Source organism: Neltuma alba, unplaced genomic scaffold (assembly GCF_004799145.2).
Source record: "Neltuma alba isolate B1F8T4 unplaced genomic scaffold, ASM479914v2 tig00004562_pilon, whole genome shotgun sequence".
Classification (NCBI taxonomy): domain Eukaryota; kingdom Viridiplantae; phylum Streptophyta; class Magnoliopsida; order Fabales; family Fabaceae; genus Neltuma; species Neltuma alba.
Genome location: NW_021633768.1, coordinates 1 through 69,472, shown reverse-complemented (window position 1 = coordinate 69,472; position 69,472 = coordinate 1). Strand labels below are relative to the sequence as shown.

General features: G+C 34.4%; 6 protein-coding genes and 1 pseudogene across 7 annotated transcripts; 2 read left to right on the top strand and 5 right to left on the bottom strand.

Annotated features, from left to right (window-relative positions):
• Nucleotides 1-6,109: 6,109 nt before the first annotated feature.
• LOC114745243 (7-deoxyloganetic acid glucosyltransferase-like) lies at nucleotides 6,110-7,879 on the bottom strand. The gene is made up of 2 exons (XM_028933392.1): nucleotides 7,306-7,879; nucleotides 6,110-7,164 (listed from the first exon to the last, which is right to left on the bottom strand). The coding sequence occupies exons 1-2, from the start codon at nucleotides 7,823-7,825 to the stop codon at nucleotides 6,242-6,244; spliced, it is 1,443 nt and encodes a 480-aa protein (XP_028789225.1). The 5' UTR covers nucleotides 7,826-7,879; the 3' UTR covers nucleotides 6,110-6,241.
• Nucleotides 7,880-10,786: 2,907 nt separating this feature from the next.
• On the bottom strand, nucleotides 10,787-12,882 carry LOC114745242 (7-deoxyloganetic acid glucosyltransferase-like; annotated as a pseudogene).
• A 7,611-nt stretch (nucleotides 12,883-20,493) lies between these two features.
• Nucleotides 20,494-21,963, top strand: LOC114745244 (UDP-glycosyltransferase 91A1-like). Its single transcript, XM_028933393.1, is given in 2 exon segments — nucleotides 20,494-21,559; nucleotides 21,562-21,963. Coding segments are annotated over 2 exon segments (1,404 nt in total). The 3' UTR covers nucleotides 21,900-21,963.
• Nucleotides 21,964-22,554: 591 nt separating this feature from the next.
• On the bottom strand, nucleotides 22,555-25,560 carry LOC114745241 (probable 1-deoxy-D-xylulose-5-phosphate synthase 2, chloroplastic). Its single transcript, XM_028933390.1, has 9 exons — nucleotides 25,330-25,560; nucleotides 25,080-25,241; nucleotides 24,814-24,978; nucleotides 24,586-24,736; nucleotides 24,224-24,495; nucleotides 23,547-24,128; nucleotides 23,180-23,461; nucleotides 22,812-23,096; nucleotides 22,555-22,704 (listed from the first exon to the last, which is right to left on the bottom strand). The coding sequence occupies exons 1-9, from the start codon at nucleotides 25,558-25,560 to the stop codon at nucleotides 22,555-22,557; spliced, it is 2,280 nt and encodes a 759-aa protein (XP_028789223.1).
• A 7,709-nt stretch (nucleotides 25,561-33,269) lies between these two features.
• On the bottom strand, nucleotides 33,270-39,783 carry LOC114745238 (probable glycosyltransferase At5g03795). Its single transcript, XM_028933387.1, has 6 exons — nucleotides 39,518-39,783; nucleotides 39,102-39,422; nucleotides 37,604-37,890; nucleotides 34,988-35,220; nucleotides 33,943-34,100; nucleotides 33,270-33,661 (listed from the first exon to the last, which is right to left on the bottom strand). The coding sequence occupies exons 1-6, from the start codon at nucleotides 39,662-39,664 to the stop codon at nucleotides 33,560-33,562; spliced, it is 1,248 nt and encodes a 415-aa protein (XP_028789220.1). The 5' UTR covers nucleotides 39,665-39,783; the 3' UTR covers nucleotides 33,270-33,559.
• Nucleotides 39,784-41,082: 1,299 nt separating this feature from the next.
• On the bottom strand, nucleotides 41,083-45,201 carry LOC114745245 (uncharacterized tRNA/rRNA methyltransferase slr1673-like). Its single transcript, XM_028933394.1, has 4 exons — nucleotides 44,827-45,201; nucleotides 43,051-43,348; nucleotides 42,462-42,512; nucleotides 41,083-41,591 (listed from the first exon to the last, which is right to left on the bottom strand). The coding sequence occupies exons 1-4, from the start codon at nucleotides 45,141-45,143 to the stop codon at nucleotides 41,199-41,201; spliced, it is 1,059 nt and encodes a 352-aa protein (XP_028789227.1). The 5' UTR covers nucleotides 45,144-45,201; the 3' UTR covers nucleotides 41,083-41,198.
• An 11,596-nt stretch (nucleotides 45,202-56,797) lies between these two features.
• On the top strand, nucleotides 56,798-63,297 carry LOC114745239 (kinesin-like protein KIN-14R). Of its 2 annotated transcripts, none has more exons than XM_028933389.1 (19): nucleotides 56,798-56,966; nucleotides 57,556-57,854; nucleotides 57,965-58,136; nucleotides 58,337-58,407; nucleotides 58,489-58,672; nucleotides 58,957-59,066; nucleotides 59,166-59,265; nucleotides 59,386-59,472; nucleotides 59,572-59,748; nucleotides 59,888-60,161; nucleotides 60,318-60,479; nucleotides 60,643-60,858; nucleotides 60,945-60,982; nucleotides 61,114-61,277; nucleotides 61,378-61,629; nucleotides 61,930-61,995; nucleotides 62,146-62,220; nucleotides 62,313-62,378; nucleotides 62,690-63,297. In XM_028933389.1, exons 1-19 carry the CDS (start codon nucleotides 56,834-56,836, stop codon nucleotides 63,146-63,148), a joined length of 3,105 nt encoding a protein of 1,034 aa, XP_028789222.1. In that variant the 5' UTR covers nucleotides 56,798-56,833; the 3' UTR covers nucleotides 63,149-63,297. The 2 variants fall into 2 exon arrangements, with proteins under 2 accessions (XP_028789222.1, XP_028789221.1); XM_028933388.1 differs by having other exon boundaries at nucleotides 57,553-57,854.
• Nucleotides 63,298-69,472: the final 6,175 nt, after the last annotated feature.

The window sequence follows — 69,472 nt, the reverse complement described above, 5'->3', positions numbered from 1 at the left end:
TTCTTATTGCCTCCAATACTTGGAGTGTTTGTCTAATTAATAACTCTTGCTAAATATTTGTTAACAATCATTGAATTCTTATTGATCTTTTAAATCTCAGAGGTATACAGACAAATTAAGTATCAGAGCAACAATGTTTCAGCCCCAAAAAAAAGGAACATGACATTAAAGTCCCAAGAAATTAAGAATAAATACTTCCAAAAGGTCCCACGTAAATCACAAGTAGATTATAAGTCCTAATGGGATTTCAAAGTATCAAAAGCTACAATGGCCTTTCTGTCCTTAATGATTTAGGAGCAAAAAAAAAGAAAGGGATGACCATTTTTGTGTCTCTTCCTCCAAATGCTTCATGAGAAACAAAAAAATTTCAAACCAGAGAAATGGAGTTTGTCAATCATCTTCCTTATCACCCTCATTAAAGTCGAAATAGCTTCCCTCTTCATCTTCTTGACAGATTTTTGTGTTTACAACATTCATCTCCCTCTTCATCCTACTATGTTGATAATTTTAAGTTAGGGTTTCAGTATGGGTGGGTGGAGTAATGAATAGGTACTCTATTTATAGGCATATTATAAGTGGCATGCTGTGTTTGTCTGTGATTAAGTGAGGATGAGTGAAAATGATAATGATTGTTGTGGGTAGAACGCCTGTAATACGGAATGAGAAAATATGTTGTCAATGCAAACCATAATAACTGTCAATATAACTACTTGACTAGTTAATAACAACTGTATTGTACAGTTATATGAAAGATGGTAAATAAGTTCAAAAAACACACATTTTGTTTCTTTCATGCAGGAGGAAGTTTGTAAATGATGTAGATTATATGTGATGTATTGGGATAGTGTAAGAACTATAAGTGTAAAGGAATGCACACATTATGAAGAGTTAAATACAATGATATCATCATTTGTTGCCAAAAAAAAAAAGTAACTCATTTGTTTTGAAATTCTCAAACAATTATGTATGCTTACATTTGTAGATATTCTAGATGATGATGATGGATAACATTTAATAAAGCTCAATGAAAAAGTTGTCATACGTGTGTAGGAGAGAAGAGAAATAATGACAATACAGAACCAACAATAGATGATGCAATGGAAGATATAATGAGATTAGACAGTGTCAAGACATGAAAGAACCTAAACACTGGCTAAAAACATGTTATAGAAACTTTTTTTTTGGGGTAATTGGATGTGATAGGAATTTTTGTAAATGTGACAATACACACCAATAGTTAGTATGCTATTGGAACATGCAACCTGTATTTTTTTTCTTTGATGTGTTGTGAAATTAGTATAATTACATTTATATGAAATTATAAATGAAAGTTAGTTATAAATCAATATGTTACATTTTGATGTGTAAACGGTTGTCATTATCTACAATATCATGTCAATACACCTTTGTCACTTGTTGCTGATGGCACTATCACTTGTCAATTTATCTACTGATATAAATTTGAAAAAAAAAATATGATTTTAAGTTGCATGATATGATATAATGTGAGATAATATCATCAATTCATTTGCAGGTATATATTTGAGTTATAATGTGATACTAAAAAGTCAATATCACTTATATAAATTATGAAATCACTTTTTGTTAATTATACACTCACTTGTTAATGGTGATATTGTGAGTTTTCAATGGTGGCACTATCACCTACTAATATATAAGCTCATATGAATATTTTTAAGTCTTACAAAAATGTCATTCAAGTAACATAAATTTTAGTAATACATCTTAATTATAATTTGATAATATATCATATAATATTTTGCTATATAACTAAACTGCACATTTAAAATTAACAACATCTTTAATTGTTAATATTCTCTATCTCAATTTTTAATGTGTGTACACTTACTTGTTAACGGTATGAATGTAACCTATTAATAGTAATACTGTCACTTATTAATTTATATGCTAATATGAATTTGTTTAAGTTTTGAAAAATTTTCACTCGAGTAATATAAATTTAATACATTATGTTATAATATAATATTTTTATTTTGAGTAAAATATAAAACAATTACACATTTGAAATTAACAGTTATCAATATTCTCAATGTATATCATTAATATCCACTCTCTAAGTTGTTAATAGTAGTATTATGACTTGTTAATTTATCTATTAATCTATGTGATTTCAATAATTATTCTGGTTTTTTGTTTAAAAAACTAAACATGAAAATAGGTCATAGATGAATGCAAAACCAAATAATAATGTTATTTTCTTTATCAATTTTCTTCATATAAAATGTGCTGTCAACAAGCAGACCATTATTGACCAAGACATCCACCATAATTGTCAATAATACACTACAAAAAAATAGGCTTTAGGCGACGACTTTCGCGGCGACAAAAAAAGTCGCCGCTGAAAGTCCACTTTCGGCGGCGACACCAAAAAGTCGCCGCTGAAACCAAGACTTTCAGCGCCACAAAAGTGTCGCCGCTGAAAGTGGACCTTCAGCGGCGACTTTTTTGTCGCCGCTGAAAATATAATATAATAATATATATTTTATTTTACAATATTAATAAACAAATTGACGAAAATGGACTTTCAGCGGCGACTTTTTTTGTCGCCGCTGAAAGTATAATATATAATATATATTTTATTTTACAATATTAATAAACAATTGCCGAAAATGGACCTTCAGCGGCGACTTTTTTTGTCGCCGCCAAAAGTGGACTTTCAGCGGTGACTTTTTTTGTCGCCACTGAAAGTATAATATAATAATATATATTTTATTTTACAATATTAATAAACAAATTGCCGAAAATGGACCTTCAGCGGCGACTTTTTTTGTTGCCGCCAAGCCAAAGTGGACCTTCAGATAATAATATATATTTTATTTTACAATATTAATAAACAAATTACCGAAAATGGACCTTCAGCGGCGACTTTTTTTGTCGCCGCCGAAAGTGGACCTTCAGCGGCGACTTTTTTTGTCGCCGCCGAAACTTCTAAAAATCGCCGCTGAAAGTATCTCTTTAACGGCGACCTTTTTAGTCGCCACTGAAAGTTTTCAGCCACGGCTGCTACGGCAACGACTTTTCAGCGGCGACTTGTCGCCGCAAAAAACTTTCGGCGGCGACTTTTGTACTTTCAGCGGCGACTTTTGTCGCCGCTGAAAGTCAATTTTTTTGTAGTGATAGCATCTACAATACTCAACAAATGCTCATTAACTAATATTTTATTGCAACATTTAAATATTATGATATAAAGCATATCGTTTACAATAACAAGTGACATAAATAATAAAAATGTCAAATGAGTTACTTTCTTTTGCAACAAATGATGATATTATTGTTTTCAACTCTTCATAATTTGTGTGTTTCTTTATAGTTATTGTTTTTACACAGTCCCCAACATATCATATATCATCTACATCATTTACAAACTTCTCCTCACATGAAAGAAAAAAAAAAAAGATGATGCTTTTCATACTTATTTACCATTTTTAATATAAACCTATACAATACAGTTGTCATTAACAATTCAAACAACTATATTGATAACTATCGCGACCTGCATTGATAACACATTTTTTCATTCTATATCAAAGGCGTTCTACCCGCAACAACCATCATCTTTTCACTCATTCCAACTTAATCATAAACAAACACACATGCCACCCAAAATGTACCCAAAAAAAAATATCTATTCATTATTTTATCGACTGATACTGAAATACCCTAACTTAAAATTATCAACACAACAAGATGAAGAGGAGATGAATGTTGCAAACACAAAAATCTATCAAGAAGATAAAAAGGGAAGTTATTTTGACTTTAATGACGGTGATGGGAAGATGATATGCAAACTCCATTTCTCTGGTCTGAAATTTTTTTATTTCTCATAAAGTATTTGGAGGACGACGCACAAAAATGGTCATCCCTTTTATTTTTTTGTTTCTAAATCATTAAGGACAGAAAGGTAATTGTAGCTTTTGATTCTCTTGCAATGAAGTCCCATTGGGACCTATAGTCTATTTGTGTTTTTTGTGGAACCTTTTTACAGTATTTATTCTTTCTTGGGACCCTAGTGCATTTTCGGCCAAAAAAAAAAAAAGGATTGCAGGAACACTCTAAATATTTAACAAAAATCAATAATTTTATTTTACAATTCTTTACATTCCTTTAAAGCACTGGATTTGAAGAATATTGATTTTTCTCTTTATTATACGATCCATCATCCATGTTTTCTCTTCCTTTATATATATACAGTAATGATTACACCATGTATGTGAACATTATTGAGCTCTTAATTTTGAAGAGCTTTTTATATTTTTTCCTGATTCGCAGATAAGTTTAAATATGTGTATAATTAAGTGATATAGGTCCTTGTTTCTATTTTTTGTTTTTACATTTTCATAATAAGTTACAAAATTATTTTTAAAATAATTTTTTATTAGAAAAAATAAGTTTACATAATTGTTCTAAAAAATTGCATTTGAATAAAAATATAAAAACTTGTTTAAGACAATTGTTTTCTAAATTATTTATAATGGAGACTGCAACTACAACGAAGAGAGACGCGGGGAACTAAAAACTGATGTAAAAAAACATGAGGGACAAAGGGGGGAAAATAACCCAATAAAACATATAAAAGTTGTTTTGAATTTTTTTAATACTAAGTTATACATTTAGTTTTTTAATTTTATATAACGTTTTAATTTGGTCTATAAGGCATATTTTTAATCATTTGACACTAAAATTATTAGTTTTAAACAATAATCTTTTTGTAATCATCATGATTGTTTTGAAAATTAAATCAGCGTTTGAAAATGTTTCAAATTCAAGATCTCAATACCATCAGTCTTTTTTGTTAATGATTTTTGAGTTAAAAGACCAAAATCATACTTTTTAAAATTAAAGATCAAATATATATTTTAGCATTTTAAAAAAATTTATTTCTATTTTTTTAAAAATGCTTGATGAAAAATTAACATGTAAACAAATTTTTTATTTTAAAAATAAAAAATTGTTTTCCAAATAGGAAAACAAATAAGCCCATAGACTTTTGTCTATTGAAGCTATTCTTCATTGGATTAGCTTTTTCAAAATAGTTTTGAGACATATGATATGAATATGTGTGACAATTTTTTCTCCCAATTTACGTCATTTTTTTTTCTCAACTGCCCTTTGAGTTTTCCAAATTCGCCCCAACTTCTAGAATTGAGAGCTAGTGCTATTTCTCTAGTTTGACCCAAAAAAAGGCAGATAGGGCCGGAGGGTTGGCTACTGTTGCTTTCACATTGATGTTAATGCCCACCAGTCTCCATGTAGATCCAAGGTGAATTGTCAATCAGATGCATTTATATATCCTTGGCGGCCCGCTGTTCCAGAAAGAGCCGAGCAAGGTGACTTCAAAAATTTGACTCCTTTTTTTTGCCAACCAAAAATTGGAGTTTATATATCATGACATCAATTACATTTATATTACCTCCTGTCTTTAATTTTATTTGATTTTTATTTTAATCTTAAATATAAAACTTTAATTCACTTTGTCTATCATATTTATATGTTTTTTTAAAGATAATCCTTCTAATAATGATAGTTCTAGTCAATACACTCTATTAGTAAGGATATTTTATGAAAGACAATACTCCCTCCGTTCCTTATTATAAGAGACGAATAACCGAATTACGTTGATCAAAAAAATAGTTAAAATTAGTTAAGAACAATTAATATGTAAAAGGTATAATTTTTTTTCCAAAAATATCCTCATTAATAAGGAGAGAGAACAATGGTAATTTATTAAAAGAAAGAGAAGTGGGAAGGAGAGAGAGTGTGAGTTGAAAACAATAAATATGGGTAAAATAGGAAATCACCACAAAAAAGTAGAGACAACTTTTAAGTGTCTCTTATATATAGGAACATGCCATAAGCACCAAATGTCTCTTATAATAAGGAACGGAGGGAGTACAAATTTATTACAAATCACTAATCTTATTTTTTAAATCTCTTTAAATTAGTTAATTAGCTCTTATATTTAGGACTAGAAGTAGTATTATTTTATTTTAGTTGAATATTTAGTACTTGAATTATTATTAAAAACAAACTTTATTAGGAAAATAACAAAAAATAGAATTTTAAAATGAAAATAGGTGATTTTGACATGCCGAGATATTATAAGAGTAGTCAAAATTATTACAAGAGTACTCACCATGACTTATTTATTTTTTAAAAATTTAATAAGCATTTTTATATCATTTTTTCAATTTATTTTCGCCTAACAAATGGACTTCAAATACTCAATAAAACGATGGAAATTAGAGTAAGATGAGCCTCCTTCACCGGCACTCTTCTTGGCCAAAGCCGCCAAAGCTTGTGCTGACTTCTCAAACTCTTGCCTTCTTTCCACCATGAGATCATTCACCATCTCCTCCACAATCTTCCTATCACACGTGTCCTTCATATCCAACCCTATCTTCCACACCTCACTCACATATCTGCTATTTGTCGGCTGATCACCAAAGAGAGGCCAACATATCATCGGAACTCCGGCCACCATGCTCTCCAACGTGGAGTTCCATCCGCTGTGTGTCATGAACCCACCGACCGCCGCGTGTTCCAGCACCTCCTGTTGCGGGGCCCACTCCACTATACACGCTCTCTCGTTCGCCCCTTCCTGTAGCTCTGCCGGCAGACCCTGATCTCCGTCTGTTTCAGCCACCAAGTCGGGTCGGATCACCCACAAGAACGGCTTCTTGCTGTTCATCAAACCGTGCCATATCTCCATGAGTTGAGCCCTTGTGTAGACAGCCACGCTACCAAAGCTCACGTAGATCACCGACTTTGGAGGCTGAGCGTCGAGCCACCTCATGCATGTTCTGTCTTTTTCCTCCTCCCTGCCCGACGCCGCCGCCGCCGTTTTTGAGGCTTTCTTGGAGTTGAGGAGTACGTGGAGAGGGCCAAGGGTGTAGAGATTGGGGAAGTGATGGCGTAGTTGGGAGAGGACAGGGCCTTCTAGGTCCTCAAATGTGTTCATAAGCACAGCTTTTGCTTGCTGCGAATGAAGTGCCAGATATACCAAAGTGTCCAAAGAAAGAGTACCCTTACGTTCTCCTCGACAGAGAGCCGGCAGATCCCGACATCGAACCAAGTTTTCCATACCTGGGATTCTTGTTATTACGCGATCCATGTCTTCTTCCCCTATGCCCAAATTACAATAACATAACTTCAAGTTCTTGCACATACATTCAAAGAACACTTCGAAGCATTCTTTATCTTCTTCTTTTTCAAGTTTATTCCTCAATCTAATATAATTACGTCTTAAATGAAGAGTACACGTACCTTTAATTGGAAGTTCGTTGCACTGAAGGAGCTTAGGAACATTAAAATACGCCCAAAAACTGCAGGCACTGGCCGTACGGAAATGAATTATGGGTACTCCAAGCTCGTCTCCGAGGTCGGAGCCGACCTGTCCGAGTAAGGCATCCACTATAATGCAACCGACCCTGGGTTTTCCTGAATGTTCCGCGCATAACTCCCTCAACTTGAGCTTTCCCTGAGACTTGATTTGCTCAGCTAATTCCTTCATGTTGTGGCCGAATAGTGCGGGGTTTTGGAGAACGCCGTGGCCAAAGGTTTCGAAGCTGAGATTGGGATGACGAGCTTCGATGTCGCCGGCGAAACGGCGGAGGCGGTTAAGTATGTAGGGGGTGATGAGAAAGGTGACTTGGAAGTCGGAAAGTGCCAGAAGCTCCGCCAGTGAGAGGATGGTGTTGACATGCCCTTGCCTTGGTGCTGGAAATATCACCACATGAGGAGGAGGGGTTTCAGCAGATTCAAGCTTATCTTCCACGCTCGTCATCTTCTTTCCTTTATCTTTCCGTTTCTTTTCGGTGACTCTAACAATGGTTTTGAGATGTGTCTATATATATGAAGATGATAAGTTCAACGGAAATATTGAAAATACTGATCGAGAATTTAAAATAGGACGCGTCGATCGTCTTTGGCCCTTTGCCTAGTGGTCCCTCTGGTCGGCGCAGACAAGTCAATTGTAAAAGTGTTTACATAGAAACCAAACTATAATTTCAGAAATACTTACAAAATAAATATATAGAAAAATTTGTCTCGTTTTATAAAAAAAATCTTCAAACCATATATCCGCACTACAGTTGTCTTGATGTCCTTTTCCTTCCATTATATACTATTACAGCCGGTTGAATCCCCCCCTTCTATCTACACACACACACAGGCCATCAGTTAGCCTCAGTTTTCATTTCTAAGAGATTCACGACTGCACCATGTATGTTTTTTTTAAATATTTTTTCTGTCCTATTTATAAACTTAGACTTAAAAAAAATGATACACTATCTTAATATTAATATATTTTTTATTTTTAATTATTTATTTTTTAAATTATATTCTTTTTTTATCACATTTCTCAACATAATTTTTTTATCTTTTTTTATTTATTATAAAAACATATTTAAAAATAAATTTATATTTCTAACGTATTCATTATTTTAAACTAATTTTAATTGGCAGTTTGTTATTCATAAATTAGTTATTTAAAACTTATAATAAGATATATGTTTGTTTAATAATTATGACTTAAATTATGAACAAGAAATTTTAACACTATAAACACCTCTTAAGGCGTATTTGGATAAAACCAAACTATAGTTTAGAATATAATTTTTGAAAAATAAATTTTATGAAAAAATGATTCTAAAAAGTAAGAGTATTTGGATAGTTGTTATCAGAAATACTTTTTATATGTACAAATTACTAAAAAAGACATAAGTTAATGTAATAATTACATAAAAATAGATTTTATGATATATTTTAATTTGAAGGAATAAAATTGTTAATAATATATTTTTTATCAACATAATTAATAATACATAAGATAATATAATTAATAAATAATTAATATGTGTATATATATTTATAAGATATAAGATTAAATATGTTTATAAAAAATAATTAAGGGATGTTAAAGCCATATTATTGTTGAGATCTACTCTCAGGCTCTCCCTTGTACTGCGTCTGAAACAGTGAGAAAGAAATGAATAATTGGGAAGGATATATCCATCTGGGCTAAAAGAAACAACAAGGCATATATCCCATAATTAAGCTCTCACACTCTCCCTTTTTTCCCAAAAACAGAAAATTTTTGCTTCTGTCAAAACTATGGTTTCTGGACCAAAACCCTGGTTTTGGTTTTTTTTTTTTTTTTATAGTGCTTGAGTGATTTTTCCCTAAACCATGGTTTCTAAACCATGGTTTGGGTTATCACCCAAACACCCTCTAAATTTCCAAGCTGGCGAGAGTTGAAAATGAATCAAGTTTCAAATTTATACATACATTTTTCTTTATTTTGCTGGGGGTTGGGCACAGGATAACCCTGTTTGTTATATCGTTGGGTGACACAATTACCAGACCAAATCCCGCTGGTCAAATTCTTATACTAATTGATTATCACATTTCTGATTGCTTCATTCTTGGTGCTCTAAATTAAATACTAATAACATCCTTAATATAAAAGCTTGTTTAAATTTTATGTTAGTCATAAATATAATATCTTAATTTACTTTGTTTTTCATATTTATTTATTTTTTAAGGTAGTCTTTGTGATAATGATAATTCTAACCAATATATTTGATTAGTAAAGATATTTTAAGAAAAACTACCTATTTATAGTTTCTTTAATCCATTCAAATTAATTAACTAACTTTTATATCAAAGATAAGAGGTAATACTAATTTACTATCTCCGGTCATAATTACAAGATCTCGTTTGTAGACTACAAATGATTAGGACATGTGGTAGTACTACTTCCGATCTTAATTATAAGAGCTAGTTGACTAATTTGAAAAGATTAAGACGAATACGTTAAGTTAATTATTTGTAATAAATAAGTGTTGTTTTTCCTAAAATATCTTTACTGATCAAGTGTATTGGCTAAAATTATCATTATTAGAAGGACTACTTTGAAGAAAAAAAAGTGTAAATATGAGAGATAAAGTAAATTGAGCTCTTATTTTTAGGATCAAAATAAAAGTCAAATAGATCTTATATCAAGGATCAGAGGTAGTAGTTTATATTATATGTTCATGTGATGTAACATATACCTCTCATACGTTATCAGTACACATAAATATACATCCCCCACATACTTATAATTTAGGTTCACCCATACACGTTAGTGACACGACTAATTTCTCTCAAGTTAATTTAATTAAGTTTGACTGCCTTCTCTCATGCCGATATTCATAACACTGACGAGTAAATAACCACCTTCATTTTTCGCCCTCATTAATTAACCACAACTAATTTTTTTCTGCGGGTTCTAAGTTCTCACATATGCTAATTAAACTAACTTAATTAAACAATTAATGTTTTAAACTTATTTTTATTTTCCTTGTATCCTATCCTTACTTAATACCCATTTTGTTTATTAACCTTAAATAGAAACAGAAGCAGTTATAACGAATTATTTTATACATTTCATATAGAAGCACATTTGGAAAAAATATTATTAAATTCTCCTCGTATTCCATAATTTATCTTATAAATAGAAACAGAGTACTGTTCAAAATTTTGCCTTGTAATTTAAAACGAAGAGGGAGTACGGAGTACAGACAACTGAGTACATGTGAACAAACTGAAAGGGGTATCGCAGAGTAGTAATGAGAACAAGAGACAATGAAACCCCATTTATCATTCATAAAGAGGCAACTTACTCATACTACACGTACTGTCACAATAAACCTTCTATCTAAGAAACCATCAAACCATTCTTCTCCTTTTTTTTTTTTTTTAAAACTTATGAGATATCCTCTTTGATATGTTTTTTTAATTAACTGGGGTCATGACGTCCTCTCTGATCATACGAAGAGGTCCAAAAAAATTTTCAGCAGAATGTTTGCGGAGCAGTAAGAGAATACCATTTTCATCTTTACTTGTGAGATATCCTCTTTCATTCTTCTTCATAAGGGGCCATGACCCTTACTTTGATTTAAGGAAGAAGAACGCCAAAAATGTTTTTGGAACAAATGGAGAATACCACTTTCAACACAGACTAACAATAGAACTCGCATGTCCAATTGTATTACAGACCCAGTCCGTCTGAAATTGGCCCAAATTAAAAAAAAAACAGCTTTATGTTTTTGATTAATTTTGACCTGACCAAACACAACTCATTTTTCCCCTAGCGACAAGCAAATCGACTTCAAATACTCAATAAAGCCGTCAAAATCAGAGTAAGAGGACCCACCTTCACTCACGCTCGTCTTGGCCGCCGCGGCCATAGCTTCCGTCGATTTCTCAAACTCCTCCCTCCTCTCAACCATGAGATCATTCACCATTTTCTCCACAATCTTCCTATCACACGTGTCCTTCATGTCTAGCCCTATCTTCCATACCTCACTCACATGCCTGCTGTTTATCTGTTGGTCGCCGAAGTACGGCCAGCATATCATCGGGACTCCGGCCACGACACTCTCCAAAGTCGAGTTCCATCCACTGTGTGTCATGAACCCACCAACCGCCTTGTGTGCGAGAACTTCCTGTTGCGGGGCCCAACCCACTGTATATCCTCTCTCCTTCGTCCCTTCGAGAAGGTCCAATGGCAGTTCCTCTCCGGCTTGTTCTGTCACCATGTCGGGTCGGATCACCCACAAGAACCGCTTCTTGCTGTTCACCAAACCGTACCATATCTCCATGAGCATATCTCTTGAGATTGTGGTTATGCTTCCGAAGCTCACATATATCACCGATTTAGGTGGCTGAGCGTCGAGCCACGTCATGCAGCTTCTATCCACTTCCCATAGACTGCTCGTGGAGGTTGAACTTGGTTCCTCGGAGGACACCATTTTGGAGGCTTTTCTAAAGTTCAGGTGGGTGTGGAGAGGACCGAGGTTGTAGAGTTTGGGGAAGTGGAGGCGTATCTGGGAGAGGACAGGGCCTTCTAAATCTTCAAATGTGTTCAAAATCAGAGCTTTAGCCCGGAGCGTTTGTTGGGTCTGGAACACCAGTGTCTCTAAAGGAATATGACCATTACGATTTCCTCGGAAGAAACTTGGGAGATCGCGACCTCGAATCAAGTTTTCCATACCTGGAATTTTTGTTATCATACGATCCATGTCTTCTTCACCTCTAATGGGTAGTTCGTTGCTCTGAAGGAGCCTGGGAACAGAAAAATAAGACCAGAAGCTGCAAGCACTGGAGGTACGGAAATGAATTATGGGTATGCCGAGCTCGTCTCCGATGTCGGAGGTGATATCTCCGAACATGCCATCCCCAATTATGCAAGTGATCCTGGGTTTTCCAGGTTGCTCGGAGCACAACTCTCTCAGCTTGAGTGCGCCGTGAAACTTAACGTGGTTGAAGAATTCATCCATGTTGCCTCCGAATCGCGGGGTCATCAGGAACGCCGTCGGCAAAGGTCTCAAAGTGAAGAGTGGGGTAGCGAGCTTCGACTTCATCAGCGAAATGGAGGAGGCGGCGGTGAATATGGTGGGTGTTGAGAAAGGTGACATGGACGTCGCCGGAAATTGCAAGAAGCTCAGCCAACTGGAGCATGGGGTTGACATTTCCTTGAGCTGGTAACGGAAATATCAGCACGTGAATCTCAGAACCATGCCTGTGATCTTTTGGTCCCATCTTTTCCATCTTGTCTTCGTCTCTTTTCTCAGACTATATGCTGCTGATGATGATGATGAACTAAGTTCTTGTGGGATTGAAATAATTTGTGTGAATTGTTAAAAGGCAAAGGATAATGAAACACATGGGATCCAATCACGGGGGTTCAATGTCGCTCTCATGGACAACCATGCCTCGTGGTTACTTCACTTGGTCCCACAAGGAGGAGATTAATTACCACTTGCCGGTAGTGAATATCCTTGATGTACATCAAAACTTTCATGGATGCGAATGAACGCGAGGCCGTGTCCAGCGAGGCTGCGTATACGCAATAGTAACTCCGGTCCTAATTATGAATTAATTAATTAATTTTAAAAAATTAAAAAAAAAGTTAAGTTAATTATTTGTTACGAATATGTGTTGTGTTTCTTAAAATATTCTTGCCAATTAAGTGTGTTGATCAGAATTATTATTGATAGAAAGATTATCTTGGAAAAAATATATAAATATAAGAGATAAGATGGATTATGGTTTTATATTTAGGATCAAAATAAAAATCAAATAAGATATTATATTAAGGACCAGAGGTAGTATCATCTTTTTCTGTTTTTGTTGGTGTAGATAATATACATATAATACTACCTCCAGTCCTAATTATAAGAGTTATTTGGTTCGTTTGAGGAGATTAAGAAAATAAGTTAAGTTAGTTATTTGTAATAAATAGGTGTTGTTTTTCTTAAAATATCTTTACTAATCAAATTTATTAGTTAGAACTATTATTATTAGAAGAATTATTTTAGAAAAAAACATATAAATATTTTTATAATTAGAATCAAAATAAAAATTAAACGAAATTTTATATTAAGGATATCTTTTCCTGCCAGGTGCTCGCTTCCAGTTCGCACAAACACGTGGCCCACCTGTAGCCTCACTTCATGTATATACATTTGTTCTTCCCATTCATTCAATTCAAAATACCCATCCGTGGATCCTCATTTGATGATATACAAATGTGATTGGCAAAATAGTACGAAACCAAAAGAACCAAATAGTAAGTACACAGTGTGGCCAGAGAATCTTTTTCCTTTGGTAATAATTCAAAATGCAACGTCGTTTTCTTTTGACACTCGCGATTCTGTCTTGTATAGTTTCCCCCGTGCACTTTCTTTATGTCATAAATAATAATCATTCGATTTTTAATATAACATTCATTTAACTAATTTGATTAGATTAAAAAAGTTAGGTAAGATAGTTAATTATAAAAAATGTGACACGTTTTTTCTAAAATACCATAATCACATTTCTTAATACCATTCTTTCTCTTCTACTTGATTATGGTTGAAGGAGTATCTATAAGGGTAATTTAGAGAAAATTGATAAATATAAGAAATGAGTCTTATATTTAAGATCAAAACTAACTTAACAATTGGGTCCTGTATTAAGGATCAGAGGAGTATTTATTTAATTTAAAACATTTTAAAAAACTCTAGTATTTCGTGGAAGGATACTGGTATGGTGTGGTTTACCTTTTTTTTTTTTTTGGGTTTGAAGGGATATTTTGGACCCTTTTTTTAATTCTGATTAGATGTTAAAAATATAGTTCCCCCCATCTTATTGATATTACTTTCCTTACTTAATATAAGAGTTAATTTGATATTTAATTTGATCTTAAATATAAGACTCCAATCCTTTTTGTTTCATATATTTGTTTATTTTTTTGAAGGTAGTTACACATGTTAAATATTCCATCAAGTGGTAATTCTAACTAATATATATAATTAGTAAGGATATTTTAAAAAAAATAACACATATTTATTATAAATAAATAACTTAACAAATTTTCTTAATACATTCAAATTAGTCAACTATTTCTTATATTAATGATTACAGGTAATATTGTATTAAGTCCATTGCACTGTATTGCTCTTAATTATCCATGGAAGATTGTCGCTTCAAATGGTCAACGAAACGGTCAAACTCTTCACCATCAGCTCAATCACCATTTTTATCTCAACTAAGGGGGGTGTGTGGATTTAGTAAAAAGTGTTTTTTAAAAATATTTTTTTTGACAAATTAAGATAAACTCCTCCACATATTTACTTCATATATCATAAAAACACTTTTAAAACTATAATTTTGATTCTATCTAAATACCTCTTAAATTGTGTCTTTCTGGATAAACATGACGACTACGACTTCCCCAAAAGAAACTTGGTAGATCCGAAACCGTGCCAAGTTTTTCATTCCTGCGTTCCCCCCCCCCCCAAAAATATGTGATCCATGTCTTCTTCCCCTTCAAAGAACATTAATACACAGTCATATAAAGTCGTATATGTTCGGGGCGTGTTTCTTTCATTTGAGAATAGACAATATTGAAGTATTTTTCTTATATAGAGTATATGTTGATTGTTTTATTCTTATTGGAGAATCGCAATATATATATTTCAATGTGGGGATGAGAATTGGAAAGGTGATGAAGGAAATAAAAGGGAAATGAAGGATGAAAGAAAAAGAGATTTCTTCAACTCCTTCTAGTGGTCCCTCTCTTCAACATCACTTGACAAAAAAAAACCCTCACCCTCATCCCTAATTTATCTTCCTTTAATATTACCGTTATTTCTAAATCTTGTTTTCTTAATTTTGTAACTTGTAATTACTTTTGTTATGAATGCCATTTTGTTTTTAGTTTAAAAAAAAAAACAAGAAGAAGAGGCTATTATATATTGTAGGTGAAGTATAACAGAAGTTTGCATAATGAGCATATATTTATAGACAATGTTGTCGGCCTAGGAAAGAATCTAGGCTAGAGATATATGGGATGGATTTAATAAAACCAAGAAGAGTAATGCTGATTGGACATGCTTCGTGTTTCAGATTTGTTGCGTACAAATAACGGATATCACAAGAAAAAGCGAGCTACTTTATAACACTCGCCTCCCCTTGGAGAATTTTTCTTTAGCTCCAAAGCATGTTTCGCGGCAGCTCGAGCTTTTGAGATGGAGATCAAAATTATGTGACGTTACTTGAGTACGCCTTAAATAATATAATGATTTCGAATTATATATATACTCATTGAATGGAGGGTCTGCGTGTGTGTGTGTGTATAGTGATAGAGGATTTTATTTCTTATATATAATTTTTTTTTGAGCTGAATTATTTCTTATATATAATTTGATTTCCTTTTTATAGAAGAAAAAATTTTATTAGACATGTGTGGGTTTACATTATATTTATGATTTAGAGCTATTTATGTATTGAGAACCGCGGCATCTTAGGAATATCTAAAAATTTTCCTTTAAGATGGATAAATCCTTATACACTCTTAAAGCCATGTTTGGTCAGAAAAAAAAAGAAGAAGTAAGAAGTCAACTCATAACTCAAAATACTGTGAATTTAAATCTTACTATGAAAAATGTCCTGTGAAAAACACAGAGAGAGAGAAGCCCAAGCCAATGCTTACAAAAAAAAAAAAAAAAAGCTTTCTTGGGGATTAGCCGAGAGTAGAAAAAGCTCAAATCGACTCATGCCTATAGCAAGCTGAACCCCAAATCAATTAAGAACTAGAGGGGTAAAGAAATCCAGATCCATGAGCCATTTATACCAATAACTTAGAAAGAATTACAAGGAAAATATTACACGTAGAGGAAAAAGAAACCTTCAGATTGTATGCCAAAAAAGTTGATGTACAGTGTGTACAGAGCCAAAGGAAAAGGGCAAATGAAAATAAAACTAATAGCCACCTCGTTGCTTCAAAGAAGAAAGAGAAAGAAGCAATTATTTCAATCCAATCTTGTGATGGAACTTCGATGCAAGCATGAGATGAGTGAGGCTTTTGCAATATATTTCCAGATATGAGATCAGGAAGAACAGGCCGAAAGCCAAGAGCAAGACTATGGGTCAGTGATGAGCGAGAGAGCCTGGACGGAGGTGTGAGCGCCAAGGAGATGATTGAGGCTAAGCGACTAAGAACTCAATGCACAGTAGAAGATTGGGCCTGAATTTTTTTATATTAAACATATATATAAATAATTTAATATCTATAAATTAAATAATACTACATTCAATTCTTAATATAAGGTCTAGTTAACTAATTTGAATAGTTTAAAAAAATTAGTTATTTGTTATAAATAGGTGTTGTCTTTCTTAGAATATCCTTACTAATTATGTATATTAATTAGAATTACCATTTGATGAAACATTTATCATGTGCAACTACTACAATGACTTTTTTGGAAATAAATAAATAAATATGAAAAACAAAATGGATGGAGGTCTTATATTTAGGATAAAAATAAAAGTCAAACAAGCTCTTATAATAAGAAACAGAAGTAGTAAAACATATTAAGTAATTAAAAAAACTTGAATATCTCAAGATGGGATAGTGCAATACCACGTCCCGTCCCATCTCAATTCTGAAAATGTTCCCTCCCAGTCCTGATTCTCTTTGAGACTGGTCCGTTCTGTCTCGAAATGGTAGGGATCGTGATAAGTATAAGTTTAGCAGCTATAAACCTCGAGATTCAACTCACCTAAAAAAAACTTGGAACTGTTCCTGAAACATTTCAAAACCGTATAAATTCCCAACAAGAGAGAGAAGTCCAAATAATCTCAATATGCTTTCAAATCCAACCAAACAAAACCTAATACACACTATAATAATCCCACAAGATTCATTGGCAAAAATGACACAAAGGTGTCATGATCCAAGCCCAAGATTCATCTATAGACTACAGGCTTCAAAAAGAACGATGGTGGAGGGAGGGGAATTAATGGTGTAGAAGAAGAGGGGAAGGGCAATTTTGTTATTGTACTTTGACTTTAAATTTCATTGAAGTTCCTTAAGATTTAGACAGTATTTCTTTAACAATCCAAGAAACTTAAATACAAACAAGTCCTTATGAGAGGAGACCTAATTGTCATTATTTTTATTTTTTTGGGTGAAAGACCTAATTGTCATTATTATCCCATGATGCTTGAAAGGAAATCCTTCATGGAGCAGACATAGAGGGAGACCACAGGCCACAAACCCATCACGAGAATGCAATCTATAACTGCAAGTCATGCTTATCAACAAGAAGCATTCACAAGATGGAAGAATTTAATCCGTTATGTATCCGTACTTATTTAGATTAATTTATTTTAAGTGAAATTTTTGTATAATAAAAAGTAAAATCTTATGAAAATAGAATAAAAGACCCCAGGTGATGCACGTTGTGGAAGTGCCAATCAATAAAACCCCATAATGCCACGTTGTGGAATCAATAATAATAATTTAATGATAATCTATACAATGCTTTGCCTGTGATGCACGCTGTGGAAATACCAATCAAATCATCTCATAATAAAATAAAAATGGGAAAATCCCAAAAAAGGTCTTTGGAATATGGAAAATGCCAGATTGGGCCCTTAAATTTCGAAAATGACAGAATGGGTCATTGACCCAATCTGTCATTTGTGAAATTCAAGCGAATTGACAATTTTGCCCTCATTTATTCATTCACTACAATGATTCAAGGAATCACTATAAGAGTTTAGGTGTTACCTAGATTCGTATAGCGAATAACTATTCACTTTTTCATAATCAGGTGTCTTGTTATTAACTACAACTAATGTTGTAATCACTAGAACAATGTAAGCATTACCTAGATTTGTGTAAAGAATAACTACTCATTTTTTCATAGTCAGGTATCTTATTATTGTCAGGTACCTTATTATTAACTACAACGAATCTTGTAATCACTAGAACAGTATAAGCGTTACCTAGATTTGTTTAGAGAATAACTACTCACTTTTGCTCAGGGGTAAAAATGTCAATTCGCCTGTATTTCACAAATGACAGATTGGGTCAATGACCCATTCTGTCATTTTCGAAATTTAAGGGCCCAATCTGAGATTTGATATATTCCAAGGGCTTTTTCTGGGATTTTTCCAATAAAAATATCTTTTCGCAGGCTTTCTTTTGTGCAGGATGCCAACCATGAGGTCAGGAACCCAATGAAACGAAAGGAATCAGGACAATTGGTGGGATTAGGTGCCGATGTTTTAACCAATTTATTTTATTTTATATTATCGTTTTATTTTATTTTTTGGCCTTTCTTATTATTTTATCTCCCGCAGTTTTCAATAAATAGGATAAGAAAGCTGCCTATGACAGAAATTTGTCACGTGACTCAATCATAGTAAACGCCCCACATAAATCTTAATCATAAAATTGTGAGTTAAAACCTTTTATAAAAACTATAACAAGTGTGTAAGTTATGATGAAAAAATAATTGAAAAGAAAAGTACTCTTAATTTTTTTTTTACCAAAGATGTTATACCTTAAATTAAAATCAATATGAAGGGCTGTTTATATTGTCTCGTCCGGTAACATAGGAGGTGAGACGGGATGGAGGACATATATTCATCTCTCTCTCTCTCTCTCTCTCTCTCTATATATATATATATATTAATTTTCGTTATAAATTATTTTTGTTTAACCATTATAACAATACCAAAAATAAATAAATATTAAGTTTAAAAAAGTAAATAAAAGTCACATGCTTAAGTAAGTTTTCTACCTTGATGTTTTAAAAAAATGCCTTTAAAAATGTAATTTAAACAAACTCGAATCAATACAATATGATAATATATTTTTGTCAATATATATTTAGACTTAATTAGAATTAAGGATAATGGCCTCAACATGTAACATTTACTTTAAAAGAATTTTGAAATATGAAAAAAAAAGAAGGTCAAGTAATCCATCTCTATTTGTTAAAACTAAAAAATAGCATAATTATTTTGCTAGTTAAATCAAATATTCACAGCTATTACTCAATTACATGTTATTTGGATACTTAAAACTATATTTAATACGATTTTAGTTAATTACTTATGGTAAAAAAAATTAAATTCAAAATGGCAATGCGATTTTTTTATTAAAAAGTTAAAAAAAAATCTTATGAATGTCCCGATTCCATTCTATCGTGAACACCTCTAGATATGAGGATGTCTATACACAGCAAATAAAAATAATTATATATATACCAGGAGTGCAAAGAAATGGATGCCCATTCTTAATAATATAACACACGAGAATATTCTTATCCAACATTATTTATTCACAAAAGATTATCTTCTTTTTTTTTTTTCAATAAGGATACCCACCGCAAATTTATCATGTCGCTTTCCTCTCAAAAACGAATTGGCGCCACTAGACCCAAAGGTTTGGCAAGTGACAAAAGATGATTGTTTTGGTTTCATGTCCATATATTACCTTTTCAGTATGTTTGACCTTTCAATTTTACTCTTTTTACCGATTTAAATGAGTAGAATAAAAATTTTCGTATTAAAGAAAATATATTTTTAAAGATGATGCATCTAATAAGAATGAATTAATTTTTTAGATAATGCCAATAATTTAACTATCTCTTATTAACTTTGGTAAAATAGTTTAAAATAAGTTCTACACACACACACACACTCACTCCTGCCACTTTTAATGTGTCGGAAGCAAGAAAAGTCTCCTTAAATCTTATTAATTCTACTTTAAAATTTAATAATTTTTTAAATTTATTTTTGTTTAATATATATTATAAGAAAATAATAAATAAAAGACAAAATAATATAATTATATTAAAAAATTAATAATATGAATTATAATAGAATAAAAAAATTATCTCACAACACCCGGGGTCCAGTAAGTACATCAAGGCCCATTCTTAATAACAAAACACACGCAATTCCGTCCCCGTAAGTGGTCCACCACTTGGATCCTATATTACTTGCTGCAAAAAATGATTGATTATTCTATTTCATGTCCATATATTGAGGCTGAGGGGAGCCATTTAACTGGCGCCGTCAACCTAAACAGCATCTTCACCATTTCTAACTGCTCTCTTCGCCATGTCCAGCGATCACGAGAAGCTTCACATAGTACTGTTCCCATGGCTGGCCTTCGGCCACCTCACTCCCAACCTTGACCTTGCTAAGCTCATAGCTCAAAAGGGTCACTTCGTCACCTTCATATCCACCCCAAGAAACATCCTTCGTCTTCCCAAACTGTCCCCAGATTTGTCCGCTAATATCAATTTTCTCGAACTTCCACTTCCTCCAGTCGACAATCTCCCAGAAGACGCAGAAGCCACCACTGATGTCCCCTACAACGTGGTTCAATACCTTAAATTAGCCTGCGACGCTTTGCAACAACCGTTGACTCGCTTCCTTGAATCATCCACACCCGATTGGATATTCTACGATTTCGTTCCTTACTGGGTTGGATCCATCGCTTCCAAGATCGGCATCAAAAGCGCGTACTTCAGTATATTTAATGCAGCGTGCCTTGGTTTCCTCGGACCAGCTCCGGCTTTGATGGGTCAAGACTTGATCCGGACGAAGCCCGAAGACTACATCGTCAAGCCCTCCTGGGTTCCATTTCCTTCCACCGTGGCATGGCGTTACTTTGAGATCATGAAAATCTCAGATGGTATCACCGACAACGACTCCGGCGTTTCAGATATGTATCGGTTCGGTGCAAGTGTTGCAAACTGCGATATCGTGGTCATTCGGAGCTGTTCGGAATTTGAACCCGAGTGGCTTCAACTACTTGAAGAAATCCACCGGAAACCGATTTTCCCTCTCGGTCAACTTCCCAACACCAACCAGAAAAGCGAGGCCGACGACGACAACGAAATGTGGCGGCGGATCAAAGGCTGGTTGGACGCAAAACAAAAAGGTACGGTGGTGTACGTGGCATTCGGGAGTGAGGCGAAACCGAGTCAAGAAGAGGTGAATGAGATAGCACTTGGGCTAGAGAAGTCGGAGCTGCCATTTTTCTGGGTTCTGAGAATCCGGAGGGGACCCACTGACCCGGAGGTTTTGACGTTACCAGAAGGGTTCGAAGAGCGAACGAAAGATCGCGGGCTGGTTTGCACCGGTTGGGCTCCACAGCTGAAGATCTTGAGTCATGATTCGGTGGGGGGTTCTTGACTCATTCGGGTTGGACGTCGGTTGTGGAGGCTGTTCAGGAGGAGAAACCGCTTGTGCTTTTAACGTTCTTAGCAGATCAAGGGTTAAATGCGAGGCTTCTGGAGGAGAAGAAAATGGCATATTCGATTCCAAGGGACGAGCGCGACGGCTCGTTCACCAGTGAATCGTTGGCTAACTCGTTGAGGCTTGTAATACTGGAGCCCGAGGGAAGGGCCTATCGAGAAAAAATAAAAGAGATGAAGGACTTGTTTGTAAACAAAGAAAGGCAGGATCAGTACCTACATACTTTATTAGATTATCTCAAAGCTCACAGGAACCGATGAGGGGGACTGCTTCTTGTTAGAGAATAATGCTGAAGATTTTTACTGTACTGTGCATGATAATTTGCTTCATGGATTCAATATTGTTGAAAATTAAATTAATCAAGATTGTGATTGCTTTTCATATCATCTTAATTTACAAATTCTTCTGGCAGTTTATTTATAGCTATGGAGTCAATCAATTTATAATCTAACATGTACAAGGATTTAGCTCATTTTTTAAGACGTTGCGTACCTAATTTATATTCTTTCGGTCTTACAAGTACTAGCTTTTATTAGATAACTGATAAGTATAAATGGATATTATCCGTAATTATCAATATATGTACGTAAAATTGTTTATTGGATGAATATATTACGTTGCGATATTAATAGAAGCAGATCAAATCACAAATCGAATGCTATTAATGATAACCAAATTCGTTAAACATTGTTGTTTATGCTAACCAAACAGGGCAACTTTATTATTATTTTTCATGAAACTAATAATTGCATCGGTTCAAATGATGCACAAAAGAGGCAAAACACTTGCATTAAAAAAAAAAACAAAAATAAGAGGCAAAACACTCCGTCATTGCTCTGTTATTTATTTTAGGTGCATCAATGGCGGACCCACTTAAACTTCCTTGATCAGCCATTGATACGTTATTTGTGCCTTTTACTTGAACACTAGGGGAGCTTCTTTAGGCCCCTGCAGAAGAGACAAGACAGTTGCAGCAATGTGTTTTGATGAAAGACCAGCTTCCTCAATCTGGTCTTGGGGCGATCCATGATCGATATATCTGTCAGGAAGCACCATAGCTCTCCACTATACAACCAAGTTTAAAAACAGAAATATTAAACCAGACAGAAATCTTGGTGACATAATTAAGGAAGTCAAAGTAATACGGGGAAGAACTATATACTATAATTTACCTTGAGGGGTCCATCTAGAAAGCCGGCCAAGCTCAGGTATCGGGAAACATGAGACCCAAAGCCTCCTATAGAACCCTCTTCCACTGTGAGCAGAATTTCATGCTCCTTCACTAATTGCTTAATCAGATCAGTATCAAGAGGCTTGCAAAACCTCGCATCAACAACTGTGACAGATACACCTTGTGTTTCCAGCAGTTTTGCAGCTTGCAGACATTGCTGGACCATTGCACCGTATCCAAGAATTGCAACTCTGGTTCCTTCTATCAGTATTCTTCCCTTCCCGATCTGCGTAACCCCAAAGGAAAAAACAAACAAAAGGTTATAATTTGATCGCTTATAATGATCTGTGAGTTACAAATGTGCTTAACCTCAAGTGGGGTTCCTTTGTTATTGGGAGGCAAAACAGCTCCAACACCATTTCCTCTTGGAAATCTAAAACAGCTTGGCCGGTCATCAATGGCCGCCGCAGTTGCAACCATGTGCATCAGTTCAGCTTCATCAGAAGGAGCCATTACCACCATATTGGGAAGGCAAGCCATGTAAGTGATATCAAAAGCTCCACAATGAGTCGGTCCATCTGCACCAACCAATCCGGCTCGGTCCATAGCAAACCGGACAGGTAGTTTCTGAAGATCCACATCATGGACCACCTACACAGTAATAATGATCAGCCATGGCTCTGTGAGAATACTATATGACCACTGAACTGAAGAAGTTCGATAGTTTTTGGCTCACCTGATCGTATCCTCGTTGAAGGAATGTTGAATAAATGGCACAGAATGGTTTGAGACCCTCAGTGGCTAACCCAGCAGCGAATGTGACTGCGTGTTGTTCAGCAATGCCAACATCAAAGCAGCGATCTGGGAATTTTTTCTGAAAATAATTTAAACCAGTTCCACCACCCATTGCCGCGTGAATAGCCACTATCTTGTCATCTTCGTCGGCTTCTTTGATCAAAGATTCAGCGAAGTACTGGGTAAAGGAAAGTGTAGGAGATTTTGGTTTGAACTGTTCGCCTGTTTTCGGATCAAACTTAACAACACCATGCATTTTATCAGCCGCTGCTTCTGCTGGGGCATATCCCTTCCCTTTCTCTGTGATAACATGTACCAGAACAGGACCTGGTGTCGGCGTGGCTTTCACTTTCTGCAAAACGTCGACCAGATCATCCAGTTTATGGCCGTTCAAGGGCCCGACATAGTACACCCCTAGCTCCTCAAAAAAAGTTGACCCATTAGCGTTGACCATCCCTCTTGCACACTCATCCACTTTCGCTGCAACTTCATGTGTTTGCCCTCCTATTTTCTTTGTGATGCTCTGTGCCAGACGAAGTCACTGTCAAATCTCGCACACTATCGAAATTTTAACGTAACGGTGCAAAGTTGGCTTACATTTGACATCCTAGGACTTACTTTTGCAGCTTCTCTGAGTTTGCGGAATTTCTTGCTGGCTTGGATCTTGCTTAAAGCACCACTGAGTGCTCCAACTGGTTTTGCAGGGCCGTCAAGGGTGGCAGTTGGTAAAGAGACTTGCTTGTTGTCATTAAGAATGATGATGAAGTTGATATCGAGGAACCCAGCATTGTTCAGGGCTTCATAAGCTTGTCCAGCAGTCATAGCCCCATCCCCAATCACTGAAATGACGTTATTCTTCCTTCCCTTAAGATCCCTCCCAACAGCCATCCCTGCCATATATATAGCCAAAAACAGATCATTGAGAATTCCTCTTACTGTGCGAAAACAGTTTGTTATAATAAGATTTAAGAATGTCTCACCAAGACCAGCAGATATGCTTGTCGAACTATGTCCTGCCCCGAAAGCGTCATGAGCACTTTCGTCCCTCTTGGGGAATCCAGCCAACCCAGAAGTTTTCCTTAAGGTATTCATCTTGTTCCTCCGACCTGTGAGGATTTTGTGTGGGTACGCCTGCAAATAGTTCACTGCTTCTCTTAGAAACGAACACCAGAACAATATAACCAAGAGGGAAGAAGAAATGGAGAAACCTGGTGCCCAACGTCCCATATGATTTTATCATCAGGGGTGTTAAAAACATGATGCAGGGCCACTGCGAGCTCTACTACACCTAGGCTTGCGCTAAGATGCCCTCCAGTTTCTGAAACAGAGTGTACGATATCTGCCCTCAACTCAGCTGCGAGTTGCTTCAGATCCTGTCATATATATGTGGAAAAAAAAAAAAATCAAGTCTTGTCCGGTTATAGATAATAGATGAGAGATTATCAGTATTCAGTGATTTAGGCAAATGGTTTACCTCTGTGGACAGATTCTTCATATGAACAGGGTAGTTGATAGTGTCCAGCAATGGCGTTGCCGGTTTCTGCTGTGAGAAATGAATCTTCCACCCATCATCCTCTTTCTTTATAATCGTCCTGTCTTCCTCGTCAGAGCTATTCGCAGAAGACCTCACAAAGAACTGGCACGTTTGCAGTTAATAATAATAACAGCCACTGTTAAATGAAGAAGCTTCATCAATAATAGTGATGCCCAGTTAGCCAGCTAACCTGCTTTCTGCCACCATGAATTGGAGCCGGAGGACTTTTACGGCTCAGAGGGATCGACTGGCTTGAGTTGACGAAGGAGCCGCAAAAAGCCATGGTGGTTGGGGGAGAGGGAAGGGGCAGAGCTTGCAATGGGGCTATGCACAGAGAATTCTGTACTGTTTCATTGGACGCAGAATCCGCGGTTCCTCTGTATTTAAAGGCGAGAGGGACCTCAGAAGATGGCAAGTCCATAACTCCTTGTACATGCCCCAAATTAAATGCTCCTTCAGTAATTAATATAGTAACTAATTGTTGAGTTGATTTTGATTCTAAATACAAAACCTATTTCTTATATTTATCAATTTTTTCTAAATTACCCATATAGATACTCTTTCAACTATGATCAAGTAAAAGAGAGAGGGAGGATATTAAGGAAGATAACACATGTTATATTTTTTATAATTAACTAACTTACCTAACTTTTTTAATCTAATCAAATTAGTTAAATAAGCCTTATATTAAAGACAGAAGGAGTACAAAGAATGGAGAGTTAATGTTTTCTAAATTAAATACAAAGAGTAGAGGGTTAATGTTTTCTTTTTGTGTTTTGTTTTTATAAATGAAAGAAAATGAGAAGATTTTGAAAATTTTTAATTGATGGAAATAAACTAAACTAATACAAATATATCTATACATTTTTATCATGAATTGAAATTCATCTAATAAATTTTTTTAATTATGATAAAAATAAAAAATATTATTAAGAAATGATGTTTGCTTGACATCAAACACGTGATAATTTTTAAATATAGAACTTCAATTCGGATTGAGATTATAATTATATGATACTTTAGCATGTAACGTTAGTAATGAATAACAAAACTTTGAACATTAATAAGAAACAAGATATTTCTCATTAAATATAAAATTTTAAAGACAGCTCCAATTGAACTTGAAATTATAATTAACATATTAATCAAGTTTACAATGTTATTAGTAAGAATTACAAATATTAATAAGCAAGGAGAATTTTTAAATGATGATATCAAAAAGCAAATTAAGAAAAAGGAATATATAATTTTGGAGATAAAATTTTGCAATGAATTTAATAATATTATGGATTAATAATAAAATTTTCTGATATTATTTTACTACTCTTCTTTTTCCTAGCAAAAAAGAAAAAAACAAAAGAAACCACTAATCTTCTTTCTTACTTATTTAGGTTGCTCTGTTTCTAACTGTAATAACTACTACTAGGTTCGCTGTACCTTAGAAACTGAGGCATATTCAATTAACCGCTCTGTATATTTAATGCTTTAGATATCATAATTAGAACATGCATTGTTAGATATTTATGACAGGTCATTAATTTTTTTTTTATTACTTACTCAAGCATTGCACTTAATATGAGAAACAAGCTACATTAATTGTCTTAATTAGTTGTTATAAATTTAACATCTTAAATGTGAATATTGGCATTAATTTGTTACTGTGTTGCTTTTGTTTTTTTGTTTTTTTGGGTTCATCGTAACTCTTGATGGAGATTAATCACATTAACTGAGGTGCACTTACTCTTTATAATAAAATATAAAAAGAACTATTTAATGCCATTTCATAATTCATATTTATTATCCTAATTTCTGCATAAAAGTATTTGTTACAAAAATAGATTCAAAGTATACAATAAAAGAGTTCAATGCAGGTGCATGCATGCAAAATTATAACTATCCACTTAATATTATGAAGAGGTGATGCCAAACAGAAAAATTGAATAAATATAATTAGAAAAATAAAAATAGAATAAATAGAATAATTGTACTTCCCAGCAAATATAGCATTCCCAAGATGTTGACTTCCCGAAAAATTCAAAAACTTTAACCAAACCACCCTTGTTATACTTTTTGCGGGTTAAAATATAATTATAATTTCTTTTTATAAATAGAGTCGAAGGTAGTTTTTTTTAAAAAAATATAAAAATCAGAATTTAAGAATCTTTTTAAATTATGCTTCATGACAATGCTGCCATTATTATGCTTCATCCAGTCCATAATATAAGAAACTAACTAACTTTTTTTACATACCAAAAAATAAAAATTTAGTCATTAAATTCATCATAAAATAATAAAAATTTTCTATTTTACTTCTAAAAAATGATAAAACTATTTTTAACGCTACACTTTTATTATCTCTTGTCTCTCTTCTCTCTTTCTTATATTTAATAAGAGACCGAAAGTAAAAAAAATCACATTAGTTATCTTAACAATGTATTATATTTTGGATCATAATTTTTTTAACCAACATCTTATACTACTTCTTGTCTTAATTATAGGATCTTATTTGTAGTATGAATAAGAGAATAATCAGAATGCCTATTCTTATGTTCAACGACCCATTTTAAAAACTCTGTGGCATGTATTAAAGTAAATTCTGAAACTGGGCCAACAAAATCTTCAGTAATTAATAGCGTCATGCTAATGAAACTACAAGGGGGATATTGTCAAAAGATTTTTTGATGAGGTCATCTAGTGGGAATTTCCCATATATTAGACTGAATTTTAAAAAGATATCATAAGATTCATTTCTTGTCAATGATGTGATTTACTTTAAATAGTTAAGTATTGTATTTTATTACAAAAATTCAAAAAAAAATCCTAGAAACTTAGAAATGAGAAATCGATTAAAATTTCAATAATTCCAAAATTAATTCCAAATCATTCATTCTATCGAAATGAAATTTTGAAATTTTGTATTTTTATAATATTGCCCTATCACTTAAAATACCCCCCCTTCATCTTTTTAAATGCAGCCCCATCTTTCTTGCTAGGGGCTAGCTACTCGAGCTCCAATACTAACGAAAACCCTCCCAATTAGGTGACTTATCACCAAAACTATAGCCAACCTGCTAGTAGCTGGTTGTCGGAGCCCCAACATCAGAAATTGTGATTTGTTTAGGCAATGCTAGTTTATGAAGCGTAGCAAATAGCTAATAAAATGTTATAAATAACTTGAACCATTTAATTATAAAATTCGCTGAAATGTACTGTCATAAACTATTTACAATACTTAATTAATAAATGACAACATGTTTTTTCAAATTTCCCAGTTGGATGTTTCAAGATATTTGCAATACTTTATCACTTAGTTAGCTATTTACTACAGTAAATGAGCCAATTTTTCCTTCAGGAATTTAAGTTACTGCCGTTGAAGCTCTGACAACTAGTTATCGCTAAGGTCCTTGATGTTGGAGCTCCAACTGCCAGCAACGGTGATGAGGTAGCATTAAGAAAAAGTGAGGCATCTTTAACTAAAATTGTTTGGCACGGAGAAAAATTAGAAGAACTCAACCCTTCTAGAGGCTTGCCACGAGGAGATCCTATTTCTTTCTATCTTTTTGTGCTAGGCACGAAAAAACTCACACACTTGGTACTAGACTCCTAGATAGAGTGTTGGAGAAAAAATGGAGAAGGATGAAAGCAGGTCAAAGTGACCCTATAATTTCTCATATGATATTTGCGAATGATCTGGTTTTATTTGCTGAACTTTGGGCGCAGGTGCTATGTGGAAAATATGGACGACAATGTGAACTGATGACAGAGGATTTACTACATGTGATGCGTGATTGCAATCTTACTAGACTGATATGGAAAAGAAGATTCTTCTACCACGCAGAATGGCAATGGTGGCTTGAATCCCACCTCAGGGGATTCGATCGAACAAAGGAATACATGCTGCATTAAGTCGAGATTCAAGAAGGCGAAGGACCACCTGGAACACACCCCCGGCCGAAGTCCAGCAACCACTACTGCGGGGATTGGTGTTTTGCGGAAAATTCTAGTTAAAAAGACAATGTCTGTTTTTATTCTTTTTAAATAAAATGACAATTTTATTTAAAGTAATAAAAAATTTACACAGCTATGTAGAAGGCCCTCCAATTTAAGCCGGAAGGCCCATGAGGGGAACATAAACATAATTATTACAAAGTGCAGACACTTAAAACAACAACAGGAATCAGTTTAAACAGAGTAGATTATATTTAAAACTATTGGAAAAAGTTAGAATTATAAAATTAATCAAACTTTGCCATACAGGTTTTTATTTTTCCTGTGCAGTTATGGAAGTGTATCAGGGGTCTGCATACATATTCCTCCAAAGATAAAGCACTTCTAATGATGGAGGTAATCTTTGTCCAATTTGTAATAACGAAGCTGGTCTGAAACCATAGAACACCTGATTTTGCACTACTAACTAGTGTTATCATGATAGACACGAGCCAAGTACTACTTGAGGCTTGTATCACTACGACAGAAGAATATCTGACTGTCTTTCTCAGATATGCACGGCTGAATCCTACAGCTTCGTCTTGATAGATTTTTATAGAATATTTTAGGAAAAACAACATCTATTCGTTACGAATAACTAATTTAACTAATTTTTTTAATTTACTCAAATTAGTCAGTAACATGATACAGCAAAAAGAGAGGCTCGCCACTAGCCGACTTATAGTTTCCTGCCCACGACGAGTCAACAACAGGGATATTTTTGGCAATGATTTTTTTGGACCATAAGATTTTATATATATCTCACACACTACTAGTGTTTGGTGATCATAACCGAGCTAAGTGCAATTATTGATTCTTCTATCAGCTAGGAAATGGCCTCCTATATATTGGAAATAAGATTTCTGAGAGACAAATCGGCCTCCAGCAACGTGGTGCGTCGTCTGATTAATGGTGAGAGCGAAAGACTTGAGAGTTGAGAGGCACAGTCCAGAGGGGGCTGCCTAATCCAAAACTAGAGACACATTAATGAACTACTCTACTCCCACAATATGACTATCATTTATAAAGTATTTTCAACATGTTTTAATGGGAAAAAAATCTTAAATTTTATCAAGACAACATCTATTCGTTACGAATAACTAATTTAACTAATTTTTTTAATTTACTCAAATTAGTCAATAACATGATACAGTAAAAAAAGAGGCTCGCCACTGGCCGACTTATAGGTTCATGCCCACGGCGACTTGGGCGAGCGACTTCTTGTTGGTTTCGCTGTCTTGCAATTAACTTTGATAATTCTGATAAGAGTAATAATACTTGCATTAAGAAATGGTGTGTGGAGATTTTTCGGAGCAGAGGAGTATTGATGATCCCAAAGTTATATATGAATACTACTCTCATACATTTTAATTAAACTATATTATTTTAATTATAATCAATTGATTAAGTTCAACCACATCCACAGATATACCACTAATCCTTAAAATACTGTTTTAACAGATTTAACAACGGTCTAGTTTTCAGTATATTAATTATCACATAAGGAAAAAGATAACAAAAAAGGAAAAATATGAATAATAATGCAGGTGGATTAATTACCTCAGTCTTGCCTCCTCCTATATTATACTGGCCAACCCATCTCTTATCCACAATTGCCTTTGTATTCCTTCTTCAATTTTGCCTCTTCTCCTTCCTTGTTTCTCACTTTGTATCTTCCTCTTCAACGAACACTAATCTCTCTCTCTCTAATCTTTCAAATCTCTCTCAGAAGCAAAGATGGAAGATTGAAAAGGTTTCAAAAGTTGAGGGGACATGAAATATCCCGGCTGTCCTGGGAATTATATTTATTTACAGTAGCAGGAGTTAAGAGGACGGAACTGTCTTTATTAATTGTTTAACATATTAAGATTAAAGGTTTAAGCTGGTGCTTGACTCATGGTTTATTTTATAGCTTTTTTTTAATACACTCCGATTTTATAATTTCTCGGGTTAAAATTTAAGCGACTAAGTAAAGAAAATTATAATATTTATATGGATGTTTACCAGTTCAACTTCCTGTGCTGTGGGTAATCTATTTGTTTTCTAAAACATAATTCCACCAGTGTGAAACAATGCTTTGGAAAACAATTAATTAATTATTATTATTAGACAAAAAATTAAAGTCACGTCCGATTACCGTTTGTTGTAGTTGCATTTCCTGATCGAAGGAGGTGCACTGTATAAATCACAATTATTCTTTTTCTCTTCCACATATCTGACTGAGAATTATCATACCAAGAAAAGAAACTTATTCACCAGTTGAATTTTCTGTTGGGTCAGCCAAGAATTTCCCATTATATTTTTGAACTTCGAAGAGCATTTACTTATAACCTGTATATATAATCGAGTTCATTATTTTGTGGGATTTTCAATTATTAACGCTTTGAACACAACACCATAAACGGGTTTTTACAAGTATATAAAGCAGCCACCAAACGCGAAATTAAGTTGCTGTGCAATTCGATTACGTGAAGAGAGAATTATAATAAGTAATTGTTTCAGTCAAGATTGATTTTTGTAGGTTTTATTACATGAAGAATTCTTGGGGTCAAGGGTCAGCCAAAGCCGAAGCCTTCGATAATTATGTTTTGAAGAATATTTATCACAGCGAGTCAAATACCAAAAAAAAAAAAAAAAAATCATAACCGGGACACACGAAAAAAAAAAAATCGAAGCCTACCACTGTTTCAGTATCTTACTAATAGATGTTACTACATCGATCTTTAGTATAAGAGCTAATTTGACCTTTAATTTAATTCTAAATATAAGATCTTAATATATTTTGCCTTTCGTATTTATATATTTTTTTCAAAGTAGTCCACGTAGTAGTTACACATGTTACAGGTTTCATCAAATGGTATTTTTAGCTAATACACATGATTAGTCAGGATATTTTAGGAAAGACAACACCAATTTAAAATTTTTTTAATCTCTCTAACTCAATCAATTAGGTCTTATATTGAGGATTGAAAAGAGTATAAATCTTATAATAGAAAGAATATAATTATTACTGTTTTAACATATGATTTTAAGCTTAAATTTGTGTGAGCACAAAATGTATTTCAGAGAGTTATTTCGAGCTGAACGTTCTTCGAATTACTATTAGTGTTGTTACCAAAAGAATCCACAACTTGTTATCTCCTTCACAATAAGTCCATATTTTTTTTAATTGCTACATGGTATCAAATATATCATCAAGTCATGTAAATTCTGAGATTCATGATGTATATTTTTTTTAACATTCATATAATTTGAACTTACATGAGTCCTTTTTCATCCACCTCAATTATAATTGGTTATTCTATAATTTTCTCATTATTATACATCTAATCAATCATGCCATGGCAACAAATTTACAGTATGTGGGTCTATCATTTTTATTTGAAAACATCAAAGCAAGAGAATCGTTTGCAATTCAAATGTAATTGTGTGTACATAGCGCGCCTAAGTGTAGGCAATCATGCATCGAGTTAGTGCCCATATTTTTACTATAATGATATTGGTGAAACTTAGTAAATAAAATATATTTTGTTCGTCCAAAAATTCTGATTTTAAATATTGCGTTAATACTATTTTTAATTCATGAAATTTGAAATTTAATCCCACATCGTTAAAAATAATCATGATTAATGTCAATATTCTAATAGTCCGGTGAGAGGCAAAATTGTTATGATTTCAAACTTTAGAAGCAATCCAAAAACTTTTGAGTACCCAAACGCTCATAAATAAAAATTTTTTAAACAAATTTACATTTTAACTTTTTTTGTGTGTGTGGATAGATCCCTCTCTTTCTGTAACTCCTATCGAAGCTGAAAAAGACGACATACGTTTTATTACATAAAATAAATAAATACCTCGAGGCTTTAGCTATGATTAAGAGTATTGAAATTCAAACTTTGTTTACTTGTTCGACTTCGTGCTCCACAGCTACCCCCAACGGATCCATTTACTTTTAATCGTTAAGCTCCCCATCAAAATCTAACCTTTGGTCCCCAGACAAGGTATTATTAGATTCAATTTCAAATGCTCATCATTCTAGGGAAATTAAGGCAAGGGATCTTCTTAACATTATTTTCAGATACAGTAAACGTGGTCAACTCAATACAGAATTAATTGTCTTCTTTGGTCACAATACAGAATTAATTAGTTGAACTATAACCACCGTTAATAATTCCACAGACACAGACTAACAACAGAAACTCTTGAAAGCAAAACGTTTTCACAACAAAACTGACTTTTACAGCAGACTCGAAGAGGAAAATAAAGAAAAATATACATAAATTATAGGCCTGAAAGGGGAGCAATCCTAAAATAGTAAGAACAAATGAATCAAAATCTCCCCACTGGTAAAACGTTAAGCAACATACAGTTTTATGTACAACGTTTCCGAGTGTTAAAACTGTTAAGTATACAGAATGAATGAATTTACGGTATCAATATTTGATAGTATGGTGGCGCAACCAAAGGTCATACATTACCATATGGAATGCGTCATAGCTTATGGGAGGCGTGTTCCACTGGAAATGTCTCTGAACCTGAAAGCAAACGTCACCCAGCTCCGTTAATTCCATACATGAAAGAAAATGATTCGATAGGCAACAAAAATCATAGTATTAACTATCAATGTTAAAGATAAAGGTTTTCAGGCGCATTCTCTTGATTTCCACTCTCGTTCTGAATTATATTAATTTAAGCAAGAATAAGGATATGCAGCGAAATAGAAATCTCGAGACTTGAATTTCTTCCTTTGGCGAAAAAAGACCATGATTATTGATTAATATATAAGTTCTCAATACAGTGGTATGTAAATTCTCACCTTTACGACATTCTTATGAAGTGCAACAAAATCTTCATAGGATATGTTTTTCAGGATTTGCTTAAGATGATAAACATCACTCTCCTTGAGTACGACGGAGAATTTACTCCAATCAAGAATATCATTAAAAGGCAGGTCGTAGTAATTTGACAATATCACTGCAAAAATCAATTCAACATGAGATCAATTACAAGGTATCCTCAGACATCAAATCACATTATAAAAGGCAAAGGCAATACTTGTGCGTGCGTGCGTGTGTATATTCTCTTCAACCTTCTAAGTCATGTCAATCATGCTAACACAGCTGCTTCAGCAGTCATCACAAAAAAGGGCTGAAGTGTATATCTAACATGTTTTGGCACTAATTATACGATTAGACATAAACGATAGAACTAGAATTCAGCATTGTCATCATGCACATAGCAGGGTAAGAAAATGCAAGCTTCCTGGCAATAACTAAGGTGATTGAAGCTGAGAAGTTGAGTGGAAGGCCCTAGAACTGAGCCCTAGACGATTCAGTGGTGCACCTCAATCCCCCCAATCTTCCACAGAACAGCTAGTAATGTCATCCAATTATGAGATCTTCTTTTTCATATTAAATAATGTATAGATTATTTAGTTCTGAAATGACTAGTTTTCAGATGCTCTCTCGTTTCACACGTCAACATATGATTCCTGTCCTGGGAGCTAGTAAATACACTTCAGTCTAGATATAAATAGGGTTTGCTAATGTTTCTTAGCATACAACATATCATTTCAATATGTGTATTTAAATATAAGTGCAAGCAGTTCACAATACCTAACAGCAATTTTTGATGCAAAATATCATTTCAATATGTGTATTTAAATATAAGGGCAACCGGTCCACAATATCTAACAGCAATTTTTTATAAGAAGAAGGATGCAAGGTAAGCCTTCCCCGTCTCATCCATAAATATCAGTGATCAGTTTATACTAATTCGCACTGTCAGAAAGTCGTATGGTTTTAGTACTTCATATGCAACTGTAAGATAAAATAAACACAATCAGAAGGGAAAAGGCCTACCAGGAATGCATCCATAATGAATAGAGTCAGTTATCCGAGCACTATTGACCTGTGAACCTCCAGGGCAAATGCAAAACTTGTTCTTGTAAAATCTTTTCTGGTATACCAGAGGCCCAACAGCCCTGCTAATCCTATTGTTTGAAATATCAAGCTCTGTGTCATTTTCCCATACACGTGCAAGGATAACTCTAATTTTGGAGTTTCGATGACCAGCCCAGAAGCCAAGATTTGTCCTGCAATATTCACAAATATAAAAATAAAATTTGAAATAGAATTATACATTTGGAAGAATTATCCGCCATCCTAAAGAACAATAGGATTAGCATCCTGCCTAAAAATTATAGGTCACTTTACATGTATTGAGAAATTAGAAAATTGATGACTGATTCTCTCCTGTTTTGAAAATCTCATTTCATGCCACTGACTAAAATGTGCTGAAGATAGAAGCACAGGCAGAGAAGCGTCATGATCAAGAAAAGCTGAAAGGCAGATCCTTCACAATATTAGGACCAAGAATCAAATTTTAGGATTTTAAATGGAGGAAAACAAAAATCCTCTGACCATTCAAGAATTTAAATTGAGATTAGATAGAGTAGATAAAAGTGGCTGTTGCCAAGAGGTAATCAGCTTTCGATAACCTGAGAACAAGCTCTTCAGGAGTCATTTCACCTAGCTTTGTCAATATATTAGCTACTTGATCAACAGCAGGTGGCATAATTCACCTGAATAATCCCATTAACCACCTTCTTCCAGATAAATTAAAGTCCTAACTCAATGTGTTTAGTTTTAGTGTCTATGACCAGGTTAGCAGCTAAATCAACTGTCTTGGACTTATCACAACAATTGCATGGTACTCAAACTACTGAAATGTCCAACTCTTTGAGAAGAGAATAAATGGGCCAAGATGAGTTGCATAAAGTATATGAGGCGTGTGTGAGTGAGAAAGTAGGCTACGGGTGGGGATTATATATAAAGAGGTAACGGGTTCAAGAAATAAGTCAGTGAATGTGCGGGAGAGCCTAGCACTCTCAAAATGCTAGGAACCGGTGTGCTTGTGTATTTCCTGTCATTTTCTCTTATTTTCTATGTAGATATATGGTTAGACTTACACTCAGTTAGATTTTTGCAAATGTTAATATGATTTGGAGGTTTGAGTTCCATCAGTTTAATGTTAGAGTAGTGCAATCCATGGGAGTTTCTAATGAGAAGCCTAAAAGAAGAATTGCAGAGTGAAGACTGAGATGAAGCTGGAAAAGGGCCACGTAGCTAAGACAAACAATAAAAGCAATGAAAAAAGCTATATAAAAAAGAAAGAGGAAGAAATGGCTAAAGTAGAGGCGCAAATTGAGGAAGAAAATGTTGGAAACGATATGAAAGCGAAAGAGGAGATAAAAGGTGAAACAAGAAAACAGTGAGGCCAATATCAGATGAGATCTCAACAGACATAACGACAGAAGAGGATGCTGAGGAAGAGCTGCAGCATCTGGAGATTGAAGACCCAGAAGAGAAATTCAAAAAAGTTAACGTAACCAGAATTAGTATTCCTGCCATTTGAGAGGGCCAACTGAAGGAGATGACAAAGTTGGGAACCACTGAATTTCTAGAACCTATGAAGTTATTTCAGATTGATAGTTGAGGAAAGTCAGCATCCCTCACAGTTACATTGCCAAGCAAATTCCCAGACTCATTTAACATTTAATAATGAACAAGTCAAGAAAAGGGGTTTGGTGGGCAGCCGTGATAAGAGAATTAGGGTAAAACAGAAAACACAAACACTGGTTCCTAGCAATTCAAGAGCACTAGGCTCTCCTACAAATTCACTCATCGATTTCTTGAGTCTTCCTTCTGACCCACTATTATAGATGAATGCTGTACGAAAGAAGGAAGAAGAGAGAAATAGCAGGAGAGAAGAGATATTCAAGAGAAACAGAGGAAGAGTTTAGAAACACAGAGAGAGATAGAGAGTAATGCAACCTGTCATTAAGGGTCATCAACTTTACAATTGTCTTGTGTCTAGTATGTATAGGTTCATATAACTCATGGTCTCTAACGACTTAGCATACTTATTTGATGCACTACCCCTTGTATACTCCATACATCTAGCCTACTCCCTCTCTCGCATACACTTCATATACTTTGTGACTTAGCTTGGCCCAATTCACAGGCCCATTATATAGGCATTGATTTCTAGACTAAGTTCAGCGAATCTAGACTAAACTAGTGCACCAACTATCATACAACTATTGGCTTGGGCTTAACCCAATACCTCTCATTTCACTTTATACATTATATCAACATGTGTTCAAAAAAAGAAATGAGTAGATATTGTTAAACCAGATTGAAAGAAAAATGAGTCACTGACATACAACTGTGGATTTAGAAACTTGACAAACATGGTCCGGAAACCAAGTTGAAGTCATGGGCATCTATAAGTTGTGTAAATAATTACGTCATGCCATCCTCAAAGAATAACAAGAATGAGAACAAGATTAACAAATGATAGCAGGAGCAAAAGTCATCTGTACAAGGAAGTAATGATGCCCTAAATTGAATATATGTTCTCAAATTAGGAACTAACATCAGTGAGAATGAAAATATATACACTAAAAATTTTACCTATTTTCTATATCATTGCCTCCAGCTGGAAGAGCAAACGGCTGCAGTACTTGAGGAAGAGCAACATCTTTGTGTGGAATAAATCCAACATCATAGCTAGGGGAGCATACAGCTCGTATGGAATTCTTTACAAGGAGTGGAAGTCCTTCTGTTGCCCTTACACCAACATCATGACAGGTGACAAAAAAGTGATCTGCACCCAAGGTTCTGTTCCAATAAGGATATTTGGCTATTAAGCCCTCCACGTAATTTTGCACAATTATGGTCATGTTCTCATAAGATGTGCCCTGCATGATACACAAGAACAAACCCCATGAACAAGGAGGCAATTCTCCATCCAGACTTGAAGTACATTGTATGTATTTTTTGTTATGCACTTTCGCGTTTCCTTACTTAGCAAAGAAACCATAGCCGTTTGTTAAGAATGTATATGAACAATTCATCAACTTCCCATCATATGACATAATAATTAAGAAAACAAAGCCCAGGAAGGATGCATGAAATAAAGTATGCAATTGCAAGGAAGTATACCCAGGAAATGAGACAATATCCATAAAGGACTAAGGGCCCAAGAAAAAATTTAAATATGATTAGCACAAACCACATCTAAGTTATATAATAAGAGATTGTATGCACACAGGGAAAAGATTTATAGCAAGTACTAGAAGAATTAGTAATTTTATTGATATTCTATGACAATTTAATCATGGATTTTTAAGAACATAGCTAGTATCCTTCAAGGGAGGTAAGAAAAGAAAAGGAATATCTTATTTATTTATTTTTTTTTGGGGGGGGGGGATTGTAATTGAATGCATGATGGATTCACATATTTCACACACCTCCCCATCTTTATGCCAAACCATTCACATCTCAAACTACATGATTTTCTTCATAATACAGACTTGTTTGGTATTCCTAAATAAGAATCACTAATAAGGAACATCAGAAAGTAAAGTCTACTGTTTCATTAGATGGGGTCCTGCCTGTCCCTTTTTTCTTTTTTGGGCGTCAAAAGCTATATAGTCATAGTCATATCTATAAAAATTCATATCCAAGTTATAGTCGCATCTAAAATACATTTGTCATTATCAACCCTTTTCTGCATTACATCCAACTGAATGCTACTATCTTCTCGCATCTCAACAGAAAAACTCGACGGCAGACATTTTCTAACCTAAAAACTGAAGGCTCGGAGCATGGAGTAAAACAAAGAACAATCATGCAAATGCAAATGAATTGGTTAGTATCAACCATTTTCGCAGTTAACCTCACTGAAGGCTCACTACTTCCATATCAGATCTCTAAGGCAAAAGCCAAAGGTAGATATTTCCTAAACTCCAAAGGGCATGCCTAGAGCATATCTCACCTGGGATGCAGCAAAGAATCACAATTTGGCAATTGCAGTGCTAAAAGTTCTAATATACAAGCAGAAGAACTCCATATATACACAGAACCACCATAGCCAGAATCATGAAATCTCATAACAGACAACTCATACCTTGCCTCGCATCTTGTGGCATGAGATCGGAATGAAAAAGAGATGGGCCTGATCTGGATCATCAGTACGGAATCGACTCTCTCTTATATTCTGAAAAAAGTATCCTTCGCTCGAATACTTGCCAGTAAGCTTCCTGGGCGTCTGGTAAAACGTGTTGGGATCCCCGTCGGGATATATATACACCTTGAATTTCTTCTCCATTTCCGCGTAATTTAACTTGAACACATGCGGCGAGTGATATATGTCAGAAAATTCCTCGTCCTTCTCCTCCTCCGTAACCGCATTTTTCACTTCAGCATCGATCAGTTTAGCGACGGAAACCTCCGAAATAGAACAAAAGGAAAAGAAAGAAAATCAAGAAACGACTTTGACATCGAAGAATGAAACAGAAAGGAGGAAAGCGAGGGAAAGGATACCTGAGGTGCGGGAGCGGAGTATTTGATGGCGAGATAGGTAAAAGAGAGTAATGTTAAAATTGCGAGGAAAAGGAGTGAGCCGCGGATAGAAAAGAGACTCGAAGGTGAGGATTGCTGTTGAGTTTGCTTGCCGAACGTCATCAACATGGGATGTGGATAAAGAATATCGCTGAGATTGTGGTGGTGAAGCGAAGCTGCTGTATCTCAGATGGAGTGAGAAAGTAGAAAAGAGCAGATGGGTACCGGTAGCCTCTTTAATTGTTCCGATCTCACTTCTGACATTGCCGCGTTCGCGCAACTTTATTTTAAGCATTCTGTTAGTGTTTTGATTTCCTATTTTGTTGTTGGTTGTTTTTGCGAGTCATCTACAGTCTCTAGCTCTCTTTTTCCTTTTCCTCTTCGAGCTCTCCAAAATGCTAACATTATTATTAGTCATTAAAAAAATACTATTTCTTCTCCTAATTACAAGGCTTTATTTATACTAATTCTGATTATAAAACTTTATTTGTATTCTACAGACAAGATTTTATAATTAGAACCAAAGATACTATAGATATTTTTCCTTGATGAATTAATTGAGTCCAGTATGGCTTATAAATGAAGACTTTTGATTTTTTACCACACCAGCGGAAAAGCAAGTGTTAGACTTTTATAATAAACAATTTTAACTTCAAGAGTAGTAGCTATGAGATTTGTCTACTGACAAAATAATACTCCTCCAATCATATATATAAACTTCAAATAATCAAATTATATTTAACAAACCAACAGCTAAAATTAGTTAAAAATAATAAATAAGTTAACGATATTTTTTTCTCTCAAATTTACCCTTATTTATTTATTAAGAGGCTAAATGAAAGAAGTAATAAATGAAAAAGAATAAAAAAGAATATATAGTAGTAATATTAATAAAAGAGGGTGAGTACTAAACATGATCAATTAAGGACAAAAAAAAAAATTCAGACAAACTCAAAAATAAAATTTATATTTTGAATCACAATTCTCTCCAAAAGTAAAGCTTACATGGAGTATGACTATTGATTAAAAGAAAGTACATAATTTTTGCCATAAAACAACTTTATAGTGAACTGAAGAGTTAAGGTGAAGAGGTACACATGAAATATTTCCCCATGCGTATTTGGCATTAAAGAATTTACTCAGGTACAGAAGTACCCATGGATCTTCTAAAACAGCAAAACTTTCATCTTCATGTGCTCTAGTTTAGAAGATTCATATATGCTTCTACACCTAGGTAAATGCGCATTAGGATACATTTCACGGATGCTTTTGCACCTTACCCCAAAACTAATTCCCATCAACTCATGTGGCACTTGAAAAAAGAGAGTAATGGGATCTAAAATCCCCTCTTGAAATACAAGGAGGAAAAATAAACAAAATTGAGACCCATTGCGTCAGAAATATTATCCACCATTTCATCTCAATCTCTTTTCAACTTCAAGTTGCTATGCCTGCCCAGATCTTGATAAGACTCAAATCCAAACTACACATATGAACTTCTGTTTAGTGAAAAAAATGGTCAAGCGGCAAGATGGATTTTACTTTGCTGTAAAAAATTTCCTCTATAGGATCAGAGCAAGAATGAAAATGGACCTTTACATGCTATCGCAAGACGAAATCAAATCATGAACCAAAAAGTGACACACTATAATATGGAACATGATCATCTACACTTTGGCTGCAGCATATACATGAAAATCCCACCAGCAACTGAAACATTGAGAGACTCAAATTCTCCGGCCATTGGAATGCTGACAAGCTCACATGCTTCCATGGACTTCTCTGAAAGCCCACTTCCTTCACTACCCAAAACCAAGCACAGAGGCTTATCCGATACAGAATCGCAGAAGCCTGGAGACATCCGACTAACCGGTTTGGCTACCCCTTCATCCTCTGGATGGCCACCTAACAACTTCATTCGGAATTGCCCTATAAGAGACTCCAGATGAATCCAACTGCCAGAAACTATGGGTAGCTGAAAGGCAGCACCTCGGCTAGCTTTAAGAGCTTTATCATTGAATGGATCACAGCAACCAGGAAGAAGAAAAACGCCGTCCTGTTGAACAATAGCCATGCAAGTCAAGTCCTCTAAGACGTATTAAAAATTATGTAAACTCTGTTGGGTCCAGATGATGCAAGAAAACAATTTTGTTTGACGTATGTTATGAAACAGGAGTTCTTCTAATATATTGTACGTGCACAAGAGAAAGAAGTCTCACGGTGAACTAAAATGAGAATTGGGTGGCACTAGAATTCCTTAGACTGTTAATGCCAAATCACCGATTTTATGATAAAGAAAAATGAGAGTAACATTCTATAACTTGATGCAGAATAGAAAAATTGTCTTATTGTTTATTAGAAGTTTCAAATATTCGAGTCAGTTACAACACTGGTTTCTATGCAATAAGTTTGTCAATTGACTAAATAAGTCGTGGAGAAGTAATTTGGCCAGTGAAGTTAAAGGTAGTCAAAAATTCAAACTAGCAAAAATGGAATATTTTTATGGTCCTTTTGGGGAAATAAATGAAAAATTTTATCTTCTGAATTTTCCTGGTTTGCTTCCAAGGAGGCGAATTTTTGTTAATCTTAACCCACTCTGCTTCTATTACATTTTCCTTTTTCCTTCCACACAAAACCATTAAATTTCAGGGCTGCAGGCATCACATGTTTTTTGTAAAATGTAAGCATGGAAGCAAGTCAATAAAAAATTAAAGCCAGCAGATTCTTCACTAACAAAAAGAAATGATGCAACTTAATCAAGTCTATCAAAAACAAGTTCCTATACACTTTAGCTGGCAATCATAAGAATCAGAGACCATTCAAATAAGCATTAAAAAATTACAATTACAAGTTTAATTAAATAAAAAAAAAGGACCTGGGTGGATGGAAGAGGAGAATGATTTGAGGTTTACAATGCAGTCCTTACCCAGCCAAAGGCCACAGCTGATCTGAGTAATGTACCAAGGTTACCAGGATCCTGCAGGGAACAACTCTCTTAGTCATGCACATTTCTTAAAGTTGCAACATCGTTATACTATAGTGGTTGCAAATAAAAAGGTAACAGATGAAACAGCCCAAAATTAGTCCAGCTCAAGCCCCTTCTGGCAACTAGAGTAAATCATATTTTATTCAACTTCTTCATCACCTCATCCGAACTATAACAAGGATAACATAACTACCCCTTTTGCCAAGGAAATTTCAACTACGGAAATAGGAACTTTCATTTCAGCTCTTCAGCAAAACTACGCAAGAATATGCACTAGACTACAAATTGAATGGTATAGAATAACTCGGTATTCTAAGTTGGTCTCATGCAGCTTCCTTAATACTGACTCTAAAAGGCACCTCCACTAACCGCCAACCCAAAAAGTAGCTTTCTAGAAGAAGCACTTATAATAACCAAAAGAAGGGGTGACAACACTAACAGAAGCATAATGAGCTGCATGCTCCCAAAATCAGAAAGAACCAAACACACCATGATCCAATGGTTAAATTAAGCAGGGCATAATTGTCACCTGAATCCTTTCAAGGACTAAAATCCGATGAGGAGATGGAAACCACCTCCGACAATCTGCTGTGTCTTGATTGTCATCTAAACTGAAGAAACTGGTAGGGATATTCATCAGGGCCATGGCATCAAGACTATCAGTTGACTGCAGCCGTGCAAGTTTTTTCATCACTGTAGAACTCACACGCACAACTGAAGTAGGGGATTTATCTAGCCCTGCTGGAATCTCAGTTTTATCAGGCAGAATCAAACAATCCATCTTAATATTGTTATCTTGCGATGACTCTTGAAACCTGTATATTTCTCTGCAAATGACAATTTTATCTTCATCAACAGCCTTCTCATAGATTCAATCCCTGAAATATTTTTATCCATAACATCATATGTGATGGACAGATTTTTGCAATGTGACAGACATTTGTGCTAGGGTAGCCAAACAAATAATGTCAGGATATTGTTTGGTTATATTTGACAAATTAAATTTTCCTCCCAACTTAAGGGTTGCATTGAGTTTGTACACTAGTCACTGTCACTCTTAGCAACGGATATAGATAGATATTTTCTTTGTCTCCGATGACTTTTTGAAGTGCAATTTCCTATATGCTGTTATCATGCCTTCCCTTTGAGAAAGTCAAACGGGCCGACAAATCACAAAGTGGAAGTACATGTTTGAAATGTTATAGAATTGTATTTAAGGCATCCATATTATTGTCTACATAAAAATCAATGAAGGCTCAAGTCTGAAATAAACATCTTCTTGATTTACAGCTATTTAAGATACTTATGACACCAGGTTTGTAACTTTGCTGCCAAAGTTCTGTAATTCCAGCAACCCGTATCTCGGAAAAAAGTGTTTCGACTCTACCATGAGAAGGATTTAGTGATAACAGGGGGGGAAAACTTGAATTGAGAACCAATGCAAGAAGTTCTTTCCAAGAGCCTAATATATATACACACTCTGTGCAAAAGAACAAAGCTGAAAACAACTCTTACACAAGGAAATAATGTTCAATTGAAAGTCCAAGCAGCCTATGAGAATAATTAAATACCACAATGCTTCATACTCATTGAAGATTAGGACTAAGAGTATACTCCATTCAATCCTAAATATAAGTCATACCTCATCGAAACTAAGAAAAGTCAGCTGTCTTATTAAAATAGTCTTAAAATTGAAGTAGATTGTCATATCTAAGTCTAATTAACATTTAACACCGTCTATTTAGAAAAGCATGTATAAATAACCTACATCGGAAATCCACAAGAAGGGTGTTTTTCTAGAAAGGAACATTAAATACCCATGAACTCATGCAAGGTACCTATGTATAGGACCAATAATTTCTCCTATAAAGGATCGGTATAAACTACTTAAGCTAACAAGACAATGCAATTCATTACATAGTATGCTCCAAAAGTCAGACACGCTAGGTTCATAACGGATACCCATTGCCCGGGAGGGCGGGGGGAAGAAATCTGAGGCCGGAAACTTGAAGGTTATGAATCTCAAAATAGAATTTCTAAGGATGAGGAAAAATAATTACTGTCTTGTCAGCGGAAAAAGTTTCAAAAGCGCTAAACATAAGGTTTCCGACAGATTACACCGTCACCAGAAAGTCCAGTAAAATTTAACGGCCCAGTAAAAGAATCGACTTCTAGCATAGAAGTCTTGGCAAGTATCCAATTTTCAACAATAAGAAGCAAAGAAACAACGAGCAAACAGGATAACAGCAGGTTGGCCGACGCGAGTAAGCACTTGGAAATAGACTGCATAAGCAAAACGACAAACCTGATAGGTGTAGAACCCACGACAAGAACCGAACCATGATAACGACGATAAGAAGAGTCGTTGCGGAGCTTGAGACAGTGCTTCACAAAAGGGTTTTTAGCACTGGTAATAAATTTCGATTTTGCATCAGAAATTGCGTGAAGAATGTCATCTTCAGAACCAAAATTGTCATTATAAGCGACGTCGTTGTAATCGGAACTTCCTTCTTTGCGCGTCTGCGGTGGAGCAACTGAAAAGCTCGAGTGAAAAGATGGTTTTCTGAACGCTTGAGGTTGAGGGCAGAAAATGGAAGCCCCCTGAAGATAACTGCATTGCATCTTCGCCCTTCCCTTCCCTACGCTATGATTATGGAACGGCCTGCGGCAAGGCCTCAGTCAGAAGGCTTGCTGTCTCAACTTCAGACAATTAAAGTGACATTTTCCTTTATTTAACAAAAAATGTATGGAAACATCTGGTGACTTCTGCTTATGTAGTGTGAGAGAACGTTATTGGCTACTAATACTTACGAGTACAGAAACGAATAGTTATAATTAAAGAAACCACAGGGATACATCTGGAAAAAACCACACCAAGCTAATTAAATTGTATAGAATACACATCTCGATTAGGGGTGGAAACAGGCCAGGCGGCCTGTCAGGGGCCTATGGCCTGGCCTGCATTTGGCCTGGTCTGGCCTGGCCTGTTTCCCAAAAATGACAGGCTCAGGCCTGTTTGAAGGCCTGTTTAGTTAAACAGGCCAGGCTTAGGCTTTTTAAAAAGCCTGTTAGGCTGGCCTGGGCCTGTTAAGAACTTATAATTATAATATATAAAAAATTAATTAATGCTATTATTGTTAATGTGTTTTTTTAATTTATTTTTTAATTTTAATATATAGTTAATAGCTTAATCTTTTCTTAGATTTTGAAGTTTAAATGACCAGTGAAGATAAAAATATAATTTAAAATAATAATATTAATAAATAATGTGATTTTTAAATCTTAAAAATAAAAAAAAATAGGTAAGAAAAATTTTGTTTCAAGAATGATAAATTAACTAACTTACATATGATGTTAATTTAAGTATGATATCCTCTTTATTCATTATAAAATTATTATTTTTTTCCTCTTTATTTATTTGTCTTAATTTTAATTTTTTGTGTGTACTTAAACGTAGTCTTATTTCAAATTTTAACATATAATTACAATTAATTTTCAATAACATTCTTATAAATTATAATTAAGATTTAAAATAGTAGTTATGATACTAAAATTTAAATAAAAGACAAGATTAAAAATTTAATTATTATGTACATTTTTTTAATCTTAGCTTTTTTTAAAAAATAATTATTATAATTTGATTTTTTTAAAAATACAGGCCTTTTAACAGGCTTTAGGCCAGGCCAGGCCTTTACACAGGCCAGGCTCAGGCTGAAAAATAAGCCTGTAACAGGCCACAGGCCAGGCTCAGGCCAATAGGCTCCAAAACAGGCCTGGCCTGTTAAGAGCAAAGCCTGACCTGACCTGGCCTGTTTCCACCCTTAATCTCGATGCAAGCAGGTTGAATGCGAGTGCGCTTAAATTTAGCCAACATATTATAAGACTTAAATTTAGTACTCGTTTTCTCCGGTCAAAAAAAAAAAAAATTTAGTACTCGTTTCGTTTAAAATTATAGGACACTTTTAGCCAACATATTCTTCGACAAATCCGTCAATGTCATTAGAAATATAAATTATTTTTATATTTACCGGTGAAAAGAAATCAGACTGAATCGATTGGTTCAACAGAAAAACCTGTGAACTGGCTAGTAGTCCAATTTAGTTTAATAATTGAACTGGTTACAAATTGAACTGGCAGCAAACTGGTCAAACTAAGGGGTAAACTGGTGAAACCGGTAATAAACTGGTTTGAATAATTATATTGTTATTGATACTATTTTTTCTCATTTAGTCCATAATATCTTAGTCATTATGACTTTGATTAAATTTCAATGATGATTTTGGTATCAATAATTATTAATTTTAGTTATTAAGGAATGACAAAGATCAAAATTTTTAATATTGTTATACTTTGTTATTGTTATAATTAAACTATTGTTGTATTTTCTTATATTTTGTTATTAGTGATTATTATTGTTCTTGTATTTTGTTATTTTTAATTAAATTATATTATTTTAATATAACTGGTTTGATTTTTGTTGGGTTTCGGTTTGACCCATTGACCCTTGAACCACTACATTAACCGGTTTAATGTATGGTCTGGTTTTTTGTTCCTTAATATTTACCCTAGAAAATATGAGAAAAATGAATGAGTATTTCCAAAAATATCTTATTAGTTATATTTTGAAAACACAAAAATGCTTGGTATTTTTAAAATCAAATGCAACCCACTTGTGAAAAGCGAGGAGGCATTTGGTAGCGCAAATAGCATGCCCAGATGGTTAATCTTGTTAGATTCCAGGAATGTGAAAGCTAATTTCTATTGACGTTAAAAGAAAGAAAGAAAACAAATTTTCGCTCATGTGCAAAAAAAAAAAAAAAAAAAAGATTGAACAGTGTCTTGGACAAGCAGCAAAAATTCCGCCGCTATGCTGTTTCACTTTGATGCTTTTGTTCGGAACAGTTTTAATTAAACTTATTATATCTGAATTATTTATGTCTCATTTGAATGATTTATATTTGATTTTTTTTATTCAAAATGATTATTTTAATATATATAGAATCTAAAATGAAGATAATTTCTTAACTATTATTTTTTCAAAAAATAGTTTTTCTATTTAAAAATAATTAATTAAATATTTTAAATCTAAATCATTCAAATCTGATATAAATGATTCAGATCTGATGAGTCTAGGATATTCATCAAGATCATGGGCACTGAAACTCGTTCCCCTTTCATGACGTTCTTGGATGCTTCGCTCAGAACAAGGGAAAAAATTGACCGAAGAAAGCCAATACACATGATTACAGGGGGGTTTGGTTAGTTCCAGAAGTGCTTTTCAAAAGCACTTTTCTGCAAATCGAGACAAACTCTTCTACATATTTACTTTGTATACCGTAAAAACACTTCTGAAACTATAGTTTTGTTCTTACCCAAACACTTTTTATATTTAGAAGAGGGATGAGAAAAAGGAAGGAAGGAAGGAGAGGAATATTGAGCTATGTATGATAATTTTTTTTTTTTTTCCGAGTGGAAAGGCAAGCATAAGCTTGGGTTACAAAAAGATAAGGTTAGTCAGCATTTCTAAAGCTGACATCTACCAATTCTTGGTCTCTCGCGACTTGCGCTCTGCAGGATATTGGCACCCGAGATAATACTTCCAATTCGTCTCCCATTCTCTGAGCTTCCCTTGCTAGGATATCAGCACATGCCATTGCCTCTCGTTTCGCATGCAACAGCATGACTGACGGTAAATTATAAAGCACTTCCCTGGTTTCCTCCACCTCAGCGCGAAAAGGATGGTTGATTGCATTATCTCGCATCAACGTAGTGATTGCCTCCATAGAGTCCGAGTAAACCAGAATATCGCGCATGTTCTGTTGCTGGCACATTTCCAGTCCAGCTTTGATCGCCATTACTTCTGCAATGGTAGGTGGGTAATTTCCAAGTTGTTGCTTGAATCCTATTACCCAGTGTCCTCTGTGGTCTCTGATCAGGCCGCCGCATGTAGCTTTCCCATGATTGTCTACCGAAGCATCAACGTCCAGTCTTACTTTCCTGAGTGGTGGTGGACGCCACTCATCTTCTATGGCCATGCCGCTTTGGAAGATTCTGTGTCGTAGTTTCCCATCTTGCACATGCTCCGTCAGGTGATATAGACACTGGTGCAAAATCTCCAAGTGGGTACTCTGACCTTCCCCGAAAACTTGTTTACACCGCTGCTTCCAGATTAGCCAACAAGCATGACCAAATATCGTTGTCCATGCCCAGGTGGCATACCGAGGTTTGCTTGGCTCCTTTGTTGTGTTCCATTCTACCCATTCCTGCAAATCACAAGAGAAAAAAGCAGAATACATGTTAGGTCTAATAAGTTCCTTCCATACTTTTTGCGCTCTCTCACAGTCTCTAATGAGATGAAGGACACTCTCTTCACTCATACACCCCAAAGGGCACTCTCCTGAAGATGAAATTCCTCTCTTCGCTCTCAAAGAGTTGGTCATAATTCTCCCATGGGAAAGTTGCCACAAGAACAATTTGATTTTTTCAGGTAATTTCCACCGCCAAAGTTTCCGCCAGACCGGACTCCCCATTCCATGCTCGGACTTAGAAAGGAATTGATACGCTGCCTTTACTGAAAACCGTCCATCTGAGGCTTCACGCCAGCACGGGACATCAGCTTGTGTGCCTCTTGGGGTTTTAGTTCTAACGAGTATCCGTATCACCCACTCCGGGGATTGGCTAGAAAATTCATCTATAAGAAATTGTTGAGTCTCGATTATACGCTCTTTGAGATGTAGCTGGTATATGTAACCTCTCTGAACTTGCCGCCATATTCTGCACCATTGGAGGCAAAGCATCGACAAGCTGGGAAGCCGCATTAATTCTTTCAGTTCTATGGGATGTTGACGATGTAGGTAACATGACTCCTATCAGAAGTGGATGAGATATTTTCCCTCCTTTGAGATGTTGCAGACGAACCTTCATTCCAGTGTGGTGTTTTAGAGAAGTACAACCTCTCTTTTGTCTGGGGCGTGGCGGCTGACACTCCATGGCTTGTCATGTCCTGATCTTCCATTCCATATCTCTCTTAGACGATGAAGGAAGAACCAGGGACATGGCTGGTCTTCCAAGACCCTTATCAGTTGTTGGAGAAGCAGATGACACGGTTGTGATCTCAGTAGTAGCCATCTGGAATGGAAATTTGCACTCCTTGTGCTGGTGAATCACACTCAGATTCTACAGTCATCATCTGTGGCGCTATTTCTCCTGGTTAGTGTCTATCAGCTGGAGGCACTCTCGCGCGTGCACACATTATGGTGAGTTTCATTAAATCAAGCACTGCTCTGGCCCTCTTTCTATCACAATATGAGAGGGAGATCAGGAGAGTTAAGAACAAAAATAAACTTGCTTAGTTGCTCATATAGAAATTTCTACATCAAATGGCATGCTGCTTACTAGACCAGCCTCAGCCTCGTTCTGGAACTTCCTAGCAGCTACACCAGATGTGGTAAATATGGTAGCTTGGCTACCATACCTGTAGAATCAAAGGCTGAAGTCTTTTGAATAGAAACATGTAGGTTCAGGTATATCCCAAAATAATGAACATAAGAAAACATGTAAGAAACAAACTGGTACCACAGCATGTCTTCCATTAGGTAGTAACCTTGCACCATTTTCAACACTGCTCTGAACTAAGTTACATATCTGATCCTTTGCCTGTGTCAAAAATATATCCAAAACTCAAAATTAGCACAAAATAAACACAAGTTATTTCCCAGTGCATGCGCAATTGAGATACAATATCCAATAAAGAAGCATAATTAATGACATGAAAACACAACAGACAATTTGATGGAAAACTTAAGTGTATGTTTAGTTTCATGTTGTGAAGTATTAAATGAAGTAAAGCTAAACACTCTTTTATACTAGGCCTAAAAATAGATTTATTTTTGTTTATTTTATGTTTATCTTCCAAGTTAGATTTTCTCCATTGCAAGCTAAGGCAAGATAATATCACCACCAAAAAAAAAAGTAAGACAAGACACCTAAGGTTATCTGGGTTACTTTCAAAGCTCAGATTTAGATTACTATTATCTCCTAAGATTAGTTTATCTTTTAAAATATTGTGTCTGCAACTTTATAAATAGCCCTAGGGTTTCCCACATATTAGACTTATGGGAATAATATTAACTATTTTGCCGTACTCTCTCAAAGTTCTTCCTTTACTCCCTCCTCTCTCTCAGTCTCTCCCTCCCCTTTTCCATCCCCCTTCATTGTTATACCTCACAACTTCAGCACTTTCCGGAAACACAGATAATATCAGCACCTCCTTGCTAATAACTGGACCAAGATCAGCACGAGGCTCTGTTCCTGCATTCACTTTAAATCCTTTGACACGCTGCACAAGTTCTTCTACCCTAGAAATACATCAAATGAGCACAACAATTCAGTTATACAGGGCCCCATTGCTTTTTAATACCTAAGTTCATTAAATCGAACAGCTAATCAACAAGAAAGTTTCTATTTTGCAAGTGCAAGCATATTATAAACATAATGTACAAACTGGAAGACATAACAGAAAGTGAAAGGATGCGCAGGTGTGCCAAAGAAAAGAGGGATGCAGATGGAAAAGGCATGTAAATAAATAAAGCCAAGCAAAAGAGAATACCATGGCAATGATCCCTCAATAAAAATAGAAGTGCTTAAAGTCATGCACGTCTCTCCCCCCGCACCAAAGGAAGAATCAGCAAGAGCACCTAGAGTAGCATCCATGCTAGCATTTGGCATCACAGCTGCATGATTTTTGCTTCCTGGACTGGACTAAATAATGCAGAGAGTATCCAATTAGGTAGACGCTATTTTTGGATTCAATTTCCATCACTGGAACCATAAACTGCATTTTGCATTTTACCAGAACCAAAATTAAGAGGACATAGGAGACAGTTATTCACCTGGACACGTTTCCCTCTAGAAGCAGGCCTCGCATATATGGGCATTCCAGCCTTAAAATGAAGTAAACCATTGAAGATTAAGACAACATAAAAGTAACACATCAGAGCGACAGCAAATAATTCTACTAAATACAGTGAAAACAACAGGAAAAGGCGAGTGTGAACAAGGGTAAGATATCGGTGCAAACATACTCTCTCCCTTTTAGTGAAAGAAAGGAGGGGCAATTGTAAATTAGATATAAAATGGAAAAAATTTACCGCTTGGATATAACTTTGAATTCAACCCTTTCCCAATAATGGGATATAAAATGGAAAAAATCTTGTCCCCTCAAGATGTAATTTTCTCCAATTGAGGGGGCCACGTGGCTCTGCCCTGCACAATGGGCTGCACTGCCTATAATTTTATGAACATGGCATGCATGCTAAAGAAAAGTAACTTGTAGACAATACTCCAAGAAAAATAAAGCAAAAAGTGTAGATGATGGCTAAAGCCAGAACTGTTAAGGAGTAAAACAGCTGACGTTGGTTACTTTCCCAGTGCTCCCCAAATTTGCAGTATTATAACAATTTCCTTTTACTTGTTTGGTAATGTGATCTATGTTTCATACATAGGGAAATTGAATCAGAAGTGATATATGGTCACATTAAATTATGTAATGGTAAAGCAGAACTAGCAATGCTCAGACAGTCATCTGCACATTAACTTTCACTTCACACAACTTGAGACACCTTCTAGATTCTCACCTCCTGCTCAAGTGAAAAACTTGCCTTGCACTGACAAGTAGCTCCAAGTTAGGGTTTTCTCAAACAAAACATACTAGATCATCTAAGAGCTAGGTCAGGCAACAGGCTAAGACTCCAAAAGCCTTAAAAACAAAACATGGAGTGCAGAAGAGGAATATCAGTGGGGAGGTTGCCCTCTGCCCTTCCTTATACCAACAGAAAACAACACTAAGATGTGAGTTGAACAATCTAGAAGTTGAATCAAATTCCCTCCTGTTGGCCCCATGAGTCAAATAAAGAAGAATCTAATGTAGATCTCTACAATAATAACCAATGCAAACGGCCATAAATATAAAATTAAATCTCCAGAGCATAAACAACAGAAAATCGAACAATACCTGAACAGTAGTAAAAGCAAGCCTGTAAGCTGGCAAGCATTTTATAACAGAAAATTCCTCATGGATTTTTCTTAGAAAATTTGAATTGATTAAAGAAAAGAATGCTAATATGGAGATGTAAAAAATTATTATGTTTCCCTTCTCATTCAAAGATTAAGCATATATAGCATGGTGACAAAGCCTAACACACAATAAGCTAGAACCATAATCTTGATAAAGATAGAGACAAGAGAGGTTTTGACTCTTGAGTAGTGAACCATACATGGGACCCGCTTCCATTGCCAGTGCTGCAAGTATGATTGAAGCCCTGACAAATTGATGGCAAACATAAAAACCACCGTTCAGGGGAAGAGGAAGAAAATAAATGGAAAGTGTTATAATTCCAGCTTAGAAGAGAAGAAAATCAGAGTGATCAAAGGATGATAAAATAATTCATTCCCTTAACAGATTTTACTTCTTCTAATAAGAGTTATGAAAAGGAAAGACTGGCTGGATTATTTCGAGTTCATCATTTAGTACCAGAAAATTCAAAAAACTAGTGCTTCATGTGTTTTAGTGTTGCAGGAATAGCTTATGACAATAACGTTCGAAACAAAAATTTTACTTCTCAATTTCTTCATTCCAGCCACTAATGCCACTAATGACATTCATATTCTTCTTCTTCTTTTTTCCTTTTTTTTTCCCATTTAAAAGAGACAGAATTATTTTCCTCACTTCTTTGTAGGTTTTGATAGATGGGTTTTTTTTTTTTTTTTTTTTTTTGGTATTGTCTTCAAGAGTGAACAGAAAGTTTATGTGTTCTCCACATCCATCAAAGAAAAAATGTTAGAAAACATTTATATGGATAAATATGGCAGAAAAAAAGTAACTATTTGAAAAGATCAAGATGGATAATTAAAACAAAACTTCATGATATAGATTTCTTGTTAAATGGTATGCCTAAAAGAGTTTGCTAAAACATATGGATAGACAGATCCAGACCTATTTAATCCGATGATCCTACTCCACGCGTGGAGATATTACATCCACCTCGTCTCAAATATTATTGAAGACCCGAAGTTGGAAGATAAGATTAACATAGGAGATTAAAGAAAGGGAGGTACTCGTTCCAAATGGACTCCAGCTCAATGAGGTTTGGGTTGATCGATCTGTCAATTGTAATGGATGGGCAACTTATAGAGGCATCACTCGTGACAAACTGGGAAATTGGTGAACTTGGGCAACTTGTAATCTTGGCCAAATTATCATTATCTGCAATTTACTTGAAATCCAATTATCCAGATCCCAAACACCTCCAGCTTATAATCCGATTCTCCATATGCTTTAGGTCCTGTTTGGCATGAAGCATTGAAAGAAAGGGAACCGGAGATTGAGATTGGGATTGGAAAAGTCTAGTCAAAAAATACTAGTCCTATTTATAGAGCAAAGAGAGAAGACATCCTTTTGGTCCTATTTATAAGATATTGAGAGAAAATTTTTACATGGATGTACAATTTTACACTTGATTTGTTGTTATGTTGACTTTGTTTATATGAGATATAGTATATATTAAATAGGGATAAAATTAAAAAATTATTAAATTTTAAATGAGAGTTAATAAAATTTAAAATTTTTCTTATTTGTGTAAAACATGTTGGAAGTGACTTATAAATAGAATCAAAAGAGTTTTTGGTATAAACAATTATTTGTTACTTGAGATTCGTCAAACCTATATAAATAGAATTAGGGAATGCTATAAGCGAGTGACATTAGGAATTTAATCTTGGGATTGAGAATTTTTTAGACCAAAATACCCTCTCTTCTATCCAAATAACAAAAGCCTTTTTAAGAACAAGGATATTATAGTTTTTTATAATTAAAATAATTTTAAAATAAAATTAATGCAATCATTTTCTTCAAATATTATTCTATACCAGACATAACTTTAAATCTCAATTCTACTCCTAATCTCATTCCCGTTCCCAATCCAATAAAAGTGAGACCCACGCGCTAAACATGGCATTAGATTCACCTAAGCACAATAACAGAAATTCTCTAGATTTTGAAGAAGGACTTTTTCTTTATTGGAAAAACTATCCTAGGTTCATCCATTGCTTATTAAGCTAATCATGACTATTTTGACACTAATGTCCATAATACTCTACTTCGAAGTGCAGAGACACAACTTTATTTTGTGTTTCACAATCTTATTGTGTGGTCTTTGTATTGAAAAACTCATTCATATCACTAGTGGTGTTGATGTTATTATCCATTTATATTTGCATCTTATAAAAAATTGTTACTTTTTTAGCTTCCATAAATGATGTTAGGGGATTGCATGAAAATTTTTATTGATATAGATAATGTTGGCTTCTTTTTTTTTTTTGTATGCATAACTATCATCTTATTAGTGGAAATTCTATTCAAGACATTGTCGGATATTAAATGTAAATACTTCTCCTAGTGAGATTTCAAATCTTGATTCACCACCTTTTGAGGGAGTACCCCTTTCCACTGGACTCATTTTCTATTAGTCTTGACCATTATTTACATCAACGGATCAAGTGAAATAGGCGTGATAAAGATTAAAGGGCCTCAATTATCTACAACAAAACAATATAATTAGAATTATACTGAGATTTTACATATGTATATTGAAGATTAATTTATCAAGGTAAAAACATGGACCGGACTGGCTGGTTCAACTAAAAAACCGATAAACCAGTCTTCAACCTTATTAAGATTGCTTGTTGAGCTAGAGATGAAATCAACCGGTGACAAACTGGTTTAATTGATAAAAACCTATGTTAAACTTGATAACCGTTGGTGAGGGTGGGTTGTCCGGTTTAAAATTTTTGCCTCCTAAAAATGCACAAAATAGGAAAGGAGAAGAAGGTTTGCGGAGAAAAGAAAAAGAAGGGAGAGCAAGAGGAAAAATAGAGAGAGAAATGCCAAACAAACCTTATTATGAGAGAGAACTCCTAAATATGGTAAAAAATGAAAAATGAAGTGAAGAAGCATTTTAGTGTGGAAACCAAAAACCATGGAAGAAAGATAAGGAGATGATTCAAGGCTTTATCATGGGACTAATTTGTTATTGAAGCTCTGTGAGGAAAACTAAGAGAGACAGGAGAATGGAAAGATTGAAATATACTTGATTTTTTAAAATGTGTTTAGCATCTTGAAGTTTTTTTTTGTGCATATAGTATTATAAAGTATTTTTTTTAAGTGTATCTAACATTCAAAAATATTTTTTGGTGGATCTAGCACAAATGCAAAAAAAAAAAATCACATACCTGAAAAATACTTCAGAATGTTAGATACACCACAAAATATTTTAGGGAGCTAAATGCACCCAAAAAATATTTTGGAGTTCTAGATGTATCTTAACTCATTTTTCTGAAGTATCCTTTTAAGTCATAACTACCATTATATGGAAACCCCTTAATACGGGCAATCAATAAGAATACTTTAGAAAATGAAATACAAATTTAAAAGACAAAATGAATTGAGATATTATATTTAGGAACAAATTTAATATTTAACTAACTCTTATATTAATATATCCAAGACAAAATTACAAAGTTCTTCACCAAAAAAAAAAAATACAAAGTTAAGATCGGCAGGTGACATGATAAACTAACTTTTTCATCTAAAACTTTCAAGCGCTTTTTCTCCTTCTTTTAATTTCATATTGTTTTTCTTACAGGCTCCATAAATAATTATCTTAAAAGATTATTACTAAAATTTTTACACAAACTCAACTAATAATAATACTACAAATAATTAAATATTTTCACCTTCCTTATAAGATGACGTGCTTTTTGAAAATTTAGAATTACAATTTTCAACTGAAAGGGAAGATAAATAAATTTTGCATTTATTTTTCATTAACAAAACATTTAAATAGACATGTATCTAATATAGATCTCATGCGTTGTATAAGTTTTGGAAAATAAGTTGATATGTGGTTAATTCATTATTAATTAGTCATTTCATACAACTACAAGAATTCAAAGACAAAATTGGTCAGCTTTGGCTTCAAAGAAGAATTTTTTTCCTTTTCGAATTAAATTAGGGAGCTCATTTGCAAAAAGAAATAAATTAGGGAGGTGACATGATAAGGAAAAATAGGTTAAACGGTCGGTTGATTTTAACGGTCGGGAGATTCAAATTTTGAACTATCTCCCCTCCCACCATAGGAATGCCTCAGAAAGTGTCGAAGCTTTTTTTATCTTACGAACTTGAACTCCTGAATTCCTTCCTGAGAGAAATAGCATTCTCTTACTGCATCTCATAGTTTGCCAAAATTCTTTTTTACATGGAGGCGATGGTTTGCCAAAATTCATTTCAGCAAGACCTGAAAACCCTAATGTCAGATTCTTTCGATTCGATGGTTTGCGACCCCACTTCAAGATTAATTCCTACTGGGTTTAGGGGATCTGAAAGCTCAGGTGACAATCTTCGAAATGAATATATATCACTTTATTGTTCTTGTTATTACGGATTTATCTTTGTTGAGCTGAGGCATCATGGCCGACAATGAAATATAAATTACGAGTTCGCTAGGAAGAACCCTAATGAAACTGTAAATGTTTCTTGTCTTTCTTGTTTTCTTTTTTCACAAGCACACTGAACACGTAAGGGGTTTGATTTCACTGAGTAGAAACTGATTCGCGTTTGGAGACTTAGAAGAAATGCAATTGAGTTCAGGCCGTGCTTTTTCTGATATCTGACTGTTTGAATAGTTCTGAAAACGTGCGATTCTGGGAACTGGATGTCTAACTAGCTATTCTATATATCAGTGATCAATTTTTCATTAACTATGACGTAGCGAGGCATTAATTGAAAATTAAGGACCACAGTTATTTAAGCTTTGGTTGCAAAGCAAAAAAGGCTATTGCCGACCAACATTTTCATTTTTCCGCTGGTCTTGCTGAAAAACAAAAGCCTAGAGGCATGAAGAACTTCTAAGACTGTAAGACTTCTACACTTCTCTGGAGGATCAAGTATTTACTTTATTATTACGGCTTTTTGAAGGAGAGGAATATGTGCTGTTCGTAAATGCCGGGGAGGAGGCTGTAAATGAAGCAGATGGTGGTTTGACTATCATGGCCGACTCCTTCTTTGAAGGTGGGAATGTTTTACGTACCGATGAGCAAATAACGGAGGCTGGAGATTGTCCGTTTATCTATCAAACAGCACGGTTAGGAAATTTTTGCTATAGATTTGATAAGATTCCTCGTGGAGACTACATTGTGGATCTTCATTTTGCGGAGATCATTAACACAAATGGGCCTAAAGGTATAAGGGTGTTCAACGTATATATCCAAGAAGAAAAGGCAAGTCTGTCCAACTTTCTTTCTCTTCCCCTATGTATTTTACTTTAAAACACTTGTAAAACTAAAATTTATGCTATATCTTGAACTTTTTTCCTTTAAAACCATGTCAGGTTCTGTCTGAATTAGATATCTTTGCGGTTGTTGGAGCCAACAAACCACTACGGTTGATTGATTCAAAAGTATCTGTGAAGGATGATGGTGTAATTCTCATAAGATTTGAAAGTATCAATGGAAGCCCAGTGGTTAGTGGGATCTGCATCAGGAGAGCAACAAAGGAATCAGGTATTTTCTGCAATATTTGATTTGCATCTATAGTGTATGTTTTTTCACATCTGTACTTAACAAGATGCTAAGATTCCATGTATACATAGATATGTGTGTGTAACTGTGTCTATATATATATATATTACTTAGCGAGTCATTGTCTACTTATTGCTTCACAAATTTTACTTATGATGCTCTACTTTGTGATATTCAAATAGTTCCCCAAGGGACATGTGATTACATTAAATGTAACTACTGTGCCGGACAGATTGAAATTCCTTCATCACAGGTTAGAGGCAACCTAGCTGATTGTGGCAGTTTGAAGCTTCAAAACATTTTTCTTATCTCGCTTTTCATTGGAATGTTTCAGCTGAAATCTATGCAAACAAAATCTACTGCGAAATACGAAAAGAAGGTTGAAGAGCTTACCATGCAGTGTCAGTTAAAGGCAAAAGAATGCCATGAGGCATGGATGTCATTAACTGCAACAAATGAGCAATTGGAGACTGTCCGGATGGAACTTGACAATGTGACATTTAAGACGCTCTCTCTTGGTATGTTTTAGTAAGGACCTTTCTACCGAGAGAAAACGCAGTTGGAATGTACCAAAGTTAAAGGCGAAACACTTAATTTGAATTATTGAGATTTCTTTATGTGGGAATTTAAAGATCTTATTGTGCCATTTTTAAGCATTGCTTGAAGTTTTAGCTAATTTAATGAAGTCTGGCGCATGTATATATTGATATTGGCACAAATACTCGATTTTAATTGATATTTTTCAATCCTAGGTCACAACATTACTAAGTAGCTAAGTGCTTATTGTCAATTTTCTTCTCAGATCAAACTGTGGAGAAACAAGCTGAAAAGTTAAGGAACATTTCTAGCAGTTATGACCATGATAAGAAGAAATGGACGGAAGCAATCAGATGTTTACAAGAAAAAATAAAGGTGATGATGCAGAGGAATGATGTTAAAAACATAGCAGTTCTATTATTATTATTCTCATACGTAGATCTTAGAAGCATCTGCACCTGATTTGTTTTGCAGTTGATGAAGAGTGAACATGCTCAACTTTCCCGTGAAGCACATGAATGCGTCGATTCAATCCCTGAGCTAAATAAAATGGTTTTTGCAGTTCAGGAATTGGGTATGCTTGAGTTATAAAATTTAATATCCATTCTAATTAATGAAGATTTGGGTTGCAATTCACGTTTCGGGTTTTCATTTGTCTAATTCATATGAAGGGACTAACACAATCTTTCTGCAGTTAAGCAGTGTGAAGATTTTAAAGTGAAATACAATGAAGAGATGGCACAAAGGAAAAAGCTATTCAATGAAGTTCAGGAGGCTAAAGGTATGTTCTGTGCTCCTGCCTCCTAATTATTTATTCTTGGTTGACTGTGTTCAAATTATTTGATGGGAATTATAACAAAAATTTTGTTCCGCATAATAGGGAACATTAGAGTTTTCTGTCGTTGTCGTCCAATGAATAAGGATGAAACCTTAGCTGGGGGTACATCAGTTGTGGATTTTGATGCAGCAAAGGATGGTTGCCTTGGAATTTTGACAGGTGGCTCCACCAAAAAAACCTTTAGATTTGACCGAGTTTATTCTCCAAAAGATGATCAAGGTATACAAATATAGTTAAGAAAACCAGTTTTCTTCTTCTTTTCAAGGCACCCCACCTATAGTTTCATCTTTTTGCTGTAATTTATAAGGCTCATATCATCCGCAGGATTCTAACTAAGGACATTTGCTTTCTTCGACAGTTGATGTTTTCTCTGATGCTTCAGCAATGGTAATCTCTGTGCTAGATGGCTACAACGTTTGCATATTTGCATACGGCCAAACAGGAACAGGAAAGACTTTTACTATGGAGGGAACAGAACAGAACAGAGGAGTAAATTACAGGACTCTTGCACACTTGTTTGAAATTGTCAAGGAAAGGAGTGAAACATTTGCATATGAAATTACTGTTAGCGTGCTTGAGGTTTATAATGAACAAATCAGAGATCTACTGGCTTCAGGACTATCATCAAAAAAGTATGGCTTCTATTTCTTTTATTTGATTTCAATATTAGTCTCCGAAAGCTTTTTCAAGCATGGTAGACTATGTAGGGAGGTAAAGCTTTTTCAAGCACTTGATTTTAATCAGAAATCTGATGCAGTTGGGATCTTTTCTTTTGAATTTGTAATTAGGCTGGAGGTAAAACAAGCCTCTGAAGGTTCTCATCATGTTCCCGGCGTTATAGAAGCCAAGGCTAATAACATTGAGGACGCCTGGACTATACTGCAAACTGGAAGTAATGCGAGAGCCGTTGGAAGCAATAACGTGAATGAGCACAGCAGTCGATCTCACTGGTACTAATATCTTGCATACAAACACCCCCCCCCAAAAAAAAAAAAAAACAAAAAACAAAAGAAAGACACTAGAAAAGGCATATCAGCTTATCCGTGTGTGCCTATGTATGCGAATTTTTCTTTCTTTTATACGATGTTTGATGTTTTTATGTTTCTTCCTCAGCATGCTTTGTATAACAGTAAAGACAAAAAATTTGATCAATGGTGAGTGTACCAAGAGCAAGCTTTGGCTTGTGGATTTGGCAGGCAGCGAGAGACTTGCAAAAACTGACGTGCAAGGCATGCGACTTAAGGAAGCACAAAATATCAATAAATCTCTTTCAGCTCTTGGGGACGTGATATCCGCTTTAGCAAGCAAAAGTAGTCATATTCCATACCGGTACACCTTGCATCCTCATTCATTTCACCCTTTGCTTTCTATAATATGTAAGGCGTAATGGTGCAGTCCATTTCTGGGAATTTCAGGAATTCTAAATTGACACATTTACTTCAAGACTCCCTAGGTATGTTAATCAGTTCTCCTTTGCCCTTCTCTTGCGTTTTTAGGAGTAGGGCTCTAGCTTCTGTTGGCTTTTCCCTTTTTTACTCTTGGTGGAATTTTAACTTCGGTAGTATTTGTTGCAACATATTGCAGGAGGCGATTCCAAAGCCTTGATGTTTGTACAAATCAGTCCTTCGAACCAGGATTTAAGTGAGACTTTGAGCTCACTAAATTTTGCAACTCGAGTGAGGGGAGTTGAAATGGGTCCTGTCAAGAAGCAAATTGATACAAGTGAGCTTCAAAAGGTGAAAGCAATGGTAGGTTTCCGGATCTAGCTGGAACTTTTACGTCCAAGTTATACATTTTCCCATGTATTATAGAATATTAATGCTTACTTCCTCTGCCGAATTGATGTAGCTTGAAAAGGCACGAAATGAGTGCAGAACTAAAGATGAATCCATACGGAAACTAGAAGAAAATCTGCAAAACTTGGAAAGTAAGGCCAAAGGCAAGGATAATGTTCACAGGAACCTACAGGAAACTATTAAAGAGCTTGAAGGCCAAATTGATTCCAAGATAGCCGTGCAAAAACAGTCAGAGAGACAAGTTCTTGAATTGTCAAACAAATTGAAGGGAAAGGATGAAACATGCAATGCTCTCCAACATCAGGTTGCTTTTTGCATATGAGACTGATACATCTTTTATTTTTATGCACCTAAGAGCATTATCACTTTTTATTTATATAACTGATCGCTGATTGTTCACTGTGGTTTTGGTATTGGACAACTTACCACCGGGGAAACCCGAATGACCCACAGAAGATATGCTAAAAATGATAGAGTCTGTTAGAATGTGCTAATAACTTTGTTTTCGTTTTGTTTGGGGGGGGGGGGGAATATGCTAATAACAGCCATTCATTAACTTGTCACTCGTCAGTGCCGGCTAAGCGTAAATTTATCTCTGCTATAGGTCAAAGAGCTGGAAAAGAAGCTGAAAGATAAATTGCAGTCTGAGACAGCAAGCTTCCAACAGAAGGTCCGTCTGTTACCTTGGGGAAGCTCTCTTTCATCCCATTCTTAACTCTTGAAGAAACTTCCTCTGTTTGACTGACCCAATTATAATCATATTCATAATTTTGTGGGGGAAAAAATGAGAGAGATTAAATATACTATATTGCTCAAGCAGGTTTGGGATTTAGATAACAAACTGAGAGAGCAGGCGCGGGAGTCTGAGTATCAATCTGCCATTTTAAAAGACAAGGTAGACAATGACTGGGATTTGTTGTATATATATATTTGTTCTGTTTTCGTTAGTGGATGATTAAAGACCCCTCCGCATGTGGGCTCATTCAGGTTAAGGAGCTTGAGAGGAAACTGAAAGAGCAGGAACAGAATTCAGAGAACTTGATTCATCAAAAGGTACCTCTGAAGAAGAAAATTAACGTCTGTTCTACATACATTTAATTTAACAACATGCTGTTTGATATCAGCTTAATATAGGAAATATAGATTAAGAGGTAGCTGTTTTTTTCTTAATATAGGAAATATAGATTAAGAGGTAGCTGTTTTTTTCTTTTTGGGTGAAAAGAGGTAGCTGTTTGATATTCGTAAATTGTTACATATATATATATTTAGAGAGAGAAAAAGAGATTCTTGGTTGGGGGAGAGTCAAAAAGAAGTTTAGGAGACTATTTACATCTAATGCATGGGATGTGACAATGCGATGGCAGGTAAAGGAGGTTGAGGACAGGTACAAAGAGAGAGAGCTGAAGTGGCAACAAACTCATAATTCTGTTGATGGGGTGAAGGCCACTCCTGTCGAAGGTAAATATAAAAGCTGCACAGGAGAGGACTATCCAAGCGAGAATGAGCCTCGCATTCTAAGGAGTTCAAACTCAATAAACCACTCGACAAATCAAGGTTCTGCTGCTTCGTTGAGAGGGAACGACTCCATTAATCAGATGAGAAGTAAAAGAGAATTCAGAAGCATTGAAACAGAGAACAATTTCGTTGACAGGAAAGTCATGAGGAAATCTGATCCTCCCAAATTAGGAAGATTAGGGAGGACAACTAGGCCTGTAATGGCTGCTTCTCAAGCCCCATTGACCCACAAGAGAGTCAGCAGAGACAGGGATCAGGTTCAGGGGATTAAAGAGAGGGACAACAAGAAGAAAATTTGGTCAAGATAGCCTAAACATGGTTAAAAGGAGCATACTTGCTCCCAGTGTTGTAGCTATATGTGAAGATCTAATTGTATGACCCAATGCATGCGAGGTGCAATTGTATTTCTATGTTAACGCAATTATTTGTGCGTTTATGTGTATTAGCAGTTATAACACCCATATCTGTTTCTAATGTTTTAGTGGAGATTTGAGCTGATATCTCCAATTAATTTGAAGGGAAAATTGTTTAATCAAATAAAGAAACATTACATAAAAGAAGTACTCCATGCGTAAGATTTCGATGACTCTTGCAAGTTGCAACTGATAAGTCAATGTTATGGATCCTCTAAAGTTTGAAGATTCATAAATTTCTGTAACGTGTATTGTTCAAGTGTTTTAAAAATGCTTTTTCGGTATACTAAATATGTAAAAAATTAAAAAATATTTCTTAAAAATACTTTTTTAATAAATCAAACACTCCCTGTATCTCATTATAACGAAGTAAAGGGTGAAGAAAAAGACAAAGGAAAAACTAAGAAGCGGACATTGAAAAGCACGTGCAATTAAAAGGATGAAGAAATGAAATGATTGTGTTTGGTGGGGGTCCATGATTGATGCATTGTCCGAAGCAGATGAAGAAGACAAAAATCGGGTTCACTCGTGCTTCCTTCTTTTTTTATTTTTAAAATTAACAATTTCACTTCATGTATTTTTTGATTCTAAAAGGCAAAAAATATAAGGAAAAATGACAAATAAAGAAAGAAAAATGACACAAAAACAATATTTAAATTTTGAAAACCCTAAATAATCACTTGAATAAGAAAAATTCCTATTTAGTCACACGTAGAGATTTTAAAATTTAATGAAATGACTAGATTGCCTTAAATGTATTGTTAACTATTGCAGAAGTTGCAATACTACCTTACTTATTCACTGTAAAAGTTTTGTCAATGATCATTATCTTTACTAACAACTCTCGTATAGCAACTAACAAATTTATTATCTCTACTAACAACTTTAGTATTGTCTTTAACAAAAAGAATTCAACAAAATGCTAAAATGGCCATTTTTATAACTTCAATTACACTGTTAACAATTTCAGTATAACTATTAACAACTCTCTTATGGCCAACCTCATTTTAGAGTTTGTTACAATTTGGAGAGATAGGTTGTATAATCATGAATAGAAAATTTTACAACTCTCGTATAGCGGTTAACAAGTTCATTTTCTCTACTAACAATTTCAGTATAACCTTTAACAACACAAATTCAAGGAAATGTAAAAATAGCCATTTTTACAATTTCAATGATACTGTTAACAACTTCGGTATAATTATTAACAACTCTCGTATGGCCATTAAGTACCTCAACTCAGAGTTTGTTACAATTTGAAGAGATATATTGTACAATCATAAATGAAGAATTTTACAACTCTCGTATAGTGGTTAACAAGTTCATTATCTCTGTTAATAACTTTAGTATCGCCTTTAGCAACAGGAATTCGAGGAAATACCAAAATGGCTATTTTTACAATTTCAATGACACTGTTAACAACTTCAGTATAATTATTAACAACTCTTATATAACCATTAACCATCTCATCTCAGAGCTTGTTAGAACTTAGAGAGATAGGTTTTATAATCATGAATGAAAAATTTTTCAATTCTCATATAGTGGCCAACAAATTCATTATCTCTATTAACAATTTCAATATTACCTTTAACAACAGGAATTCAAGAAAATGAAAAAATGGTCATTTTTACAACTTCAGTGATGCTGTTAACAACTCTTCTATAGCCATTAACTACCTCATCTCAGAGCATATTAAAACTTGGAGAGATATGTTGTATAATCATGGATAAGAAATTTTACAACTCTCATATAGCAGTTAACAAATTCATTATCTCTGTTAACAACTTCAATATCGCCTTTAACAACAAAAATTTGAGAAAATGTAAAAATGACTATTTTTACAACTTTATTAACGCTGTTCACAATTTCAGTATAACTATTAACAACTCACATGAGGTAAATAATCATTATTGGCCATTTTTTCAACTCATTTTATAGGAAGATGATACTATAAAGACACGAACATGAAACATAAACATTAAGTGCACTCTTGTCTTGCAAGTTCTATAATAATTAACAATACTGTTAAACCGAATAACAACTTTAGTTAACCTCATTACAAAATTTGAAAAATTTTCAATTTGAAACTTGCCCCTGAAAAAGTTGTGGTTAATGTTATCACTCAAATTATTAATAACGTTATTGAACTTGCTAACCTGATCATTACAGAAGTTAAAAAAATTCCTAATTTTAAACTTACCTGGACAAGTTGTGATTAATGTCATTACTCTAACTGTTAATGATGTTATTGCACTTGTCAATTTTGTTACAAAAATTAAAACTTCTCAGTCTGAAAGACTTGTGGTTAATGTTGTTATTCAAGTTGTTAATAACATTACCGCACTTGTTATTTCATTATAAAGTTGAAAAAAAAAACTTATGAGATTAAAAAAGTTGTCAGATATTATTGTATCAGCACAAAACACACATTCAATTAACATACATGTAAGGCCATTCAGCTATAAATCCAAAAGCATTCCAACCACACACTCCAAAACATGAATCAGGCACAACTATATATATACACAACCATTACGCTCTTCAAAATTGTGTGTCAACAAAGAACTATATGTAATCACCTCGTTTTGCATTGCACCTTCTCCAATTATCATTAACGACACTTGTAAAGCAAATAACAAGTTTACTAACGCCATTTCCCAAAAACAGCATCTCATTCATAGTATTTGCATGAATAGCAAGTCCAACCAGTAGCGGCTCATTGATCTCGTGAGCTCCCTTCCCACCAATCCTTCTATGATAGTGCCAACAAAAGAACAATATGTAATCACCTTTTTTTTTGTTTTGTAATCACACAAAAAAAATCACAACTTCTTGCAACTTTCAGAATCGTCATATAGCAGCAACAATTCACCTCTTTCAACTACATAGACCTTATTCTTCGTCAATTGATGATTTCCCTCCTCCTAAACTGAATCAATTTCACTACAACACTCATAGACAAGACCACAGAAAAGAAATCTTAGAAAACCTTACCTCCCTATGAACACATATACCTTCCGCAATAGCTCCTTTCCTCGATGACTCGATGATTTGGAGCATGATAGTTTCACAACCTCCCTCTTCTCTTTCTTCCTATTCAACCATACTTGAAACCTGTGACTCTTTCTTTCCTTTCTTTGAAAATTTACTTAGGGCAATCTAGTTATTTTATTAAATTTCAAAATCCCTGTTTAGTCACGTGTAACTAAATGAGAATTTTCCTTATTCAAGTAACTATTTAGGGTTTTCAAAATTTAAGTATTATTTTTGTGTCATTTTCCCAATAAAGAAGTTGAAAAATATGATATTCCAAATCAGGCATCTCAAAGTTGAAAATGATAGAAAAAGAAGTGATGTTTGATTTAGTATTTTACAAATATAATTAAATGACTAAAAATGTCCTTATATCAAAAAGTTTGTTAACAAGTTCTGAACTGACAATGACAAGTGTTAAATAACAAATGACAAGAATTTACAGTTGAGAAACTAGTTGGAGTATTTGAATACTTCAAACTTACTCTTACCGAGAAGTTATAAACACACAAACATGTCTTGATAAATTGCACTCAAGTTGAACCTTTTCCCAGTAAGTTGTACACTGATTTTCTTTTTTATGTTTAAAATTTCTTCATTATTGCCTTCTCTAACAAATAACACTATAGGGAATTTAGAAGATATGTCAAGCGGCAGCTACGGGGTCGTTGACAAACATCCGTTGAGGTTTACAAGAGAGTCCACAGAGAATTTTTGAGTTGGTTTACACGTCGAATATGTAATGACAACACTCCTCACATAGCTGAACTCAAAAGTCTTGCATATGGTCTGTTTGATGATGTCAGGAGGTTTACTACATATAATGTCAATGGGTTCAAGTTCTGTATAGTAGCGCATGATCAAGTTTGCTCACACAAAACTCCAGAGTTTTTGGCACGTTTGGACCAAGGAGTTATGCTAGTACCAGTGACAGTGACATATGATTTGGAGGCATTCCTTATATGAAAAGCTAATTGATATTGTTGAGTTAATTATCCAGGACTTTTCATTGTCATTCTATTCAAGTGTTGCTGAGCAAATACGACAACTTCACGTGGACTCACTACTAACGAATTGGGTATCACATCTGTTAATTTCCCTAGGCTTATTCATACGGGAGAATATGAAGATCATGAGCCATACATTCTTGCCTTTAAGGCACACCAGGTTTATTATATCGAGGACGAGAGACATAAAGATTGAAGTATGGTGATCCACCTCAAGCTGTGAGATCTTTATGACATGGGTAATGAACTAATGATGATGACGACATCATTTATGACAATGAACCCTTCCAACCAACGAATTTTGAAAATTTCTTCTATGAAGGAGATGACAATTTACCAATTGTTAGGTTTTTTTTACATATAATTTTGGTTCATTTTTGTTACATTAATTAACATTTTTGTTTTACTTAAATTTATGTGTGTTATATATTATTCTTATTATTTGACTTTATATATCTCCTTGCAGGCAAGGTGATGAAGACTAAATTTTCAACAGTTCATTCCAAATCATTTTTTTCAAAATTAGTAATTTTTTTTACAAAATTTTATTATTTGTTGAGTTTTTTAACCACTACAAAACTCAAAAAACCGCTACAAAATCTAAACGATATAATATCAACTAAACTACTACAAAATGAACTAAACTGCTACAAATGTCACTGGCCATCTATAAATACACCACTCTCCCTCTCATTTTTCATACCTCCTCTACCTCTCCTCTCCTTTCTTTCATAAAAAAACCTCCATTTCTCTCCTATGATATTCCTCCTCCCATTTTCAAATTGTAAGTTTTTTATTGTTTATTTACTTTTATTTTCTCATATTATTAATTTTAATTTACTAATATTTTTTTCATGTAGAAATTATTTATTTTTATTTTCTACTCTTTCTAATTTATTTCTTATATTTAAATAACATTTCATAAATTTTTTAATTTTACTATTATAAAATTATAAATCTTCTAATAATATTTATTTTAATACTTAAAATATTACTAAAATTTCCTTATATAAGAAAAATTTAAATAAAACTTAATTACAAATTTGATAACACATTTCATTTCAAATTATATTTGCAAATCATATTAATTTATTATATTTTATCTTCAAAATTTGATTAATTTTTTAAAAATTCAACGTAACATTTTGTAGCGGTTATAAAAACCGCTACAAAAAAAAATAAAATAAAATAACATTTTTACATTTGCAGTGGTTCTTAACTGCTGCAAAATCGTCCCAGTGGCGCCATTTTTTGAAAATTTTACCATTTGCAACTAGTTATATAACCACTACAAATCTTGCCACCAAATTTAATTTTCGGTTTCCGCCATACTAATTTTTTGCCCCAACACTTAGTAGCAGTTTTATTAACCGCTACAAATCTCAAATTTGTAGTGGTTTTATGACCGCTACAAAATGTCTAGAAATAATCTCATTGATCGCGTTATTAGTGGCGGTTTTATAAATGTTACAAAATACTGTTGTGGTTGGTTATCGTGTGCCGCGGTCCTCCTTAACCATTACAAATCCATTTGCTTTGGTGGTTTTTGTAGCGGTTGTCAGAACCGCTACAACTGTCACTTGTAACGGTTAAAACCGCTACAAATCACGCATTTTAACTGCTACAAAGTACATTCTTTTTTGTAGTGGAAATATATTGGCAATAACTAGCTATTTATTAACAGTTGTGAATTGGCAATGATAAGTATTGAACAACCAATAAGATTTTTTTTTAAATATGATATAAAAGTATTTTAGTTGTTTTTAATTATATTTGCAAAATACCAAATCAGGTACTACTTCCTTCTCTTTCATTTTTAACTCTTAAGTACATGAATGAATTGGGAAATAATAATTTCAAGGCTCTTTTTCTGAAATTTTTTCAAAATTTAATTAAAAAACATTTTTTTCTTAAAAAATAAAAATTAATTTAAATTGTACTTGCCACCAAATAGTCAATCCATTCCTTTCTTATACTCTCATTAGCCAGGATTGAATAATTCATCGTGGTCAAGCATGGTCTTGACTGAAGTTTCTATTTAAAAAGCGGAGGAGATGCTTTATTGCTTATGCTTTATTTGGATATAGAAAGAGAAATCTTTATTTAAAAAAAGAAATGGAAGGAGAAAATAGAGAAAATAGAAGAGTTAAAAAAAATAAATCAATGCTGTCTTATCTAA

Bases quoted from the DNA above. Each gene is read 5' to 3' on its own strand.
- LOC114745241 (XM_028933390.1), bottom strand. From the start codon at position 25,560: ATGGACTTGCCATCTTCTGAGGTCCCTCTCGCCTTTAAATACAGAGGA. The intron at 24,979-25,079 runs GTAAACCATTTG...TATATATGACAG, and splicing joins TGAAGAATCTGTCCACAGAG to GATCTGAAGCAACTCGCAGC. The intron at 22,705-22,811 runs GTAAATTATAGT...TTGGTTGTATAG, and splicing joins TTCTAGATGGACCCCTCAAG to TGGAGAGCTATGGTGCTTCC.
- LOC114745238 (XM_028933387.1), bottom strand. From the start codon at position 39,664: ATGTTGATGACGTTCGGCAAGCAAACTCAACAGCAATCCTCACCTTCG. The intron at 34,101-34,987 runs GTAGGCCTTTTC...TGATTTTTGCAG, and splicing joins TCATTATGGATGCATTCCTG to TGATATTGTCAAATTACTAC. The intron at 33,662-33,942 runs GTGAGAATTTAC...GTTTGCTTTCAG, and splicing joins TTCATAAGAATGTCGTAAAG to GTTCAGAGACATTTCCAGTG.
- LOC114745239 (XM_028933388.1), top strand. From the start codon at position 56,834: ATGGAGGCGATGGTTTGCCAAAATTCATTTCAGCAAGACCTGAAAACC. The intron at 60,162-60,317 runs GTATGGCTTCTA...ATTTGTAATTAG, and splicing joins TCAGGACTATCATCAAAAAA to GCTGGAGGTAAAACAAGCCT. The intron at 61,996-62,145 runs GTCCGTCTGTTA...TTGCTCAAGCAG, and splicing joins CAGCAAGCTTCCAACAGAAG to GTTTGGGATTTAGATAACAA.
- LOC114745243 (XM_028933392.1), bottom strand. From the start codon at position 7,825: ATGACGAGCGTGGAAGATAAGCTTGAATCTGCTGAAACCCCTCCTCCT. The intron at 7,165-7,305 runs GTACGTGTACTC...ATTTGGGCATAG, and splicing joins CAACGAACTTCCAATTAAAG to GGGAAGAAGACATGGATCGC.
- LOC114745245 (XM_028933394.1), bottom strand. From the start codon at position 45,143: ATGCAATGCAGTTATCTTCAGGGGGCTTCCATTTTCTGCCCTCAACCT. The intron at 42,513-43,050 runs GTGACAATTATG...TGTTCCCTGCAG, and splicing joins TAGTCCTTGAAAGGATTCAG to GATCCTGGTAACCTTGGTAC. The intron at 41,592-42,461 runs GTAAGGACTGCA...ATTGTTCAACAG, and splicing joins CAGCTGTGGCCTTTGGCTGG to GACGGCGTTTTTCTTCTTCC.